This window comes from Drosophila gunungcola, unplaced genomic scaffold (genome assembly GCF_025200985.1).
Source record: "Drosophila gunungcola strain Sukarami unplaced genomic scaffold, Dgunungcola_SK_2 000164F, whole genome shotgun sequence".
Classification (NCBI taxonomy): domain Eukaryota; kingdom Metazoa; phylum Arthropoda; class Insecta; order Diptera; family Drosophilidae; genus Drosophila; species Drosophila gunungcola.
Genome location: NW_026453325.1, coordinates 68051 through 140139, shown reverse-complemented (window position 1 = coordinate 140139; position 72089 = coordinate 68051). Strand labels below are relative to the sequence as shown.

At 38.2% G+C, this 72089-nt stretch overlaps 1 protein-coding gene and 1 long non-coding RNA gene across 4 annotated transcripts; both read left to right on the top strand.

The window, feature by feature from the left end:
* The first annotated feature begins 14006 nt into the window (after positions 1-14006).
* On the top strand, positions 14007-38550 carry LOC128265850 (uncharacterized). Of its 3 annotated transcripts, XR_008268927.1 has the most exons (10): positions 14007-14271; positions 19702-19976; positions 22187-22461; positions 24671-24946; positions 26292-26566; positions 28897-29171; positions 31445-31719; positions 33064-33338; positions 35862-36136; positions 38418-38550. It is a non-coding gene; the product is annotated as an uncharacterized LOC128265850 (long non-coding RNA). The 3 variants fall into 3 exon arrangements; XR_008268926.1 differs by lacking the exon at positions 38418-38550 and having other exon boundaries at positions 35862-36288; XR_008268928.1 differs by lacking the exons at positions 33064-33338; positions 35862-36136 and having other exon boundaries at positions 38418-38521.
* Positions 38551-58654: 20104 nt separating this feature from the next.
* Positions 58655-59291, top strand: LOC128265851 (uncharacterized). The gene is made up of 2 exons (XM_053002071.1): positions 58655-58865; positions 59068-59291. Exons 1-2 carry the CDS (start codon positions 58655-58657, stop codon positions 59289-59291), a joined length of 435 nt encoding a protein of 144 aa, XP_052858031.1.
* The last annotated feature ends 12798 nt before the right edge of the window (positions 59292-72089 follow it).

The following is a 72089-nucleotide window of genomic DNA, read 5'->3' as shown; positions in this document are numbered from 1 at the left end:
AGGTGGGAGGCCTTCAGACAGGACTTGCTTTGCTTAAACAAAATGACTATTCCACGACACATTTTCGATGGAAAAATACCTCATAAGCAAGACTACACATATTTGTGGATGCTTCTGAAAAAGCGTTTGGTGCTGTTGTTTATATAAGAGCCATTTATAGAATTAACAAATATGTTTTAAGGCTGCTTTAAAAAAAATTATCGGCAAGTCTGGATCAATCCCAAGGACCAATTCAAGCAAATAATTGTTTGGAGCTACAATCCGTCTGAAGATATTAAATATTTCCAGCTGAAAACTGAACTTATGGCACAACATAACCCCCATTTCTTGGCACAAAATGCTTGGAGCCAATAAAAATTTGGAGAAATAGCCATTGGGATCAAATGCACTGATTGGAGGAGCACTAGTCGCTCAGCCAGACCCAGAACCACTTCAAATAAAATCGCTACCTGAACAATGGGAACTGGTGCAGCGACTTAAGCACACATTCGGGACACAGTGGTCCAGAGAATATTTAACAGGCCTGCAACAACACTCAAAATGGAAACAGGCCCATAAAAACGTAAGAAAAGGCATGATGGTTATTGTTAAGGAAGACCATGTGCCTATGCTGCAATGGCCTACTGAACGAATAGTTAAAATTGATCCAGGTCAAGATAAATATGTGCGAGTTGTAGACGTAAAAACTGCAACAGGAGTATTTAAAAGAGCAATTCATAAGTTTGCTCCACTCTTCCGTCAAGTAGAGCCAGGAGCAAAAAAGCAAGGAAATGAATCGAGAAGATGCAGAAAAAGAGACCAAACAAGATCAAGAACGAAAAAGGCGGAAGAGCCCTTACCAATGATTCATGGCTAGAAATTGATCACAAAAAAATTGGACCTACTCGACTAGCAACTGCAGACTTTACAATCAATTGTGTTCACATATACAACCAGTCCAAGCATGTGTTGCTGTATACCATAATTTCCAACACGTTTATGAAGAAATAAAAACTAAAAATAATTTACTCCACATGTCAAGAACGCGTCGTTCTCCCTTGGATATTGTTGGAAATATTTCCAACAGTTTATTTGGCGTATTAGACACAGAATATGCCAAGAAGATGTCATCGACTATTCAAAAGGTGAAATCGAATGAAGATTACATTTCAGAATTAGTTAAGAATCAAACTTCGATAATTGTTTCTACAATAAACATTATGAAACGAGATGAAGCTGCTATCGATAAAAGGATAAAAATAATAACTCAACAAATGGAGGATATAGCTAATGCTCGTCTAGATTCTCTTAAAGCCTTTCAATGGTATATTGCGTTGACGAATCAATTATCCATATTGGCAGCAAGTCTTCAGAGAGTTCAGACAGAAATTTCACATGTTCTGACAAATGTGCATCACAATGAAATAAGTCCACTTCTCGTTTCTTCCAAGCAACTTCGACAACATTTGGATAAACTAAAAATTCACATGCCTCAAGGAAAAATGCACCCTCTCGTCAACAACAACGTACTTCAACTTTATAAGTTGATGAAGGCAGAAGCAAATGTGGTAAAGGATTATGTAATCTTTAAATTAACACTGCCGTTAGTATCAACACAGTTATTTGAAAATCAATGGATATTTTCAATTAAATCACTGATGGAGTTATCAGCAGTATGTGATGATCAATTATCAACCATTACAATTGATAGTATTGGACTTTTATCCTTGGATCCGAAGTGCACTTTAAGAAATTCTGTTCTGAGTGTTATTGGCCATCAGGTAACCTCTACTAGAACATTGAAATTATCATATGCTCGATTTGGTATTCTAAATGAATCTTTAGCACCGCTTGCTAAAGTTTCACAAGCAAATAATTCATTAAAGTTAAGTTATAATGAATTAAATGAGCTCAGCAAGGAACTGATTCCAATAATAAAAATAAAAATGCCAAACGAGATCGTCGAACTACAACCACCACATAAGTGCCTATATCGCCCTAATTTTATCACTTGGGTTGATAATATTTTATGTATGGAAACGTTTCCAAAAGAGGTCGCCTCAACCAACCTCGTCATCGTCAAAGGACATCGACTTGCCAGCGAGGCCAATTTAATCAACACCCCAAGAAGACATCACCAGACGCCCGTATCCGACGCCTTGAGATCAATATTGGATAATGTTGAACATCTGTTCAACGGCCGGGAGTATGTTAGCATATCATTTCAGTCGACGCATACAGACAGCTATAGCTCTGCCTGCTTTACCTTCAAAACCCGGATTCTATTTTTACTAACTCTAGCCTATAAATTCCCTGTGTGGGAGACAAATATGTTGACGCTGTATATTTTAGAACTAACAACCCCATTCCACTTCTGTGCAATGGTGGCCCCCTTGACTCTGAAATCGTGTATATAAACCCGACCTCTGCCCTAATAAAATCAGTACTCAAGTAATCCTTGTGTATTCAATTACTCTGCATTCTACGAGTGAGCATCGCTTTGTTTTTTGGCCCTCATATGCATGATTTTCTCTGAGTTAAACTAATTCAAGTGTTGGTTTAGCGTCCTACTGTCACTAGATTATGTTCTAGGGGCAACCACATATATAAATAATAAAAACTCAATAAACCTACAAACAATGGAACATTTTGAACTAGAGTTGCTGAATGAGAGTAAGGATAACGTGAAAAAAAACATTTATATATGAGAGTATGGAATGTTCTGAACAAGAAATCCTGAACGAAAGAAAGGATAGCGATAACGACAGGGACCTGAATGAGAGCAAGAAACTTAAGCAGTCTAGAAACAAATTAAATTGCTAATAAAGCTAACGATGTAACTAAATGAAGCGAAAGATTGAAAAATAGACCATAACTTTCTGCTCATGGATTAAATAAAACATGGACTATTGTTAAAAGGCCTGAAAATAGGAACATTGAAGATTGTAAGATTTTTTTACTTTGAAGCATGATGAAACGAAAAGAATAATTAAATATAAAGCAAGACTAATTGCACGCGGTTTTACACAAAAATATCAAATAGACTACGATGAAACGTTTTATTTTATCGATTGCAAATCAATATAATTTTAAAGTACATCACATGGATTAACATCCAAACTGCGTTTCTCAGTGGTACGCTGAAGGAGGAAATGTATGTGAAAGTTCCTCAAGGAATTATTTGCACTCGTGAAAGCTACATACGTTTAATTTAACAAATCAATTTATGGGCTCAAACAAGCAGATAGATTCTGGTTTGAAGTTTTTGAGCAGGAATGTGGACTTAAAATTCACCCGTTGATCGTTGTATATACATATGTATGTTCAAGATAGAGGCGATATCAAGACAATTATTTATGTTTTACTATATGTGGATGATATCAGATATATCATCAATACCTTTGACGATTTAATTTGGTGCTTCTTTTGTTATTTTACTTTTAAATTTTCTCTTCTCTTGCTCTCAGTTGTTGGATGCTGTTGGAAGGGCAGGCGCTCTAATGGTGATACTCTTGTCTATCTCTCTGTAATTCTCTCCTAGGAGTTGAACATCGTTGAGGAGATGTTTGGAACGGCAAAATCTAAACGTTGTTACGCTCTTGACCTATTACACTCTCCCTGCCTCTCACTTATTCGTGCTAATATCGGAGTTAATCGGGCTAAGAATAAAACTAAAAGTATGGCCAAAAAGATGAGAGAGAAAGTAAACGACCCAGAGTAAAACAATAAATTTAAAAGCAAGTGTTTGTATAAAAAATTAAATAAATAAAAATTGAAATTAAAAAATAGAACGGTTCCCAATAGCTTTTTTGGGAACAATAATATTTGCATTCTTGGATAAGACTATTAGAAGGCATATTTTGATATCATTCTAACTGTGTTCTTGTGGAAGTGATCAATATTCATTCTTTAGATGTGTTACGCTTTGGAAGCTATCCAGAAAGGTTCCTGAGGAACGTATTAAGTTCATTCTAACAGTGCGCTGTAGAATGCTTCCTTCGTAAAGTACAAATGGAAGGGAATGTCAAGCGTTTCCGAAGTTTAAACTACTTTGCAATGGAAGGCATTAAGATTCGTTCTTAGATCGGTTGTAAGAGAAGGCTTGCTTCTTGTCCCGTCTCGAACAAAAAGGAAAGGGAGCTTTCAGGGAACTGGAATGCATTTTTCGTATGCAAAGGATGCGTAAATAAACACATCATTGAGTGATCAAATCGTACAAATTTCTACTTCTACAGCACTGTCACTGCCCAATCCGGGGCCTGATTTTAGTTCCAAAGGCTGTAATCTTCCACCATGTGATACAGAGGTGTTTGACGGTGACTATTTGCGTTGGCCAACAACTGCTAAAACCAGTGGAGAAGTTAAAGCCATTGTTGCCAAATCTCCACTTGCTAATGATGGTTTCGAATCCGCATGGGGGGCGCTTATAGAACGTTTTGAGAATAAAAGACGTCAACAGCCAGTTAAAAATCCTTTTTAATCTGTCAACGATAGGTGTTGAATCAGGGACAGCTTTAAAGGAAATCCAAAGCACCATTCAAGGGTGTTTGTTGGCGCTTGAGCACTCTGAAGTTTCCACTTCTAATTGGGTCTGCCTTTTGGTCTTTCTTTGCTCATCCAAGCTACCAAAAAATCCGAAATTCCCACTTGGCGATTTTTTTTAAATTGCTTCGCTAGAGGACATCATCTGCGTGAGTGCAAAAGTAGGCACAACTGTTTTACCTGCAAGGAACGCCACAATACGCTCCTACATAAAGACATTCCTAGTAACCATAATAGCTCTGCACAGGATTTAGCAACTATGCAAGAAGCTACCCCAATACAGTCCACTTCTGTCCACATTGTTTCCAATCAGCGAGGAGTCCTTTTAGGCACAGCCTTCGTCCATGTGTGTCATTTAGGAGAAAACTTCCCAGCCCGAGGCCTGATCGATTCAGGTGCAGAAGGCACCTTTATTTCGAAAAGACTTGCTAATCGAATTTAAATTCCATTTTTAACCGTGAGGACTAAAGTTACAGGTGCGAATATTCTTTCTTCAGTACTTCTCTCAGGGTCTAAACCTAACCTGTGTGGCTCGCTGCTGGGCCAAGAAACGATTTTCGGGTGGATTTCGAGCCTACTATGGAGACATTACTCACTTAGTTTTGGGAGGTGAAGGATCTCCCAAGTCAGGTTGTGAAAGAAACCGATAGTTTTTGTGAATGAAATTTCGTCAAGACGACTTCCATTAAAAGAATATATTATAAAAAAATACTTTGAAGAGCAAAGTGTAAATAAAACAGATTCACAAATGGTGGAAACAAGTTTATTTAGCTTGGGATCACAGGGTTCACAAAATTTTCACTTACGATAACGATAGCTTATAATTTTCCGTAAATCTAGTATAACATTTAAGCGAAATGAAACTTAAAATAATTCCTTTTTTTATTAACTGTTTAACAATAAGCAACTAATTCATACATTGTATTGTTCACCAATAATATTTTATCAAAATGTTTTACAGAAATGGTTTAAAAGCAGCTAGAAAATTTTAGGTAAAATTGACTACTTTTAATAAGGCTATAAAAAAAAATTAAAACCCTTAACCTTAAAAGTAGAAAAATAGTCCATATTATGAGACTTTTAGGTAATGTGACACCTAAAGCTGAAATTTTAGTCCATATTGAATTTTTTAGGTAATGCATAGCCTAAAAATAAGTCTACTATTTCTCTGGGTGTGGGCACATAAATTCTTTATAGCGTATAAATTTGAAAATTTCTTACAAAAAGTTAAACGAAGCGTCAAGAAATCGAAGATCATTTTGGAACAAATAGAAACAAAATTGTCTGTGTACAAAACTGTACAAGAAAAAACTAATAGATTTGGAAATATTAATTTAGTTATTTTATGATTTCTATCAAGATGCCGAACAATATTTATTGCATCAAACCTAATATCCCATTTAAAATTTCGAAATTGTTTAAAAAAGATAATGGTTTCTTTGTTGAAGGCCACAGATTTTCAAATATATATAGTTTTTTTGACACACCAGTCTTAAGTTTATCTTTGGGTATTCTCCTCACTGATTGTAATGTGAACAGTGAAGTAGAATCATTTTCTGTTGACCAAATATGTTATAAATATGTTTACATTCCCTTCAATGACAAAGTAGAATTAACTCCTTTTTTACACACTGTTAATTAATTTATAAATTAAAAGCATTTTTAAAAAATTATTTATTTCTCACAATTTTCCCCGAATCCATTTATCTTTCGCGTATTCGTGCCTTATACGACTTACGCCTGGGATTCGCGCGAGACAAACCATAATTAGCATAAAAATAACTATATAATTTAAAAAAACTTTTGGAGACAATGACAAAGCTTAGGTACGGCTTTTTACAAAATACCTACTATCTACTATCACTATTTACAGTTTAGCAAGTATTATTAAGTTAAAGTAATTAAGTAAATGTAATAATCCATAAAACTATTACTAATTTAAGCAATATTTGTATATGCCCAAGTTTACTTTCACCCCAGTTCCCCTCGAGGCGGCACCCTCTTCCTCTTCCTCTTTGGAGGTCGAGGTAAGAGTTAAAATGCCGGAAATGGAAATCCGAGAGCTAAAGGGGGAGGTCGTGGAGGTGAAAAGCCTTATGACGGCTACTATGCTAGAAGCCAATTCAAATGTTGGCGATATTAAAGAAGATACTAAATTGCTTCCCCAATTCCCTTTGACTTCCTTTGAACAACTCAAGGAAGTTAAAATGCCGGAAAGGGAGATCCGAGAGCTAAAGGGGGAGGTCGTAGAGGTGAAAAGCCTAATGACGGCTATGCTCGAAACAAACTGCCAAATGTTGGCGATTTTAAAGAAGATGGGACCGGCAGAAACTAAATTGTTTCCCCAATTCCCCTTAACTTTGTTTGAACAGCTCAAGGAAGTCGACTCCCAAATAACTGGGAATGAACTAAAATATGTAAATATGTAAAAAGTCTAAACATTTCTCTCCAAAAAAGTAAAACTTTTCGTAAACAGGAAATCAGCTTTCTCCACATTAATATTCAAAATTATATTGATTATTTTTATTTTCAGATTGCATTATTCAAAACTCTTTTGGAGGACAACTTGCCGAAAAATTTTAGTAGGATATTAAGTCCAAGTTTGATAATGGAGCTTAATTATGGCGGTACTAGGGACAGGGAAGGTTTTTTTTTTGTCCTTTACCATCTATTAGTGCCAATATACTTTTTTTTTTTTTTGGGTATCCAAATTTTCATTTTCTTTTAATATAAGAGAAGTAGTTTCCTTAATGAATTCGATCTTCAATGGGCGGCAAAATCTAACAGATAATAATAATAATAAATAATAATAAATAATTTGTTGCGTTTCATTTGTCAACAAACAGTGAACTGTCAATTGAAGGACTATCGTGGATCTGGAAACTCTATTTGTATAAACTCTGGCCGGACGAAGCAGAAGAATATCTTGCAATGAACCACGTTGGGAAGTGCTTCTCAGACCTCGAGTTGCAATTCAAGAATGCGGGATGATGTATGATCCAAAAGATTTTTCAATGATACAAGTGCCTTATTTTCAAAATATTCTATTCACCTCCGTGCATTTTTTCCATGTCGTTGTGAATGTTGTTGTCAGCGGGACCAATTTTGTAAAAGAGTCAAAATAACTGGCTGTATTTTAAAATAAGTACCAAGTACCTAAAGATGCCAGATGTTTTTAAAATCTAAAATTACATCAATTTAAATGTAGTTGTGAACGTTTATATCAGCGGGGACCGATTTAGTAAAATTTTCAAAATAACTGGATGTATTTTAAAACGTAGTTGTGAATTTTTTGTCAGCGGAACCGACTTTATAAAATTTTAAAATGATTTGGTGTGTTTTAAAATGTCGTTGTGAATGTTGTTGTCAGCGGGACCAATTTTGTAAAAGTGTCAAAATAACTGGCTATATTTTATAATGTAGCCGTGAAATTTTTTGTCAGCGGGACCGACTTAATAAAATTTCATAATAACTTAATGTGTTTTAAAATTTCGTTGTGAAAGTTAATGTAAATTTTCAAAAGCAAGTGAGTGTAAGTGTGGGTGTCAGAGGCACTGACTTTATTAATTTTTTTAAAAAAATGGGTATATGTATATGTTGATAATGTGTAGAAATATATATATATATATATATATAGGCAAGCCTATAATAACTGGCATGTGTTCTTCGTAGCAATAAGGTACGCCTTTAAGGAGCAGTATAAATGTAGTTTAGTGTAAATTTATTTAATATAGATCGCCTATTATTTATGTATTTTTGTAGGAGTTACTGCTAATATTCACTTATTTGTTGCTAGTTTGAGTGTTGAAAATTGTATTTTCTTTTGCACTTGCACTTGTGTGTAAGCACGTGGATGCTAAAATTGTGAACTGTATGTGAGAGTGTATTTTTGCACTTGCACTTGTGTGTGTCTGCACGTGGTTGCTATTTCTTTTTTAACTTGCAATTTACATTGGGGAAAAAAGTTATAACAAAAATTTTACCTTGTCTGATAATTCGCTGCTTCTTTTAACTCCTCGATGGACCATGGATAAGTTAGCCGGTGGCTATCGTAAGATTTGTTGGATGTTGAAGAGAATGTCGCAGACGCCACTGCTGCTGATCTTGATGCGGATTGTTGAAGGCTTCTGCAGGTTTGCTTGGTCTTTCTGGATTGATGGTGAATCGGCCCAAGATAAAAATAAAACACGCGGAGCTTTTTCGTCTTTGTGAACACGGTTCGGTTTTAACTTGACATAGGCAGAGTGCCCGTTTGCGGATGTATATATAGGCATAATTTTGTACATGTTATCCTCTTATTTGAAACTATGGAATTATAACTTTTACAAATACTTGTTTCGCACTTAAAAATACAATGGAATGGAACTAAAAATGCTTGTTCTTCACTTACAATGAAATTAATGGGTTTTCCTCACTCAAGATTACAATTAAAATATTGAATTAATATTTACAAAATTTTTGTTGGCATTACTTTTGAAAAATCTGACGATATTTTATTTTGGTAATATTTTTTAATTGAGAATGTAATAAAAAATGGTACTAGCATTATTAATTATAAGATGTTTATAGGCACAGCTCTGGTTATTACACAGCTGGTAAGCGGTATTGAAACAGACAGACAGACGGACATGGCTAGATCGACTCTCCTAGTGATCCTGATCAGGAATATATATACTTTATGGGGTCGGGAACGTCTCCTTTAATGCGTTACAAAATTCTGACCAAAATTATAATACCCTCTGCAAGGGAATACAAATTTTTACAGGGCTAATTTTTTTTTAAATTGATTTTTTTGCCTTATCGTTAGTTTACAATGGCAAAAATATCTTGTAAAAGCGACAAGGTCGTTTCTAAGATAGTTTTTTAATGACAGCGATCTGTCTGCACCGGAAACTTTAATCGCGCTTATCTCGAAACTATACTTTTGAAAACTCGACTACAAGTTTTAACTATCTCTAAAACAGAATGAGTAACAGACTGATTTTAATAGCCTCGTGAAAAAAAAAATAAATTTTCAAAACAATTGAAATGTAGTTGTGAATTTTTTGTCAGCGGAACCGACTTTATAAAATTTTAAAATAACTTGGTGTGTTTTAAAATGTCGTTGTGAATGTTGTTTTCAGCGGGACCAATTTTGTAAAAGTGTCAAAATAACTGGCTATATGGCGGGACCGACTTTATAAAATTTCATAATAACTTAATGTGTTTTAAAATTTCGTTGTGAAAGTTGATGTAAAATTTTCAAAAGCAAGTGAGTGTAAGTGTGGGTGTCAGAGGCACTGACTTTATTAATTTTTTTAAATAAATGGGTGTATGTGTATGTTGATAATGTGTATCAATATATATATATATATATTATAATATATAGGCAAGCCTATAATAACTGGCATGTGTTCTTCGTAGCAATAAGGTACGCCTTTGAGGAGCGGTATAAATGTAGTTCAGTGTAAATTTATTTAATATAGATCGCCTATTATTTATGTATTTTTGTAGGAGTAACTGCTAATATTCACTTATTTGTTGCTAGTTTGAGTGTTGAAAATTGTATTTTTTTTGCACTTGCACTTGTGTGTATGCACGTGGTTGCTAAAATTGTGAACTGTATGTGAGAGTGTATTTTTGCACTTGCACTTGTGTGTGTCTGCACGTGGTTGCTATTTCTTTTTTAACTTGCAATTTACATTGGGGAAAAAAGTTATAACAAAAATTTACCTTGTCTGATAAATCGCTGCTCCTTTTAACTCCTCGATGGACCATGGATAAGTTAGCCGGTGGCTATCATAGGAATTGTTGGATGTTGAAGAATCCATTTATCTTTCGCGTATTCGTGCGTTATACGACTTACGCCTGGGATTCGCGCGAGACAAACCATAATTAGCTTAAAAATAACTATATAATTTAAAAAAACTTTTGGAGACAATGACAAAGCTTAGGTACGGCTTTTTACAAAATACCTACTATCTACTATCACTATTTACATTTTAGCAAGTATTATTAAGTTAAAGTAATTAAGTAAATGAAATAATCCATAAAACTATTACTAATTTAAGCAATATTTGTATAAGCTTTCGTCCGTTCGCCCTTGCGAATTCGCCCGTCTCCCGCCACCGTAGCATAAGTTAGGTTCTAAGAAAAATTATTGAAATATTAAAGTTAGTGATCAATCGAACGTCATTGTAACCACTCCGTTTCGTCGTCGTGCTTTCGAAATAGTTTCTTCACATGTTCCGCAAAATAAATCGTCTCGAACTACTGCAGTCACAAGTTTTCACGTTATTAATACAAAAGAGTATTAGATTTTCATGGTGACCCCGACGTGATAGCAGTAGAGCTCGCGAGTTGTTTTAATCTTTTTCGGTGAAAAACTATAAAAATTACCAACAATACCCAAACCAATTTATTCGTGTCGGTTCGGCCAAAAAATTAAATTCAACAATATTTCGTCGCTGGAAATTTTCTGCCGTTCCTTGAGTTGCCCCAGACGTTTCTGCAAATTTAATTGCCTAATTTGCTGCTGCCGCCAAATGGAAGTAAAAAAGGAAGTTGCAATAATCAAGTCGGCCAACCAGGTATAGAGTGCTAAAAGTTGAAAGTTAATCTGTGGCGTTTTGTCAATTGTGTTTTGGCCCATCTTTCAACTTTTTGCATTCGTGTAATAGTGAGCATTCTAACCAAGAAATAAAAATTTGCATGTACTAACCCATAAAACTATTACTAATTTAAGCAATATTTTCTTTTTCAAAGTTGTTAATAATAAGTTGTTTTTATAAAAAATTGCTAACATAATTTTTTTCGTTTTAAGTAAAATGGATCCACATATGCCCAAATTTGCTTTCACCCCAGCTCCCCTCGAGGCGGCACCCTCTTCCTCTTTGAGGGTCGAGGTAAGAGTTAGAATGCTCGAAAGGGAGATCCGAGAGCTCAAGGGGGAGGTCGTAGAGGTGAAAAGCCTAATGACGGCTATGCTCGAAACAAACTGCCAAATGTTGGCGATTTTAAAGAAGATGGGACCGGCAGAAACTAAATTGTTTCCCCAATTCCCCTTAACTTTGTTTGAACAGCTCAAGGAAGTCGACTCCCAAATAACTGGGAATGAACTCAAATATGTAAGTGTTTTACAAAAAGCCTAAACATTTCTCTCCAAAAAAGTAAAACTTTTCGTAAACAGGAAATCAGCTTTCTCCACATTAATATTTCAAAATTATATTGATTATTTTTATTTTCAGATTGCATTATTCAAAACTCTTTTGGAGGACAACTTGCCGAAAAATTTTAGTAGGATATTAAGTACAGGGAAGGTTTTTTTGTCCTTTACCATCTATTAGTGCCAATATACTTTTTTTTTTTTTTTTGGGTATCCAAATTTTTATTTTCTTTTAATATAAGAGAAGTAGTTTCCTTAATGAATTCAATCTTCAATGGGCGGCAAAATCTAACAGATAATAATAATAATAAATAATAATAAATAATTTGTTGCGTTTCATTTGTCAATTTCAATGGGACGATTGTAGTAACAAACAGTGAACTGTCAATTGAAGGACTATCGTGGATCTGGAAACTCTGTATAAACTCTGGCCGGACGAACCAGAAGAATATCTTGCAATGAACCACGTTGGGAAGTGCTTCTAAGACCTCGAGTTGCAATTCAAGAATGCGGGATGATGTATGATCCAAAAGATTTTTCAATGATACAAGTGCCTTATTTTCAAAATATTCTATTCACATCCGTGCATTTTTTCCATGTCGTTGTGAATGTTGTTGTCAGCGGCACCAATTTTGTAAAAGAGTCAAAATAACTGGCTGTATTTTAAAATGTAGCTGTGAAATTTTTTGTCAGCGGAACCGCCATTTGCAATCGTCAGAACCACTAGGAGAGTCGATCTAGCCATGTCCGTCTGTCTGTCTGTTTCAATACCGCTTACCAGCTGTGTAATAACCAGAGCTGTGCCTATAAACATCTTATAATTAATAATGCTAGTACCATTTTTTATTACATTCTCAATTAAAAAATGTTACCAAAGTAAAATATCGTCAGATTTTTCAAAAGTAATGCCAAGCTATTTTGAAATTTTATAAAGTCGGTTCCGCTGACAAAAATGCACAACTACATTTTAAAATACATACAAATTGATGTAATTTAAAATTTTTAAAACATCTGGCAGCTTTAGGTATTTGGTACTTATTAGTATTTTTCCATTTGAATCGCAAAAATACATCGATTAGTCAAAAGAGCATATTTGGATAGATAATCTTTCGATAATAGTCTAGTTTTTTGGTACTTATTAGTATTTTTCCATTTGAATCGCAAAATACATCGATTAGTCAAAAAAGCATATTTGGAGAGATAATCTTTCGATAATAGTCTAGTTTTTTGTTTTAGCTTCCATGAAAAGTTTCTACCATTTTTTAGCTTTTTTCAAAGGCTAGTTAGCTTTTAGTCGACCCAAAGAGTTGGCAACACTGACGATTGCAAATGGCGGTGAGCCACCATTATTTTTTGGCAATGGCCGGTGTTCTGCACAGTGGGCCAGTAAGTTAATTTGGTTGACAAACATAGTTTATTTCCTTCCACATATACATATACCTAGGAAGGAAAAAAAGTATTTCTTTTCGATTAAACTTTTTAATTGTTTTGAAAATTTATTTTTTTTCCACAAGGCTATTGAAATCAGTCTGTTACTCAATCTGTTTTAGAGATAGTTAAAACTTGTAGTCGAGTTTTCAAAAATATAGTTTCGAGATTAGCGCGTTTAAAGTTTCCGGTCCAGATCGCTGTCATTAAAAAACTATCTTAGAAACGACCTTGTCCGCTTTTAAAAGATATTATTGCCATTGTAAACTAACGATAAGGCAAAAAAAATCTATTAAAAAAAATTAGCCCTGTAAAAATTTGTATTCCCTTGCAGAGGGTATTATAATTTTGGTCAGAATTTTGTAACGCATTAAAGGAGACGTTTCCGACCCCATAAAGTATATATATTCCTGATCAGAACCACTAGGAGAGTCGATCTAGCCATGTCCGTCTGTCTGTCTGTTTCAATACCGCTTACCAGCTGTGTAATAATCAGAGCTGTGCCTATAAACATCTTATAATTAATAATGCTAGTACCATTTTTTATTACACTCTCAATTAAAAAATGTTACCAAAATAAAATATCGTCAGATTTTTCAAAACTAATGCCAACATTCAAATATTTTATATCACAAGTTTTGGGAAATCTAATGAATTATCGTTTTAGTAGTGTTAGCGTTTGCTAACCCATTGATTGAAGAAAAAGCATTTTGTAAATATTAATTCAATATTAATTGTAATCTTGAGTGAGGAAAACCCATTAATTTCATTGTAAGTGAAGAACAAGCATTTTTAGTTCCATTCCATTGTATTTTTAAGTGCGAAACAAGTATTTGTAAAAGTTATAATTCCATAGTTTCAAATAAGAGGATAACATGTACAAAATTATGCCTATATATACAGCCGCAAACGGGCACACTGCCTATGTCAAGTTAAAACCGAACCGGTTCACAAAGACGAAAAAAGCTCCGCGTGTTTTATTTTTATCTTGGGCCGATTCACCATCAATCCAGCAACACCAAGCAAACCTGCAGAAGCCTTCAACAATCCGCATCAAGATCAGCAGCAGTGGCTTACGCGACATTCTCTTCAACATCCAACAATTCCTATGATAGCCACCGGCTAACTTATCCATGGTCCATCGAGGAGTTAAAAGGAGCAGCGATTTATCAGACAAGGTAAAATTTTTGTTATAACTTTTTTCCCCAATGTAAATTGCAAGTTAAAAAAGAAATAGCAACCACGTGCAGACACACACAAGTGCAAGTGCAAAAATACACTCTCACATACAGTTCACAATTTTAGCAACCACGTGCATACACACAAGTGCAAGTGCAAAAAAAAATACAATTTTCAACATTCAAACTAGCAACAAATAAGTGAATATTAGCAGTTACTCCTACAAAAATACATAAATAATAGGCGATCTTTATTAAATAAATTTACACTGAACTACATTTATACTGCTCCTCAAAGGCGTACTTTATTGCTACGAAGAACACATGCCAGTTATTATAGGCTTGCCTATATATAATATATATATATATATATATATATATATATATATATATTTATACACATTATCAACATACACATACACCCATTTATTTAAAAAAATTAATAAAAGTCAGTGCCTCTGACACCCACACTTACACTCACTTGCTTTTGAAAATTTTACATCAACTTTCACAACGAAATTTTATTATGAAATTTTATAAAGTCGGTCCCGCTGACAAAAAATTTCACAGCTACATTTTAAAATATAGCCAGTTATTTTGACACTTTTACAAAATTGGTCCCGCTGACAACAACATTCACAACGACATTTTAAAAACACACCAAGTTATTTTAAAATTTTATAAAGTCGGTTCCGCTGACAAAAAATTCACAACTACATTTTAAAATACATCCAGTTATTTTGAAAATTTTACGAAATCGGTCCCCGCTGACATAAACGTTCACAACTACATTTAAAAATACACCAAGTTATTTTGAAATTTTATAAAGTCGGTTCCGCTGACAAAAAATGCACAACTACATTTTAAAATACATACAAATTGATGTAATTTTAGATTTTTAAAAACATCTGGCAGCTTTAGGTATTTGGTACTTATTAGTATTTTTCCATTTGAATCGAAAAAATACATCGATTAGTTAAAAGAGCATATTTGGATAGATAATCTTTCGATAATAGTCTAGTTTTTTGGTACTTATTAGTATTTTGGTCAAAAAAGCATATTTGGAGAGATAATCTTTCGATAATAGTCTAGTTTTTTGTTTTAGCTTCCATGAAAAGTTTCTACCATTTCTTAGCATTTTTCAAAGGCTAGTTAGCTTTTAGTCGACCCAAAGAGTTGGCAACACTGACGATTGCAAATGGCGGTGAGCCACCATTATTTTTTGGCAATGGCCGGTGTTCTGCACAGTGGGCCAGTAAGTTAATTTGGTTGACAAACATAGTTTATTTCCTTCCACATATACATATACCTAGGAAGCAAAAATAATTTCTTTAAGATTAAACTTTTTAATTGTTTTGAAAATTTATTTTTTTTTCACAAGGCTATTGAAATCAGTCTGTTACTCAATCTGTTTTAGAGATAGTTAAAACTTGTAGTCGAGTTTTCAAAAATATAGTTTCGAGATAAGCGCGTTTAAAGTTTCCGGTGCAGCCAGATCGCTGTCATTAAAAAACTATCTTAGAAACGACCTTGTCGCTTTTTAAAGATATTTTGGCCATTGTAAACTAACGATAAGGCAAAAAAAAATCTATTTAAAAAAAATTAGCCCTGTAAAAATTTGTATTCCCTTGCAGAGGGTATTATAATTTTGGTCAGAATTTTGTAACGCATTAAAGGAGACGTTTCCGACCCCATAAAGTATATATATTCCTGATCAGAACCACTAGGAGAGTCGATCTAGCCATGTCCGTCTGTCTGTCTGTTTCAATACCGCTTACCAGCTGTGTAATAACCAGAGCTGTGCCTATAAACATCTTATAATTAATAATGCTAGTACCATTTATTATTGCATCAATTAAAAAATGTTACCAAAGTAAAATATAGTCAGATTTTTCAAAAGTAATGCCAACATTCAAATATTTTATATCACAAGTTTTGGGAAATCTAATGAAATATCGTTTTAGTAGTGTTAGCGTTTGCTAACCCATTGATTGAAGAAAAAGCATTTTGTAAATATTAATTCAATATTTTAATTGTAATCTTGAGTGAGGAAAACCCATTAATTTCATTGTAAGTGAAGAACAAGCATTTTTAGTTCCATTCCATTGTATTTTTAAGTGCGAAACAAGTATTTGTAAAAGTTATAATTCCATAGTTTCAAATAAGAGGATAACATGTACAAAATTATGCCTATATATACATCCGCAAACGGGCACTCTGCCTATGTCAAGTTAAAACCGAACCGTGTTCACAAAGACGAAAAAAGCTCCGCGTGTTTTATTTTTATCTTGGGCCGATTCACCATCAATCCAGAAAGACCAAGCAAACCTGCAGAAGCCTTCAACAATCCGCATCAAGATCAGCAGCAGTGGCGTCTGCGACATTCTCTTCAACATCCAACAAATCTTACGATAGCCACCGGCTAACTTATCCATGGTCCATCGAGGAGTTAAAAGAAGCAGCGAATTATCAGACAAGGTAAAATTTTTGTTATAACTTTTTTCCCCAATGTAAATTGCAAGTTAAAAAAGAAATAGCAACCACGTGCAGACACACACAAGTGCAAGTGCAAAAATACACTCTCACATACAGTTCACAATTTTAGCATCCACGTGCTTACACACAAGTGCAAGTGCAAAAGAAAATACAATTTTCAACACTCAAACTAGCAACAAATAAGTGAATATTAGCAGTAACTCCTACAAAATACATAAATAATAGGCGATCTATATTAAATAAATTTACACTAAACTACATTTATACTGCTCCTTAAAGGCGTACCTTATTGCTACGAAGAACACATGCCAGTTATTATAGGCTTGCCTATATATATATATATATATATATTTCTACACATTATCAACATATACATATACCCATTTTTTTAAAAAAATTAATAAAGTCAGTGCCTCTGACACCCACACTTACACTCACTTGCTTTGAAAATTTTACATTAACTTTCACAACGAAATTTTAAAACACATTAAGTTATTATGAAATTTTATTAAGTCGGTCCCGCTGACAAAAAATTTCACGGCTACATTATAAAATATAGCCAGTTATTTTGACACTTTTACAAAATTGGTCCCGCTGACAACAACATTCACAACGACATTTTAAAACACACCAAATCATTTTAAAATTTTATAAAGTCGGTTCCGCTGACAAAAAATTCACAACTACGTTTTAAAATACATCCAGTTATTTTGAAAATTTTACTAAATCGGTCCCCGCTGATATAAACGTTCACAACTACATTTAAATTGATGTAATTTTAGATTTTAAAAACATCTGGCATCTTTAGGTACTTGGTACTTATTTTAAAATACAGCCAGTTATTTTGACTCTTTTACAAAATTGGTCCCGCTGACAACAACATTCACAACGACATGGAAAAAATGCACGGAGGTGAATAGAATATTTTGAAAATAAGGCACTTGTATCATTGAAAAATCTTTTGGATCATACATCATCCCGCATTCTTGAATTGCAACTCGAGGTCTGAGAAGCACTTCCCAACGTGGTTCATTGCAAGATATTCTTCTGCTTCGTCCGGCCAGAGTTTATACAAATAGAGTTTCCAGATCCACGATAGTCCTTCAATTGACAGTTCACTGTTTGTTGACAAATGAAACGCAACAAATTATTTATTATTATTTATTATTATTATTATCTGTTAGATTTTGCCGCCCATTGAAGATCGAATTCATTAAGGAAACTACTTCTCTTATATTAAAAGAAAATGAAAATTTGGATACCCAAAAAAAAAAAAAGTATATTGGCACTAATAGATGGTAAGGACAAAAAAAAAACCTTCCCTGTCCCTAGTACCGCCATAATTAAGCTCCATTATCAAACTTGGACTTAATATCCTACTAAAATTTTTCGGCAAGTTGTCCTCCAAAAGAGTTTTGAATAATGCAATCTGAAAATAAAATAATCAATATAATTTTGAAATATTAATGTGGAGAAAGCTGATTTCCTGTTTACGAAAAGTTTTACTTTTTTGGAGAGAAATGTTTAGACTTTTTACATATTTACATATTTTAGTTCATTCCCAGTTATTTGGGAGTCGACTTCCTTGAGCTGTTCAAACAAAGTTAAGGGGAATTGGGGAAACAATTTAGTTTCTGCCGGTCCCATCTTCTTTAAAATCGCCAACATTTGGCAGTTTGTTTCGAGCATAGCCGTCATTAGGCTTTTCACCTCTACGACCTCCCCCTTTAGCTCTCGGATCTCCCTTTCCGGCATTTAACTTCCTTGAGTTGTTCAAAGGAAGTCAAAGGGAATTGGGGAAGCAATTTAGTATCTTCTTTAATATCGCCAACATTTGAATTGGCTTCTAGCATAGTAGCCGTCATAAGGCTTTTCACCTCCACGACCTCCCCCTTTAGCTCTCGGATTTCCATTTCCGGCATTTTAACTCTTACCTCGACCTCCAAAGAGGAAGAGGAAGAGGGTGCCGCCTCGAGGGGAACTGGGGTGAAAGTAAACTTGGGCATATACAAATATTGCTTAAATTAGTAATAGTTTTATGGATTATTACATTTACTTAATTACTTTAACTTAATAATACTTGCTAAACTGTAAATAGTGATAGTAGATAGTAGGTATTTTGTAAAAAGCCGTACCTAAGCTTTGTCATTGTCTCCAAAAGTTTTTTTAAATTATATAGTTATTTTTATGCTAATTATGGTTTGTCTCGCGCGAATCCCAGGCGTAAGTCGTATAAGGCACGAATACGCGAAAGATAAATGGATTCGGGGAAAATTGTGAGAAATAAATAATTTTTTAAAAATGCTTTTAATTTATAAATTAATTAACAGTGTGTAAAAAAGGAGTTAATTCTACTTTGTCATTGAAGGGAATGTAAACATATTTATAACATATTTGGTCAACAGAAAATGATTCTACTTCACTGTTCACATTACAATCAGTGAGGAGAATACCCAAAGATAAACTTAAGACTGGTGTGTCAAAAAAACTATATATATTTGAAAATCTGTGGCCTTCAACAAAGAAACCATTATCTTTTTTAAACAATTTCGAAATTTTAAAATGGGATATTAGGTTTGATGCAATAAATATTGTTCGGCATCTTGATAGAAATCATAAAATAACTAAATTAATATTTCCAAATCTATTAGTTTTTTCTTGTACAGTTTTTGTACACAGACAATTTTGTTTCTATTTGTTCCAAAATGATCTTCGATTTCTTGACGCTTCGTTTAACTTTTTGTAAGAAATTTTCAAATTTATACGCTGTAAAGAATTTATGTGCCCACACCCAGAGAAATAGTAGACTTATTTTTAGGCTATGCATTACCTAAAAAATTCAATATGGACTAAAATTTCAGATTTAGGTGTCGCATTACCTAAAAGTCTCATAATAAGAGGATAACATGTACAAAATTATGCCTATATATACAGCCGCAAACGGGCACTCTGCCTATGTCAAGTTAAAACCGAACCGGTTCACAAAGACGAAAAAAGCTCCGCGTGTTTTATTTTTATCTTGGGCCGATTCACCATCAATCCAGCAACACCAAGCAAACCTGCAGAAGCCTTCAACAATCCGCATCAAGATCAGCAGCATTGGCTTACGCGACATTCTCTTCAACATCCAACAATTCCTATGATAGCCACCGGCTAACTTATCCATGGTCCATCGAGGAGTTAAAAGGAGCAGCGATTTATCAGACAAGGTAAAATTTTTGTTATAACTTTTTTCCCCAATGTAAATTGCAAGTTAAAAAAGAAATAGCAACCACGTGCAGACACACACAAGTGCAAGTGCAAAAATACACTCTCACATACAGTTCACAATTTTAGCAACCACGTGCATACACACAAGTGCAAGTGCAAAAAAAAATACAATTTTCAACATTCAAACTAGCAACAAATAAGTGAATATAAGCAGTTACTCCTACAAAAATACATAAATAATAGGCGATCTATATTAAATAAATTTACACTGAACTACATTTATACTGCTCCTCAAAGGCGTACTTTATTGCTACGAAGAACACATGCCAGTTATTATAGGCTTGCCTATATATAATATATATATATATATATATATATATATATATTTATACACATTATCAACATACACATACACCCATTTATTTAAAAAAATTAATAAAGTCAGTGCCTCTGACACCCACACTTACACTCACTTGCTTTTGAAAATTTTACATCAACTTTCACAACGAAATTTAAACACATTAAGTTATTAGGAAATTTTATAAAGTCGGTCCCGCTGACAAAAAATTTCACAGCTACATTTTAAAATATAGCCAGTTATTTTGACACTTTTACAAAATTGGTCCCGCTGACAACAACATTCACAACGACATTTTAAAACACACCAAGTTATTTTAAAATTTTATAAAGTCGGTTCCGCTGACAAAAAATTCACAACTACATTTTAAAATACATCCAGTTATTTTGAAAATTTTACGAAATCGGTCCCCGCTGACATAAACGTTCACAACTACATTTAAAAATACACCAAGTTATTTTGAAATTTTATAAAGTCGGTTCCGCTGACAAAAAATGCACAACTACATTTTAAAATACATACAAATTGATGTAATTTTAGATTTTTAAAAACATCTGGCAGCTTTAGGTATTTGGTACTTATTAGTATTTTTCCATTTGAATCGAAAAAAATACATCGATTAGTTAAAAGAGCATATTTGGATAGATAATCTTTCGATAATAGTCTAGTTTTTTGGTACTTATTAGTATTTTGGTCAAAAAAGCATATTTGGAGAGATAATCTTTCGATAATAGTCTAGTTTTTTGTTTTAGCTTCCATGAAAAGTTTCTACCATTTCTTAGCATTTTTCAAAGGCTAGTTAGCTTTTAGTCGACCCAAAGAGTTGGCAACACTGACGATTGCAAATGGCGGTGAGCCACCATTATTTTTTGGCAATGGCCGGTGTTCTGCACAGTGGGCCAGTAAGTTAATTTGGTTGACAAACATAGTTTATTTCCTTCCACATATACATATACCTAGGAAGCAAAAAATAATTTCTTTAAGATTAAACTTTTTAATTGTTTTGAAAATTTATTTTTTTTTCACAAGGCTATTGAAATCAGTCTGTTACTCAATCTGTTTTAGAGATAGTTAAAACTTGTAGTCGAGTTTTCAAAAATATAGTTTCGAGATAAGCGCGTTTAAAGTTTCCGGTGCAGCCAGATCGCTGTCATTAAAAAACTATCTTAGAAACGACCTTGTCGCTTTTTAAAGATATTTTGGCCATTGTAAACTAACGATAAGGCAAAAAAAATCTATTTAAAAAAAATTAGCCCTGTAAAAATTTGTATTCCCTTGCAGAGGGTATTATAATTTTGGTCAGAATTTTGTAACGCATTAAAGGAGACGTTTCCGACCCCATAAAGTATATATATTCCTGATCAGAACCACTAGGAGAGTCGATCTAGCCATGTCCGTCTGTCTGTCTGTTTCAATACCGCTTACCAGCTGTGTAATAACCAGAGCTGTGCCTATAAACATCTTATAATTAATAATGCTAGTACCATTTTTATTACATTCTCAATTAAAAAATGTTACCAAAGTAAAATATCGTCAGATTTTTCAAAAGTAATGCCAACATTCAAATATTTTATATCACAAGTTTTGGGAAATCTAATGAATTATCGTTTTAGTAGTGTTAGCGTTTGCTAACCCATTGATTGAAGAAAAAGCATTTTGTAAATATTAATTCAATATATTAATTGTAATCTTGAGTGAGGAAAACCCATTAATTTCATTGTAAGTGAAGAACAAGCATTTTTAGTTCCATTCCATTGTATTTTTAAGTGCGAAACAAGTATTTGTAAAAGTTATAATTCCATAGTTTCAAATAAGAGGATAACATGTACAAAATTATGCCTATATATACAGCCGCAAACGGGCACACTGCCTATGTCAAGTTAAAACCGAACCGGTTCACAAAGACGAAAAAAGCTCCGCGTGTTTTATTTTTATCTTGGGCCGATTCACCATCAATCCAGCAACACCAAGCAAACCTGCAGAAGCCTTCAACAATCCGCATCAAGATCAGCAGCAGTGGCTTACGCGACATTCTCTTCAACATCCAACAATTCCTATGATAGCCACCGGCTAACTTATCCATGGTCCATCGAGGAGTTAAAAGGAGCAGCGATTTATCAGACAAGGTAAAATTTTTGTTATAACTTTTTTCCCCAATGTAAATTGCAAGTTAAAAAAGAAATAGCAACCACGTGCAGACACACACAAGTGCAAGTGCAAAAATACACTCTCACATACAGTTCACAATTTTAGCAACCACGTGCATACACACAAGTGCAAGTGCAAAAAAAAATACAATTTTCAACATTCAAACTAGCAACAAATAAGTGAATATTAGCAGTTACTCCTACAAAAATACATAAATAATAGGCGATCTATATTAAATAAATTTACACTGAACTACATTTATACTGCTCCTCAAAGGCGTACCTTATTGCTACGAAGAACACATGCCAGTTATTATAGGCTTGCCTATATATAATAATATATATATATATATATATATATATATATATATATATATTTATACACATTATCAACATACACATACACCCATTTATTTAAAAAAAATTAATAAAGTCAGTGCCTCTGACACCCACACTTACACTCACTTGCTTTTGAAAATTTTACATCAACTTTCACAACGAAATTTTATTATGAAATTTTATAAAGTCGGTCCCGCTGACAAAAAATTTCACAGCTACATTTTAAAATATAGCCAGTTATTTTGACACTTTTACAAAATTGGTCCCGCTGACAACAACATTCACAACGACATTTTAAAACACACCAAGTTATTTTAAAATTTTATAAAGTCGGTTCCGCTGACAAAAAATTCACAACTACATTTTAAAATACATCCAGTTATTTTGAAAATTTTACGAAATCGGTCCCCGCTGACATAAACGTTCACAACTACATTTAAAAATACACCAAGTTATTTTGAAATTTTATAAAGTCGGTTCCGCTGACAAAAAATGCACAACTACATTTTAAAATACATACAAATTGATGTAATTTTAGATTTTTAAAAACATCTGGCAGCTTTAGGTATTTGGTACTTATTAGTATTTTTCCATTTGAATCGAAAAAATACATCGATTAGTTAAAAGAGCATATTTGGATAGATAATCTTTCGATAATAGTCTAGTTTTTTGGTACTTATTAGTATTTTGGTCAAAAAAGCATATTTGGAGAGATAATCTTTCGATAATAGTCTAGTTTTTTGTTTTAGCTTCCATGAAAAGTTTCTACCATTTCTTAGCATTTTTCAAAGGCTAGTTAGCTTTTAGTCGACCCAAAGAGTTGGCAACACTGACGATTGCAAATGGCGGTGAGCCACCATTATTTTTTGGCAATGGCCGGTGTTCTGCACAGTGGGCCAGTAAGTTAATTTGGTTGACAAACATAGTTTATTTCCTTCCACATATACATATACCTAGGAAGCAAAAAATAATTTCTTTAAGATTAAACTTTTTAATTGTTTTGAAAATTTATTTTTTTTTTCACAAGGCTATTGAAATCAGTCTGTTACTCAATCTGTTTTAGAGATAGTTAAAACTTGTAGTCGAGTTTTCAAAAATATAGTTTCGAGATAAGCGCGTTTAAAGTTTCCGGTGCAGCCAGATCGCTGTCATTAAAAAACTATCTTAGAAACGACCTTGTCGCTTTTAAAGATATTATTGGCCATTGTAAACTAACGATAAGGCAAAAAAAATCTATTTAAAAAAAATTAGCCCTGTAAAAATTTGTATTCCCTTGCAGAGGGTATTATAATTTTGGTCAGAATTTTGTAACGCATTAAAGGAGACGTTTCCGACCCCATAAAGTATATATATTCCTGATCAGAACCACTAGGAGAGTCGATCTAGCCATGTCCGTCTGTCTGTCTGTTTCAATACCGCTTACCAGCTGTGTAATAACCAGAGCTGTGCCTATAAACATCTTATAATTAATAATGCTAGTACCATTTTTATTACATTCTCAATTAAAAAATGTTACCAAAGTAAAATATCGTCAGATTTTTCAAAAGTAATGCCAACATTCAAATATTTTATATCACAAGTTTTGGGAAATCTAATGAAATATCGTTTTAGTAGTGTTAGCGTTTGCTAACCCATTGATTGAAGAAAAAGCATTTTGTAAATATTAATTCAATATTTTAATTGTAATCTTGAGTGAGGAAAACCCATTAATTTCATTGTAAGTGAAGAACAAGCATTTTTAGTTCCATTCCATTGTATTTTTAAGTGCGAAACAAGTATTTGTAAAAGTTATAATTCCATAGTTTCAAATAAGAGGATAACATGTACAAAATTATGCCTATATATACAGCCGCAAACGGGCACTCTGCCTATGTCAAGTTAAAACCGAACCGGTTCACAAAGACGAAAAAAGCTCCGCGTGTTTTATTTTTATCTTGGGCCGATTCACCATCAATCCAGCAACACCAAGCAAACCTGCAGAAGCCTTCAACAATCCGCATCAAGATCAGCAGCATTGGCTTACGCGACATTCTCTTCAACATCCAATCAATTCCTATGATAGCCACCGGCTAACTTATCCATGGTCCATCGAGGAGTTAAAAGGAGCAGCGATTTATCAGACAAGGTAAAATTTTTGTTATAACTTTTTTCCCCAATGTAAATTGCAAGTTAAAAAAGAAATAGCAACCACGTGCAGACACACACAAGTGCAAGTGCAAAAATACACTCTCACATACAGTTCACAATTTTAGCAACCACGTGCATACACACAAGTGCAAGTGCAAAAAAAAATACAATTTTCAACATTCAAACTAGCAACAAATAAGTGAATATTAGCAGTTACTCCTACAAAAATACATAAATAATAGGCGATCTATATTAAATAAATTTACACTGAACTACATTTATACTGCTCCTCAAAGGCGTACCTTATTGCTACGAAGAACACATGCCAGTTATTATAGGCTTGCCTATATATAATAATATATATATATATATAATAATATATATATATATATATATATATATATATATTTATACACATTATCAACATACACATACACCCATTTATTTAAAAAAAATTAATAAAGTCAGTGCCTCTGACACCCACACTTACACTCACTTTCTTTTGAAAATTTTACATCAACTTTCACAACGAAATTTTAAAACACATTAAGTTATTAGGAAATTTTATAAAGTCGGTCCCGCTGACAAAAAATATAGTTTCGAGATAAGCGCGTTTAAAGTTTCCGGTGCAGCCAGATCGCTGTCATTAAAAAACTATCTTAGAAACGACCTTGTCGCTTTTAAAAGATATTTTTGCCATTGTAAACTAACGATAAGGCAAAAAAAATCAATTTAAAAAAAAATAGCCCTGTAAAAATTTGTATTCCCTTGCAGAGGGTATTATAATTTTGGTCAGAATTTTGTAACGCATTAAAGGAGACGTTCCCGACCCCATAAAGTATATATATTCCTGATCAGAACCACTAGGAGATTCGATCTAGCCATGTCCGTCTGTCTGTCTGTTTCAATACCGCTTACCAGCTGTGTAAAAACCAGCGCTGTGCCTATAAACATCTTATAAATAATAATGCTAGTACCATTTTTATTACACTCTCAATTAAAAAATGTTACCAAATAAAATATCGTCAGATTTTTCAAAACTAATGCCAACATTCAAATATTTTATATCACAAGTTTTGGGAAATCTAATGAAATATCGTTTTAGTAGTGTTAGCGTTTGCTAACCCATTGATTGAAGAAAAAGCATTTTGTAAATATTAATTCAATATTTTAATTGTAATCTTGAGTGAGGAAAACCCATTAATTTCATTGTAAGTGAAGAACAAGCATTTTTAGTTCCATTCCATTGTATTTTTAAGTGCAAAACAAGTATTTGTAAAAGTTATAATTCCATAGTTTCAAATAAGAGGATAACATGTACAAAATTATGCCTATATATACAGCCGCAAACGGGCACTCTGCCTATGTCAAGTTAAAACCGAACCGGTTCACAAAGACGAAAAAAGCTCCGCGTGTTTTATTTTTATCTTGGGCCGATTCACCATCAATCCAGCAACACCAAGCAAACCTGCAGAAGCCTTCAACAATCCGCATCAAGATCAGCAGCATTGGCTTACGCGACATTCTCTTCAACATCCAACAATTCCTATGATAGCCACCGGCTAACTTATCCATGGTCCATCGAGGAGTTAAAAGGAGCAGCGATTTATCAGACAAGGTAAAATTTTTGTTATAACTTTTTTCCCCAATGTAAATTGCAAGTTAAAAAAGAAATAGCAACCCACGTGCAGACACACACAAGTGCAAGTGCAAAAATACACTCTCACATACAGTTCACAATTTTAGCAACCACGTGCATACACACAAGTGCAAGTGCAAAAAAAAATACAATTTTCAACATTCAAACTAGCAACAAATAAGTGAATATTAGCAGTTACTCCTACAAAAATACATAAATAATAGGCGATCTATATTAAATAAATTTACACTGAACTACATTTATACTGCTCCTCAAAGGCGTACCTTATTGCTACGAAGAACACATGCCAGTTATTATAGGCTTGCCTATATATAATAATATATATATATATATATATATTTATACACATTATCAACATACACATACACCCATTTATTTAAAAAAAATTAATAAAGTCAGTGCCTCTGACACCCACACTTACACTCACTTGCTTTTGAAAATTTTACATCAACTTTCACAACGAAATTTTATTATGAAATTTTATAAAGTCGGTCCCGCTGACAAAAAATTTCACAGCTACATTTTAAAATATAGCCAGTATTTTGACACTTTTACAAAATTGGTCCCGCTGACAACAACATTCACAACGACATTTTAAAACACACCAAGTTATTTTAAAATTTTATAAAGTCGGTTCCGCTGACAAAAAATTCACAACTACATTTTAAATACATCCAGTTATTTTGACACTTTTACAAAATTGGTCCCGCTGACAACAACATTCACAACGACATTTTAAAACACACCAAGTTATTTTAAAATTTATAAAGTCGGTTCCGCTGACAAAAAATTCACAACTACATTTTAAAAATACATCCAGTTATTTTGAAAATTTTACGAAATCGGTCCCCGCTGACATAAACGTTCACAACTACATTTAAAAATACACCAAGTTATTTTGAAATTTTATAAAGTCGGTTCCGCTGACAAAAAATGCACAACTACATTTTAAAATACATACAAATTGATGTAATTTTAGATTTTTAAAACATCTGGCAGCTTTAGGTATTTGGTACTTATTAGTATTTTTCCATTTGAATCGAAAAAATACATCGATTAGTTAAAAGAGCATATTTGGATAGATAATCTTTCGATAATAGTCTAGTTTTTTGGTACTTATTAGTATTTTGGTCAAAAAAGCATATTTGGAGAGATAATCTTTCGATAATAGTCTAGTTTTTTGTTTTAGCTTCCATGAAAAGTTTCTACCATTTCTTAGCATTTTTCAAAGGCTAGTTAGCTTTTAGTCGACCCAAAGAGTTGGCAACACTGACGATTGCAAATGGCGGTGAGCCACCATTATTTTTTGGCAATGGCCGGTGTTCTGCACAGTGGGCCAGTAAGTTAATTTGGTTGACAAACATAGTTTATTTCCTTCCACATATACATATACCTAGGAAGCAAAAAATAATTTCTTTAAGATTAAACTTTTTAATTGTTTTGAAAATTTATTTTTTTTTCACAAGGCTATTGAAATCAGTCTGTTACTCAATCTGTTTTAGAGATAGTTAAAACTTGTAGTCGAGTTTTCAAAACTATAGTTTCGAGATAAGCGCGTTTAAAGTTTCCGGTGCAGCCAGATCGCTGTCATTAAAAAACTATCTTAGAAACGACCTTGTCGCTTTTTAAAGATATTTTGGCCATTGTAAACTAACGATAAGGCAAAAAAAATCTATTTAAAAAAAATTAGCCCTGTAAAAATTTGTATTCCCTTGCAGAGGGTATTATAATTTTGGTCAGAATTTTGTAACGCATTAAAGGAGACGTTTCCGACCCCATAAAGTATATATATTCCTGATCAGAACCACTAGGAGAGTCGATCTAGCCATGTCCGTCTGTCTGTCTGTTTCAATACCGCTTACCAGCTGTGTAATAACCAGAGCTGTGCCTATAAACATCTTATAATTAATAATGCTAGTACCATTTTTTATTACATTCTCAATTAAAAAATGTTACCAAAGTAAAATATCGTCAGATTTTTCAAAAGTAATGCCAACATTCAAATATTTTATATCACAAGTTTTGGGAAATCTAATGAAATATCGTTTTAGTAGTGTTAGCGTTTGCTGACCCATTGATTGAAGAAAAAGCATTTTGTAAATATTAATTCAATATTTAATTGTAATCTTGAGTGAGGAAAACCCATTAATTTCATTGTAAGTGAAGAACAAGCATTTTTAGTTCCATTCCATTGTATTTTTAAGTGCAAAACAAGTATTTGTAAAAGTTATAATTCCATAGTTTCAAATAAGAGGATAACATGTACAAAATTATGCCTATATATACAGCCGCAAACGGGCACTCTGCCTATGTCAAGTTAAAACCGAACCGGTTCACAAAGACGAAAAAAGCTCCGCGTGTTTTATTTTTATCTTGGGCCGATTCACCATCAATCCAGCAACACCAAGCAAACCTGCAGAAGCCTTCAACAATCCGCATCAAGATCAGCAGCATTGGGTTACGCGACATTCTCTTCAACATCCAACAATTCCTATGATAGCCACCGGCTAACTTATCCATGGTCCATCGAGGAGTTAAAAGGAGCAGCGATTTATCAGACAAGGTAAATTTTTGTTATAACTTTTTTCCCCAATGTAAATTGCAAGTTAAAAAAAGAAATAGCAACCACGTGCAGACACACACAATTGCAAGTGCAAAAATACACTCTCACATACAGTTCACAATTTTAGCAACCACGTGCATACACACAAGTGCAAGTGCAAAAAAAAATACATTTTCAACATTCAAACTAGCAACAAATAAGTGAATATTAGCAGTTACTCCTACAAAAATACTAAATAATAGGCGATCTATATTAAATAATTTACACTGAACTACATTTATACTGCTCCTCAAAGGCGTACCTTATTGCTACGAAGAACACATGCCAGTTATTATAGGCTTGCCTATATAATAATATATATATATATATATATATATATATATATATATATATATATATATATATATATATATATATATATATATATATATATATATATATATATTATATATATATATATATATTATACACATATCAACATACACATACACCCATTTATTTAAAAAAAATTAATAAAGTCAGTGCCTCTGACACCCACACTTACACTCACTTGCTTTTGAAAATTTTACATCAACTTTCACAACGAAATTTTATTATGAAATTTTATAAAGTCGGTCCCGCTGACAAAAAATTTCACAGCTACATTTTAAAATATAGCCAGTTATTTTGACACTTTTACAAAATTGGTCCCGCTGACAACAACATTCACAACGACATTTTAAAACACACCAAGTTATTTTAAAATTTTATAAAGTCGGTTCCGCTGACAAAAAATTCACAACTACATTTTAAAATACATCCAGTTATTTTGAAAATTTTACGAAATCGGTCCCCGCTGACATAAACGTTCACAACTACATTTAAAAATACACCAAGTTATTTTGAAATTTTATAAAGTCGGTTCCGCTGACAAAAAATGCACAACTACATTTTAAAATACATACAAATTGATGTAATTTTAGATTTTTAAAAACATCTGGCAGCTTTAGGTATTTGGTACCTATTAGTATTTTTCCATTTGAATCGAAAAAATACATCGATTAGTTAAAAGAGCATATTTGGATAGATAATCTTTCGATAATAGTCTAGTTTTTTGGTACTTATTAGTATTTTGGTCAAAAAAGCATATTTGGAGAGATAATCTTTCGATAATAGTCTAGTTTTTTGTTTTAGCTTCCATGAAAAGTTTCTACCATTTCTTAGCATTTTTCAAAGGCTAGTTAGCTTTTAGTCGACCCAAAGAGTTGGCAACACTGACGATTGCAAATGGCGGTGAGCCACCATTATTTTTTGGCAATGGCCGGTGTTCTGCACAGTGGGCCAGTAAGTTAATTTGGTTGACAAACATAGTTTATTTCCTTCCACATATACATATACCTAGGAAGCAAAAAATAATTTCTTTAAGATTAAACTTTTTAATTGTTTTGAAAATTTATTTTTTTTTCACAAGGCTATTGAAATCAGTCTGTTACTCAATCTGTTTTAGAGATAGTTAAAACTTGTAGTCGAGTTTTCAAAAATATAGTTTCGAGATAAGCGCGTTTAAAGTTTCCGGTGCAGCCAGATCGCTGTCACTAAAAAACTATCTTAGAAACGACCTTGTCGCTTTTTAAAGATATTTTGGCCATTGTAAACTAACGATAAGGCAAAAAAAATCTATTTAAAAAAAATTAGCCCTGTAAAAATTTGTATTCCCTTGCAGAGGGTATTATAATTTTGGTCAGAATTTTGTAACGCATTAAAGGAGACGTTTCCGACCCCATAAAGTATATATATTCCTGATCAGAACCACTAGGAGAGTCGATCTAGCCATGTCCGTCTGTCTGTCTGTTTCAATACCGCTTACCAGCTGTGTAATAATCAGAGCTGTGCATATAAACATCTTATAATTAATAATGCTAGTACCATTTTTTATTACATTCTCAATTAAAAAATGTTACCAAAGTAAAATATCGTCAGATTTTTCAAAACTAATGCCAACATTCAAATATTTTATATCACAAGTTTTGGGAAAATTAATGAATTATCGTTTTAGTAGTGTTAGCGTTTGCTAACCCATTGATTGAAGAAAAAGCATTTTGTAAATATTAATTCAATATATTAATTGTAATCTTGAGTGAGGAAAACCCATTAATTTCATTGTAAGTGAAGAACAAGCATTTTTAGTTCCATTCCATTGTATTTTTAAGTGCAAAACAAGTATTTGTAAAAGTTATAATTCCATAGTTTCAAATAAGAGGATAACATGTACAAAATTATGCCTATATATACAGCCGCAAACGGGCACACTGCCTATGTCAAGTTAAAACCGAACCGGTTCACAAAGACGAAAAAAGCTCCGCGTGTTTTATTTTTATCTTGGGCCGATTCACCATCAATCCAGCAACACCAAGCAAACCTGCAGAAGCCTTCAACAATCCGCATCAAGATCAGCAGCATTGGCTTACGCGACATTCTCTTCAACATCCATCAATTCCTATGATAGCCACCGGCTAACTTATCCATGGTCCATCGAGGAGTTAAAAGGAGCAGCGATTTATCAGACAAGGTAAAATTTTTGTTATAACTTTTTTCCCCAATGTAAATTGCAAGTTAAAAAAGAAATAGCAACCACGTGCAGACACACACAAGTGCAAGTGCAAAAATACACTCTCACATACAGTTCACAATTTTAGCAACCACGTGCATACACACAAGTGCAAGTGCAAAAAAAAATACAATTTTCAACATTCAAACTAGCAACAAATAAGTGAATATTAGCAGTTACTCCTACAAAAATACATAAATAATAGGCGATCTATATTAAATAAATTTACACTGAACTACATTTATACTGCTCCTCAAAGGCGTACCTTATTGCTACGAAGAACACATGCCAGTTATTATAGGCTTGCCTATATATAATAATATATATATATATATATATATATATATATATATATATATATATATATATTTATACACATTATCAACATACACATACACCCATTTATTTAAAAAAAATTAATAAAGTCAGTGCCTCTGACACCCACACTTACACTCACTTTCTTTTGAAAATTTACATCAACTTTCACAACGAAATTTTAAAACACATTAAGTTATTAGGAAATTTTATAAAGTCGGTCCCGCTGACAAAAAATATAGTTTCGAGATAAGCGCGTTTAAAGTTTCCGGTGCAGCCAGATCGCTGTCATTAAAAAACTATCTTAGAAACGACCTTGTCGCTTTTAAAAGATATTTTTGCCATTGTAAACTAACGATAAGGCAAAAAAAATCAATTTAAAAAAAAAATAGCCCTGTAAAAATTTGTATTCCCTTGCAGAGGGTATTATAATTTTGGTCAGAATTTTGTAACGCATTAAAGGAGACGTTCCCGACCCCATAAAGTATATATATTCCTGATCAGAACCACTAGGAGAGTCGATCTAGCCATGTCCGTCTGTCTGTCTGTTTCAATACCGCTTACCAGCTGTGTAATAATCAGAGCTGTGCCTATAAACATCTTATAATTAATAATGCTAGTACCATTTTTATTACATTCTCAATTAAAAAATGTTACCAAAGTAAAATATCGTCAGATTTTTCAAAACTAATGCCAACATTCAAATATTTTATATCACAAGTTTTGGGAAAATTAATGAATTATCGTTTTAGTAGTGTTAGCGTTTGCTAACCCATTGATTGAAGAAAAAGCATTTTGTAAATATTAATTCAATATATTAATTGTAATCTTGAGTGAGGAAAACCCATTAATTTCATTGTAAGTGAAGAACAAGCATTTTTAGTTCCATTCCATTGTATTTTTAAGTGCAAAACAAGTATTTGTAAAAGTTATAATTCCATAGTTTCAAATAAGAGGATAACATGTACAAAATTATGCCTATATATACAGCCGCAAACGGGCACACTGCCTATGTCAAGTTAAAACCGAACCGGTTCACAAAGACGAAAAAAGCTCCGCGTGTTTTATTTTTATCTTGGGCCGATTCACCATCAATCCAGCAACACCAAGCAAACCTGCAGAAGCCTTCAACAATCCGCATCAAGATCAGCAGCATTGGGTTACGCGACATTCTCTTCAACATCCAACAATTCCTATGATAGCCACCGGCTAACTTATCCATGGTCCATCGAGGAGTTAAAAGGAGCAGCGATTTATCAGACAAAGTAAAATTTTTGTTATAACTTTTTTCCCCAATGTAAATTGCAAGTTAAAAAAGAAATAGCAACCACGTGCAGACACACACAAGTGCAAGTGCAAAAATACACTCTCGGCTCAAACATTACCCGCTAGTGTTGATACAAAAATAATAAATTAAATAAATTTCCACACCTTACAAAAAACTTAAAAATTTTAAATACCTTACATATAAATACACTGCACTACAAGAAAACCACTGCACCACAATGAAAATTACTCCTACAAAAATACATAAATAATAGGCGATCTATATTAAATAAATTTACACTGAACTACATTTATACTGCTCCTCAAAGGCGTACCTTATTGCTACGAAGAACACATGTCAGTTATTATAGGCTTGCCTATATATAAAATATATATATATATTTATACACATTATCTTCATACGCCCATTTATTTAAAAAAAAAATTAATAAAGTCAGTGCCTCTGACACCCACACTTACACTCACTTGCTTTTGAAAATTTTACATCAACTTTCACAACGAAATTTTATTATGAAATTTTATAAAGTCGGTCCCGCTGACAAAAAATTTCACAGCTACATTTTAAAATATAGCCAGTTATTTTGACACTTTTACAAAATTGGTCCCGCTGACAACAACATTCACAACGACATTTTAAAACACACCAAGTTATTTTAAAATTTTATAAAGTCGGTTCCGCTGACAAAAAATTCACAACTACATTTTAAAATACATCCAGTTATTTTGAAAATTTTACGAAATCGGTCCCCGCTGACATAAACGTTCACAACTACATTTAAAAATACACCAAGTTATTTTGAAATTTTATAAAGTCGGTTCCGCTGACAAAAAATGCACAACTACATTTTAAAATACATACAAATTGATGTAATTTTAGATTTTTAAAAACATCTGGCAGCTTTAGGTATTTGGTACTTATTAGTATTTTTCCATTTGAATCGAAAAAATACATCGATTAGTTAAAAGAGCATATTTGGATAGATAATCTTTCGATAATAGTCTAGTTTTTTGGTACTTATTAGTATTTTGGTCAAAAAGCATATTTGGAGAGATAATCTTTCGATAATAGTCTAGTTTTTTGTTTTAGCTTCCATGAAAAGTTTCTACCATTTCTTAGCATTTTTCAAAGGCTAGTTAGCTTTTAGTCGACCCAAAGAGTTGGCAACACTGACGATTGCAAATGGCGGTGAGCCACCATTATTTTTTGGCAATGGCCGGTGTTCTGCACAGTGGGCCAGTAAGTTAATTTGGTTGACAAACATAGTTTATTTCCTTCCACATATACATATACCTAGGAAGCAAAAAATAATTTCTTTAAGATTAAACTTTTTAATTGTTTTGAAAATTTATTTTTTTTTCACAAGGCTATTGAAATCAGTCTGTTACTCAATCTGTTTTAGAGATAGTTAAAACTTGTAGTCGAGTTTTCAAAAATATAGTTTCGAGATAAGCGCGTTTAAAGTTTCCGGTGCAGCCAGATCGCTGTCATTAAAAAACTATCTTAGAAACGACCTTGTCGCTTTTTAAAGATATTTTGGCCATTGTAAACTAACGATAAGGCAAAAAAAATCTATTTAGTTTATTTCCTTCCACATATACATATACCTAGGAAGCAAAAAATAATTTCTTTAAGATTAAACTTTTTAATTGTTTTGAAAATTTATTTTTTTTTCACAAGGCTATTGAAATCAGTCTGTTACTCAATCTGTTTTAGAGATAGTTAAAACTTGTAGTCGAGTTTTCAAAAATATAGTTTCGAGATAAGCGCGTTTAAAGTTTCCGGTGCAGCCAGATCGCTGTCATTAAAAAACTATCTTAGAAACGACCTTGTCGCTTTTTAAAGATATTTTGGCCATTGTAAACTAACGATAAGGCAAAAAAAATCTATTTAAAAAAAATTAGCCCTGTAAAAATTTGTATTCCCTTGCAGAGGGTATTATAATTTTGGTCAGAATTTTGTAACGCATTAAAGGAGACGTTTCCGACCCCATAAAGTATATATATTCCTGATCAGAACCACTAGGAGAGTCGATCTAGCCATGTCCGTCTGTCTGTCTGTTTCAATACCGCTTACCAGCTGTGTAATAATCAGAGCTGTGCCTATAAACATCTTATAATTAATAATGCTAGTACCATTTTTTATTACATTCTCAATTAAAAAATGTTACCAAAGTAAAATATCGTCAGATTTTTCAAAACTAATGCCAACATTCAAATATTTTATATCACAAGTTTTGGGAAAATTAATGAATTATCGTTTTAGTAGTGTTAGCGTTTGCTAACCCATTGATTGAAGAAAAAGCATTTTGTAAATATTAATTCAATATATTAATTGTAATCTTGAGTGAGGAAAACCCATTAATTTCATTGTAAGTGAAGAACAAGCATTTTTAGTTCCATTCCATTGTATTTTTAAGTGCAAAACAAGTATTTGTAAAAGTTATAATTCCATAGTTTCAAATAAGAGGATAACATGTACAAAATTATGCCTATATATACAGCCGCAAACGGGCACACTGCCTATGTCAAGTTAAAACCGAACCGGTTCACAAAGACGAAAAAAGCTCCGCGTGTTTTATTTTTATCTTGGGCCGATTCACCATCAATCCAGCAACACCAAGCAAACCTGCAGAAGCCTTCAACAATCCGCATCAAGATCAGCAGCATTGGGTTACGCGACATTCTCTTCAACATCCAACAATTCCTATGATAGCCACCGGCTAACTTATCCATGGTCCATCGAGGAGTTAAAAGGAGCAGCGATTTATCAGACAAAGTAAAATTTTTGTTATAACTTTTTTCCCCAATGTAAATTGCAAGTTAAAAAAGAAATAGCAACCACGTGCAGACACACACAAGTGCAAGTGCAAAAATACACTCTCGGCTCAAACATTACCCGCTAGTGTTGATACAAAAATAATAAATTAAATAAATTTCCACACCTTACAAAAACTTAAAAATTTTAAATACCTTACATATAAATACACTGCACTACAAGAAAACCACTGCACCACAATGAAATTACTCCTACAAAAATACATAAATAATAGGCGATCTATATTAAATAAATTTACACTGAACTACATTTATACTGCTCCTCAAAGGCGTACCTTATTGCTACGAAGAACACATGTCAGTTATTATAGGCTTGCCTATATATAAAATATATATATATATATTTATACACATTATCTTCATACGCCCATTTATTTAAAAAAAAAATTAATAAAGTCAGTGCCTCTGACACCCACGCTTACACTCAATTGCTTTTGAACATTTTACATCAACTTTCACAACGAAATTTTAAAACACATTAAGTTATCATGAAATTTTATAAAGTCGGTCCCGCTGAAAAAAATTTCACAGCTACATTTTAAAATACAGCCAGTTATTTTGACTCTTTTACAAAATTGGTCGCGCTGACAACAACATTCACAACGACATGGAAAAAATGCACGGATGTGAATAGAATATTTTGAAAATAAGGCACTTGTATCATTGAAAAATCTTTTGGATCATACATCATCCCGCATTCTTGAATTGCAACTCGAGGTCTTAGAAGCACTTCCCAACGTGGTTCATTGCAAGATATTCTTCTGGTTCGTCCGGCCAGAGTTTATACAGAGTTTCCAGATCCACGATAGTCCTTCAATTGACAGTTCACTGTTTGTTACTACAATCGTCCCATTGAAATTGACAAATGAAACGCAACAAATTATTTATTATTATTTATTATTATTATTATCTGTTAGATTTTGCCGCCCATTGAAGATTGAATTCATTAAGGAAACTACTTCTCTTATATTAAAAGAAAATAAAAATTTGGATACCCAAAAAAAAAAAAAAAGTATATTGGCACTAATATATGGTAAAGGACAAAAAAACCTTCCCTGTACTTAATATCCTACTAAAATTTTTCGGCAAGTTGTCCTCCAAAAGAGTTTTGAATAATGCAATCTGAAAATAAAAATAATCAATATAATTTTGAAATATTAATGTGGAGAAAGCTGATTTCCTGTTTACGAAAAGTTTTACTTTTTGGAGAGAAATGTTTAGGCTTTTTGTAAAACACTTACATATTTGAGTTCATTCCCAGTTATTTGGGAGTCGACTTCCTTGAGCTGTTCAAACAAAGTTAAGGGGAATTGGGGAAACAATTTAGTTTCTGCCGGTCCCATCTTCTTTAAAATCGCCAACATTTGGCAGTTTGTTTCGAGCATAGCCGTCATTAGGCTTTTCACCTCTACGACCTCCCCCTTGAGCTCTCGGATCTCCCTTTCGAGCATTCTAACTCTTACCTCGACCCTCAAAGAGGAAGAGGGTGCCGCCTCGAGGGGAGCTGGGGTGAAAGCAAATTTGGGCATATGTGGATCCATTTTACTTAAAACGAAAAAAATTATGTTAGCAATTTTTTATAAAAACAACTTATTATTAACAACTTTGAAAAAGAAAATATTGCTTAAATTAGTAATAGTTTTATGGGTTAGTACATGCAAATTTTTATTTCTTGGTTAGAATGCTCACTATTACACGAATGCAAAAAGTTGAAAGATGGGCCAAAACACAATTGACAAAACGCCACAGATTAACTTTCAACTTTTAGCACTCTATACCTGGTTGGCCGACTTGATTATTGCAACTTCCTTTTTTACTTCCATTTGGCGGCAGCAGCAAATTAGGCAATTAAATTTGCAGAAACGTCTGGGGCAACTCAAGGAACGGCAGAAAATTTCCAGCGACGAAATATTGTTGAATTTAATTTTTTGGCCGAACCGACACGAATAAATTGGTTTTGGGTATTGTTGGTAATTTTTATAGTTTTTCACCGAAAAAGATTAAAACAACTCGCGAGCTCTACTGCTATCACGTCGGGGTCACCATGAAAATCTAATACTCTTTTGTATTAATAACGCGAAAACTTGTGACTGCAGTAGTTCGAGACGATTTATTTTGCGGAACATGTGAAGAAACTATTTCGAAAGCACGACGACGAAACGGAGTGGTTACAATGACGTTCGATTGATCACTAACTTTAATATTTCAATAATTTTTCTTAGAACCTAACTTATGCTACGGTGGCGGGAGACGGGCGAATTCGCAAGGGCGAACGGACGAAAGCTTATACAAATATTGCTTAAATTAGTAATAGTTTTATGGATTATTACATTTACTTAATTACTTTAACTTAATAATACTTGCTAAAATGTAAATAGTGATAGTAGATAGTAGGTATTTTGTAAAAGCCGTACCTAAGCTTTGTCATTGTCTCCAAAGTTTTTTTAAATTATATAGTTATTTTTAAGCTAATTATGGTTTGTCTCGCGCGAATCCCAGGCGTAAGTCGTATAACGCACGAATACGCGAAAGATAAATGGATTCGGGGAAAATTGTGAGAAATTAATAATTTTTTAAAATACTTTTAATTTATAAATTAATTAATAGTGTGTAAAAAAGGAGTTAATTCTACTTTGTCATTGAAGGGAATGTAAACATATTTATAACATATTTGGTCAACAGAAAATGATTCTACTTCACTGTTCACATTACAATCAGTGAGGAGAATACCCAAGATAAACTTAAGACTGGTGTGTCAAAAAAACTATATATATTTGAAAATCTGTGGCCTTCAACAAAGAAACCATTATCTTTTTTAAACAATTTCGAAATTTTAAATGGGATATTAGGTTTGATGCAATAAATATTGTTCGGCATCTTGATAGAAATCATAAAATAACTAAATTAATATTTCCAAATCTATTAGTTTTTTCTTGTACAGTTTTGTACACAGACAATTTTGTTTCTATTTGTTCCAAAATGATCTTCGATTTCTTGACGCTTCGTTTAACTTTTTGTAAGAAATTTTCAAATTTATACGCTATAAAGAATTTATGTGCCCACACCCAGAGAAATAGTAGACTTATTTTTAGGCTATGCATTACCTAAAAAATTCAATATGGACTAAAATTTCAGCTTTAGGTGTCGCATTACCTAAAAGTCTCATAATATGGACTATTTTTCTACTTTTAAGGTTAAGGGTTTTAATTTTTTTTTTATAGCCTTATTAAAAGTAGTCAATTTTACCTAAAATTTTCTAGCTGCTTTTAAACCATTTCTGTAAAACATTTTGATAAAATATTATTGGTGAACAATACAATGTATGAATTAGTTGCTTATTGTTAAACAGTTAATAAAAAAAGGAATTATTTTAAGTTTCATTTCGCTTAAATGTTATACTAGATTTACGGAAAATTATAAGCTATCGTTATCGTAAGTGAAAATTTTGTGAACCCTGTGATCCCAAGCTAAATAAACTTGTTTCCACCATTTGTGAATCTGTTTTATTTCCACTTTGCTCTTCAAAGTATTTTTTATAATATATTCTTTTAATGGAAGTCGTCTTGACGAAATTTCATTCACAAAAACTATCGGTTTCTTTCACAACCTGACTTGGGAGATCCTTCACCTCCCAAAACTAAGTGAGTAATGTCTCCATAGTAGGCTCGAAATCCACCCGAAAATCGTTTCTTGGCCCAGCAGCGAGCCACACAGGTTAGGTTTAGACCCTGAGAGAAGTATTGAAGAAAGAATATTCGCACCTGTAACTTTAGTCCTCACGGTTAAAAATGGAATTTAAATTCGATTAGCAAGTCTTTTCGAAATAAAGGTGCCTTCTGCACCTGAATCGATCAGGCCTCGGGCTGGGAAGTTTTCTCCTAAATGACACACATGGACGAAGGCTGTGCCTAAAAGGACTCCTCGCTGATTGGAAACAATGTGGACAGAAGTGGACTGTATTGGGGTAGCTTCTTGCATAGTTGCTAAATCCTGTGCAGAGCTATTATGGTTACTAGGAATGTCTTTATGTAGGAGCGTATTGTGGCGTTCCTTGCAGGTAAAACAGTTGTGCCTACTTTTGCACTCACGCAGATGATGTGCTCTAGCGAAGCAATTTAAAAAAAATCGCCAAGTGGGAATTTCGGATTTTTTGGTAGCTTGGATGAGCAAAGAAAGACCAAAAGGCAGACCCAATTAGAAGTGGAAACTTCAGAGTGCTCAAGCGCCAACAAACACCCTTGAATGGTGCTTTGGATTTCCTTTAAAGCTGTCCCTGATTCAACACCTATCGTTGACAGATTAAAAAGGATTTTTAACTGGCTGTTGACGTCTTTTATTCTCAAAACGTTCTATAAGCGCCCCCCATGCGGATTCAAAACCATCATTAGCAAGTGGAGATTTGGCAACAATGGCTTTAACTTCTCCACTGGTTTTAGCAGTTGTTGGCCAACGCAAATAGTCACCGTCAAACACCTCTGTATCACATGGTGGAAGATTACAGCCTTTGGAACTAAAATCAGGCCCCGGATTGGGCAGTGACAGTGCTGTAGAAGTAGAAATTTGTACGATTTGATCACTCAATGATGTGTTTATTTACGCATCCTTTGCATACGAAAAATGCATTCCAGTTCCCTGAAAGCTCCCTTTCCTTTTTGTTCGAGACGGGACAAGAAGCAAGCCTTCTCTTACAACCGATCTAAGAACGAATCTTAATGCCTTCCATTGCAAAGTAGTTTAAACTTCGGAAACGCTTGACATTCCCTTCCATTTGTACTTTACGAAGGAAGCATTCTACAGCGCACTGTTAGAATGAACTTAATACGTTCCTCAGGAACCTTTCTGGATAGCTTCCAAAGCGTAACACATCTAAAGAATGAATATTGATCACTTCCACAAGAACACAGTTAGAATGATATCAAAATATGCCTTCTAATAGTCTTATCCAAGAATGCAAATATTATTGTTCCCAAAAAAGCTATTGGGAACCGTTCTATTTTTAATTTCAATTTTTATTTATTTAATTTTTTTATACAAACACTTGCTTTTAAATTTATTGTTTTACTCTGGGTCGTTTACTTTCTCTCTCATCTTTTTGGCCATACTTTTAGTTTTATTCTTAGCCCGATTAACTCCGATATAAGCACGAATAAGTGAGAGGCAGGGAGAGTGTAATAGGTCAAGAGCGTAACAACGTTTAGATTTTGCCGTTCCAAACATCTCCTCAACGATGTTCAACTCCTAGGAGAGAATTACAGAGAGATAGACAAGAGTATCACCGTTAGAGCGCCTGCCCTTCCAACAGCATCCAACAACTGAGAGCAAGAGAAGAGAAAATTTAAAAAGTAAAATAACAAAAGAAGCACCAAATTAAATCGTCAAAGGTATTGATGATATATCTGATATCATCCACATATAGTAAAACATAAATAATTGTCTTGATATCGCCTCTATCTTGAACATACATATGTATATACAACGATCAACGGGTGAATTTTAAGTCCACATTCCTGCTCAAAAACTTCAAACCAGAATCTATCTGCTTGTTTGAGCCCATAAATTGATTTGTTAAATTAAACGTATGTAGCTTTCACGAGTGCAAATAATTCCTTGAGGAACTTTCACATACATTTCCTCCTTCAGCGTACCACTGAGAAACGCAGTTTGGATGTTAATCCATGTGATGTACTTTAAAATTATATTGATTTGCAATCGATAAAATAAAACGTTTCATCGTAGTCTATTTGATATTTTTGTGTAAAACCGCGTGCAATTAGTCTTGCTTTATATTTAATTATTCTTTTCGTTTCATCATGCTTCAAAGTAAAAAAATCTTACAATCTTCAATGTTCCTATTTTCAGGCCTTTTAACAATAGTCCATGTTTTATTTAATCCATGAGCAGAAAGTTATGGTCTATTTTTCAATCTTTCGCTTCATTTAGTTACATCGTTAGCTTTATTAGCAATTTAATTTGTTTCTAGACTGCTTAAGTTTCTTGCTCTCATTCAGGTCCCTGTCGTTATCGCTATCCTTTCTTTCGTTCAGGATTTCTTGTTCAGAACATTCCATACTCTCATATATAAATGTTTTTTTTTCACGTTATCCTTACTCTCATTCAGCAACTCTAGTTCAAAATGTTCCATTGTTTGTAGGTTTATTGAGTTTTTATTATTTATATATGTGGTTGCCCCTAGAACATAATCTAGTGACAGTAGGATGCTAAACCAACACTTGAATTAGTTTAACTCAGAGAAAATCATGCATATGAGGGCCAAAAAACAAAGCGATGCTCACTCGTAGAATGCAGAGTAATTGAATACACAAGGATTACTTGAGTACTGATTTTATTAGGGCAGAGGTCGGGTTTATATACACGATTTCAGAGTCAAGGGGGCCACCATTGCACAGAAGTGGAATGGGGTTGTTAGTTCTAAAATATACAGCGTCAACATATTTGTCTCCCACACAGGGAATTTATAGGCTAGAGTTAGTAAAAATAGAATCCGGGTTTGAAGGTAAAGCAGGCAGAGCTATAGCTGTCTGTATGCGTCGACTGAAATGATATGCTAACATACTCCCGGCCGTTGAACAGATGTTCAACATTATCCAATATTGATCTCAAAGGCGTCGGATACGGGCGTCTGGTGATGTCTTCTTGGGGTGTTGATTAAAATTGGCCTCGCTGGCAAGTCGATGTCCTTTGACGATGACGAGGTTGGTTGAGGCGACCTCTTTTGGAAACGTTTCCATACATAAAATATTATCAACCCAAGTGATAAAATTAGGGCGATATAGGCACTTATGTGGTGGTTGTAGTTCGACGATCTCGTTTGGCATTTTTATTTTTATTATTGGAATCAGTTCCTTGCTGAGCTCATTTAATTCATTATAACTTAACTTTAATGAATTATTTGCTTGTGAAACTTTAGCAAGCGGTGCTAAAGATTCATTTAGAATACCAAATCGAGCATATGATAATTTCAATGTTCTAGTAGAGGTTACCTGATGGCCAATAACACTCAGAACAGAATTTCTTAAAGTGCACTTCGGATCCAAGGATAAAAGTCCAATACTATCAATTGTAATGGTTGATAATTGATCATCACATACTGCTGATAACTCCATCAGTGATTTAATTGAAAATATCCATTGATTTTCAAATAACTGTGTTGATACTAACGGCAGTGTTAATTTAAAGATTACATAATCCTTTACCACATTTGCTTCTGCCTTCATCAACTTATAAAGTTGAAGTACGTTGTTGTTGACGAGAGGGTGCATTTTTCCTTGAGGCATGTGAATTTTTAGTTTATCCAAATGTTGTCGAAGTTGCTTGGAAGAAACGAGAAGTGGACTTATTTCATTGTGATGCACATTTGTCAGAACATGTGAAATTTCTGTCTGAACTCTCTGAAGACTTGCTGCCAATATGGATAATTGATTCGTCAACGCAATATACCATTGAAAGGCTTTAAGAGAATCTAGACGAGCATTAGCTATATCCTCCATTTGTTGAGTTATTATTTTTATCCTTTTATCGATAGCAGCTTCATCTCGTTTCATAATGTTTATTGTAGAAACAATTATCGAAGTTTGATTCTTAACTAATTCTGAAATGTAATCTTCATTCGATTTCACCTTTTGAATAGTCGATGACATCTTCTTGGCATATTCTGTGTCTAATACGCCAAATAAACTGTTGGAAATATTTCCAACAATATCCAAGGGAGAACGACGCGTTCTTGACATGTGGAGTAAATTATTTTTAGTTTTTATTTCTTCATAAACGTGTTGGAAATTATGGTATACAGCAACACATGCTTGGACTGGTTGTATATGTGAACACAATTGATTGTAAAGTCTGCAGTTGCTAGTCGAGTAGGTCCAATTTTTTGTGATCAATTTCTAGCCATGAATCATTGGTAAGGGCTCTTCCGCCTTTTTCGTTCTTGATCTTGTTTGGTCTCTTTTTCTGCATCTTCTCGATTCATTTCCTTGCTTTTTTGCTCCTGGCTCTACTTGACGGAAGAGTGGAGCAAACTTATGAATTGCTCTTTTAAATACTCCTGTTGCAGTTTTTACGTCTACAACTCGCACATATTTATCTTGACCTGGATCAATTTTAACTATTCGTTCAGTAGGCCATTGCAGCATAGGCACATGGTCTTCCTTAACAATAACCATCATGCCTTTTCTTACGTTTTTATGGGCCTGTTTCCATTTTGAGTGTTGTTGCAGGCCTGTTAAATATTCTCTGGACCACTGTGTCCAGAATGTGTGCTTAAGTCGCTGCACCAGTTCCCATTGTTCAGGTAGCGATTTTATTTGAAGTGGTTCTGGGTCTGGCTGAGCGACTAGTGCTTCTCCAATCAGTAAATGACCTGGTGTTAGGGCTGTAAGGCCATTAGGATCATCTGATCTTGGTGTAAGAGACCAAGAATTTAAAACTGCCTCAACATTTGTGATAACAGTGCTCAACTGCTCAAAAGTGAGGTTAGCAGTTGATACATTTTTTATTAATAGTGTTTTTGCTGATTTTACTGCAGCTTCCCATAATCCACCAAAGTGAGGGGATCTCGGTGGAATACATTTAAAATGGACACCCTTCGTATTGCACAGCTGGACTATAGAGTTCTTAGCCTGCTGTGAGTGGATTATTTCTTTTAACTCTTTTAATTGGTTGCTGGCGCCAACGAAATTTGTCGCATTGTCGCAGAACAGGGTCTGTCATTTTCCTCTACGACTTATAAATCGTTGTAGTGCTCCAAGGAATGCAGCAGCTGTTAAATCTCCCACAAGTTCCAGATGGACAGCCTTTGTCGAGAAACATACAAATACAAATGCATACAAATGTATGCCTCGCCTCGGACCTTGTGGTGTGTCCAGAAGGGTCCACAATAATCGACTATATATCACTATATGGATATACATATTTATATTTACAGCGTTTTCTTTTGTAGTTTTTCGTTTTTTTTAAACATCTTTGTTTGTAGATTTATTGAGTTTTTATTATTATATATGTGGTTGCCCTAGAACATAATTTAGTGACAGTAGGACGCTAAACCAACACATGAATTGGTTTAACTCGGAGAAAATCATGCATATGAGGGCCAAAGACACAGCGATGCTCACTCTTAGAATGCAGAGTAATTAAATACACAAGGATTACTTGAGGTCGGGTTTATATACACGATTTCAGAGTCAAGGGGGCCACCATTACACAGAAGTGGAATGGGGTTGTTAGTTAAAACATATATTGCATTGCTTAGGTTCTAAGATATACGAAGTCAACATATTTGTCTCCCACACAGGGAATTTATAGGCTAGAGTAAGTAAAAATAGAATCCGGGTTTTGAAGGTAAAGCAGGCAGAGCTAGCGCTGCCTGTATGCGTCGTCTGAAGTGAACACGTGTTCAACAACATCGTTTAATGTTATTACATTTCCTTAGTTGAAAATATAAACCAATCCTTGGGGCTCTGGCGAAAATTCCCGAGGATTCCCGAGAAGTTATTGTTATTGTTTATTTTAAGTTTTTCTTCCAATTGTAACTGTTGATCTTTACTAACTATTGCGGGATTTAGATATGTATTCGTAGCTCCGGAGTCTATTAATAATTTTAGTTCCTTTTTGTTCCTTCCTTTAACTACCACGTATGGTAATGTCGCCTGTTTGTTTTTTGGAGGCATTTTGACGAAAATTTCCTTCATCCTCAATGTTATTCTCTTTCTACTGTACTTAATTGTCCTGACTGCCATCGCTTGGCACTTCTACCTGGCACTTCTACTTGGCACTTCCTCCTTGTTGCCTATATCCTCCATTATCTCTGTTAAAGTTATTATTGTACCCTCAGTTTCTATTATAATCAAAGTTCTTTCTGTTAAATCCCCCTGCAGTACTGAAATTATTGTTCCTGGGTACCTTCTTAGACCGGTAATAAATGTCTCTTTGGAACTCTTCCCCTGAAAGCACTACCTAAATACAGGTCTACTGTTACAAACGCCTCCAGACACGTTTCCTCATATAATTTCTTCTTTGCCTGAATTGCGATGGGGTTTGTATCTGTCCTGTCTATAACATTACACATTATTTTCCAACTGATTTAATTCCTTCAGTAAATCGGGTTCAAAATTCTTTTAATTTCATCCCAATTGAATCCACAATTTAATTTTACCATTGTCCATTCCTCTAATCCGGATCACATCAAACGTTGCCTGTTGCATTTAGAAGTTGAGGGCTCAAAATTTAATTGTTCGTTGGCCTTTTTGATAACTTTACTTGACAATTATTATTATTTGCTTATGCTTATTTAATATTTTATGTGTATTATGTATTTTCTTAGCTTTTTCCTGATGTGTCTTTTTATCACCGTTACCAACGCTATATCGTCCGCAAAACCCACTACCGTGCAGCCATCGGGTAGATTCAGCCTAAGGATCCCGTCCTACAGGACGTTCTATAGGATGGGACCGAGTACCGAGCCTTGGGGTACGCCTCCGGTCACCTAGAGATCGTGTACTCCAGCGCTGGAGTGCGCGAAGCACAAGTCTCCAGTTGGCCGCGTTAAATGCGTTTTTTACGTCTAGCGCCTCTCTGCCACCTTTCTCCTTCGATGGCGTTTGCAGCCAATTCCGAGTCCGTCCGGCAAATATCTATTTTGCAGTACATGTCGCCAAGCGGCAGGAAGTACCGAGCTTGCAGCATTGTGAGGCAGCGTAAAATTCTTGTGTGCACATCGATCGTTTACGAATAACAGAAGATGTTGTTGTCTTGAGTTAACATGAAATTTTTTCCCTTTGCAGTAATACCATGATCATGATGCCATTTCTCGGGGTGGTGACCCTGGACCGCGTGCCCCGGCAGCCTCGTTTTTCTGCCGGCCCGCGTGCTTGGCCAGCGATCCGCCCCCGCGATCGTCTGTGCCCCAAATTAAAACGCTGGTCTTTCGTGTTGGGGCCCCCTTCATTGGGCCCTGAAAACCCGCCCACTGCTAGGCGTGGCATGCTCTTGAGCAAGCAAGCTGGATGTCGGAGGCCTTAAAGTCGCTACGACGAACTAGTCTTGGCACTTATGTTGCGCTGCGGAGCACTGGAGTCCCGCCTGGCTATGCCGCCACCGGCTGCTGTTGCCCCTCATGCTGTCCCCGTCTGGAGTTGCCACCTAGTTGACGGGAGTGTGTATCGACTTTGGTGAGTAGATTATTCAAAAACCTAAATCGTTAACTAGCTCCGACAGATGGCGTTGGCTATCCCGAAAGGGGCGCCACCATGAGCGCGTCGGAAAGCGAGATGTCGGCGAGCAGCAGGTCAAGCAGCGCGACGAGGGATGTTGGCAGAGGTCGTCGTAAAAGCAAGCGCGGCAAGGGTACGTCGCGGGCAGGCTAAAGTTGCTGCTGTCCATGGCGCAACTGGTTGCCCGGAGCCGATGCTCGAGGAGACGCTCTCCTCATTAGAGGGACAGGGGATGTCGCTTGCGGAGGGTTCTGAGGAAGGCTGCTGAGGATGCCGCCGCTTCAAGAAACGCTGGCATTTTGGCCCAGGCCAGCTTGGCCTCCGCCGTCTTTACTGGAAAGGGAGCCCGTGCCGCCTCGGTAAAGCGGCCGTCCATGCGGCCGAAATACCGAAGTCCAGTGCAACCAGTGTCGTCGCCGCCGGTCACGCTGCTAAGCGTGTATCGGTTTTGGTGAGTAGTTAATTCAAAAACCTTAATCGGAAACTAGCTCCGCTAGATTGCGTCGGCTATCCCGAAAGGGGGCGCCATAATGAACCTGTCGGAGATCGAGATGTCGGCCAGCAGTCGGTCGAGCAGCACGACGAGGGATGTTGGCAGTGGTCGCCGTCGAGGCAAGCGTGGCAAGGCTACGCCGCGTGATGCCTCGCAGGCCAAGGTTGCTGCAGGACATGGCGCATCTGGTTGGAGGAGACGCTCTCCTCATTGGAGACACAAGGAGCCATAGGAGATGCGGAGATTGCTGCCGCGAAGCCTGCCGCGAAGACTTCTGAGGATGTTGCAGCTGGGATTGCCGCGAGGAGCGCCACCATTATGGCCGAGGCCAGCTTGGCGTCTGCTGCCTTGTCGCAAGCAAGGAAAGCCCGCGGCGTTTCGGTAACGACGGCCGCACATGCGACCGAAGTGCCGAAATCGAGCGCCACGAGTGTAGTTGCCGCCGGACACGCTGCCGTGCTATATGAGCCAGGAGATACGGAGATTGCTGCCACGAAGCCTGCCAGGAGCAAGCTAGCTGGATGTCAGACGAACTAGTCGTGGCATTTATGTTGCGCTGCGGAGCACTGGAGTCCCGCCTGGCTATGCCGCCACCGGCTGCCCCGCACGCTATCGCAGCGGTCCTTCCGAATCCTCCTACGCTTCCTCGGCCACCTGAGCGGGCCATTCCGTCTCCATTCCACGCCCTCCGACTGCTACCTCCGCCACGTCGGCCTCTCCGGCGGGGCTCGCGGCTCCGGACACGAGGACTGCCGCGCGAACTTCGGGGGTCGCGCCGCGTCCCGCGACGTCTCCGGCGGTGTCGGCCACTGCCACGGCCCCTTCTTCAGGACCTCTATCACAAGTTGACCCTTGGGAGTGTGACGATAGGCGTTTTAAGGAAGTTTGACAAACTTGTACGATTCTATGTGAGAAGATGGTTAAGTCTTCCACTAGATATGCCGGTAGCATTCATTCACGCCCCCCATGTATGTGGAGGACTCGGGATTCCATCAATAAGATGGATGGCACCGATGCTTCGTTTAAGAAGATTGAGCAGTATAAAATGGCCTCATCTCGAACAATCCGAGATAGCTAGCTCTTTCATCGAAGACGAAAAGCGGAGGGCCCGGGTTAGATTACTAGCGGAACATACAGAATCGCTATTGCGTCCAGCAATAGAAAAGTACTTCGCAAATAGATTGTACATGTCTGTTGATGGTAGCGGTCTCCGTGAAGCAGAGCATTATGCCCCGCAACACGGATGGGTAAGTCAACCGACGCGTTTGCTAACAGGAAAGGAATATTTAAACGGAATTCGAATACGAATAAATGCTCAATGTCTCGTAATACGAGAAGAGGATGTAATGCTTTCCGAAACAACAAACCACAACACGCAGAAAAGCTACCGAACGCATGGGAAGCGGGTAGCTAGACACAGCTGCGTAGAGAAGAAGCTGCGTGGTCATTGTTGAACCAAGTCTGCATTGCGAATCCGGCTTGAATAAACCAGACCTGGTAGTAATCCGAGATAATCACATTCATGTGATTGACGCTCAGGTTGTGACAGACGGACAATCGATTGATGAAGCGCACCAACGCAAAGTCAAGAGATATGACAGACCGGATATACGAACGGAATTGCGGCGACGATTCGGAGCGATTTGTGAAATAGAGTTTCACTCGGCAACTCTAAACTGGAGAGGAATCTGGAGTGGTCAATCGGTAAAACGATTGATAGCGACGGACCTCCTCTCCAGGCACGAATCACATATGATAAGTATCCGAGTGATACGAGGAAGTCATAACTGCTTCACACAGTTTATGTGCCTAAGCGGATACATACGTGGTGGACGTAGCTAATATGTTTGGTTCATAAAACTGCCTGCTACCTTGGCATTAAAATATGAAAACTAATAAAGGTATAAACACAGCCTTCGTGGTATGAGGTGGTTTTTAGTACGTAGGCGTTGCAGAGCTAATTCTCTCTTTTGGTCTGAGATCTGCAACGAATCGTGCATGCGAGTTAGCGATATGTGTCGGAAACAATCGAACTCGTATCTATGAAGATTTTCCATCCTCGCGTCAAAAAAAAAAAAAAAAAAAAAAAAAAATAGCCAAATGCCTCGTCATCTAATTAGTGACGCGCATGAATGGATTAACGAGATTCCTACTGTCCCTATCTACTCACAGTCGGTCTTGGAAAGTTTCGGTGAGCGGACGTGTTTTTTGATATCGGCTTAAATACGCGGAATTTAATTCCAAAAACTATTCAGTTCTCAAGTGCTTTCAAAAGTAAGAATACGGTGCGTTTTTCGCGTTTGTGCGTTCTGTATTTGCGCGGAAAATCGCAGTTTTCTGCTGGAAATTTTCCATTGCGCCACGTGCGTTTTGGAAAAAGTGACGCGCATGAATGGATTAACGAGATTCCTACTGTCCCTATCAGACGTGTTTTTCGTGCGCTCCGGTTGATTTTTCGATTTCGAGAGAAGTAGACGGAATAAATTCCTAAAAAGTGAATTTCCTGAAAGGGTTTCACCTGGAAAGAGCTTGGTGTGTTTTTCGCGATTGTGCATTGCGTATTTTCGCGGAAAATCGAGCTTTTCGTCTGGTAATTTTCCACTTGCGCCACGTGCGTTTTGGGAAAAGAGAGCGCGTCGCTCTCTGAGAGAGAACAGTGCTGTGCACAGCCAGCTGTCGAACAGCTGTTTAGCGGGTGTGTGTCCCGACTAATTTCGGAGTTGCCACCTCGTCTGCTGGATCGAGTATCGGATCTTGGTAAGTGTACAAGCTTATTGAGTCCGAGAAAAGGGCGATAGATGGCGTCGGTGCCCCCTCCAGAGGGCGCCAATATGGAGATGTCGGACAGCGACAAGAGTGCAAGCAGTCGGGCAAGCAGTGCTGCAAGAGGTAGAAGTCGCCCTAAAGGCAAGCGGACCAAGGCGCCGCCGAGGTCCGTTTCGCAGGCTAAGGTGGCTGCCATCCACGGTAGTATGGGCTTACCGGAGCCGGATTTTGATGAGACGCTTTCCTCGCTTGAGGGACCGTCTACGTCCATGGAAGCCGCCATCGCCGCCACTCTCGCCAGAGTTGCAAATAGTGCTGCGGCCGTGGAAGATGTTGTTGCCCCCCCTCGTGCTGCTCAAGCAGCCACCGGATTCGTTGTTCCTGCTGTGCCCACTGCCGCTAAATCGATGGTCAAACATCGTATTGATGATTCTTCAACGGTCGCGAGCGAGCTCTCCCAAATAAGGGATGAGTTCGTGACTAATGTTGTGTCGTCGAAGTTGAACTCGGTGCAGGCTAGCGCAATTATGCGTAGCCTGAACAGGTACGAGGAGATGGTGTTTTCGCTGGCAACGCGTAATGCCGTCCTCGTGGAGATGAGTAAGCGGCAATCGCTTGCACCTCCTACGGCCATTGTTGCGCCAGCTGTGGTCTCCTTGCCGCCTACCGGATATGCAGCTGCGTATCCGAGCCTACCGGTGCCGCATGCTGCTCCGGTTCCTGCGCCGAGGAAGCCTCGTGAGACTTGGTCTGCTGTTGTAGTCAGCAAGGACCCAAGTGTCACGGGCAACCAGGTTGCGGATAAGGTGCGCAAGGAGATTGCCCTTACGCTCGGAGTTCGCCTGCACGAGGTGAGAGGGCTTGCGCGTGGCGGTGCCATAATACGCACCCCCTCGTCAGGAGAGATTCGAAAGGTTGCAAGTAAGAGGTTTGGTGAAGTTGGCCTGGAGGTGCAACATAACCCTGCGCAGCGACCCAAAGTGGTGGTAAGCAACGTGGACACGGCCACGACGCCGGCTGAATTTATGAAGGAGTTGTACAAGAACAAATTCGCGGATGTGATGGATTTGGCTGCGTTTGAGAAAGCGTTGCATTTGGAGAAGCAGTGGACTGCAGCGGATGGCGCCACAGTAAATGTGACGCTTGAAGTGAATTCCACTGCTTTGGAGATCCTGGATGGAGGCAAGGCGTATATCGGCGGGTTTGCTTACAACTGCCGAGCGCTGGTGCGCACATATGCGTGCCATAGATGCGTTGGCTTTGACCACAAAGTCGCGCAGTGCCGATATATGGAGAATGTGTGCCGCCAGTGCGGACAGGCCGGCCACAGTGCGCGAGGCTGCACCAATCCGACGGACTGCCGGAATTGCCGCTTCAAGGGCTACCCGTCGGGGCATCATATGCTGTCGCCGGGCTGTCCTGTGTATGCGGCGGTGCTGGCGAGGGTGAATGCTAGACATTAATGTTTAGCTTCATTCAAGCAAACTGTGGTCGTGGCGAAGTTGCGATGTCCGACGCTCTAGTCAGGATGCGACAGTCAAATTGCCTGTTCGCACTGCTACAGGAGCCGTTCCTCGGAGCCGAGTTTTGGACAGACTGCTCGCAGGGCAAAGGGTCTTTTCTGATCCGAGTGGAAACGCAGCCATTGCTGTGGACCATCACGATGTCATCTGCATGCCAGTGGAGCCCCTCACCACGGATTTTGGCGTATGCGCGAGGCTGCAAGGGAGTTTTGGCTCAATCTTCCTTTGCTCCTTTGCTCCTGCCGGTTCGGTTTTCCGCTAGAGGCGTACCTAAGATACATGGATGCGTTCCTGCTGCAGGCCTGCAGAACTCCCGCAATCCTTGGACTGGGTGGACATGGGTTTAAGATTGTGCAAAAGGGGTGTAATTCCGAAATTCGTAAGTCATGCAATCTTAAATCAAGCCGACTCAAAACCTCCTCGTGGTGTCTACTGGAAATGTCAATTAGTTTACTAATTGGCAGCCAATTTGAGCGACGAAACGCTCCAAAGGGTTACCAGCCCTTTGGTAGCAAACAAATGTTGGTACAAATGAAAATAACGAGCCTCGGATAATGAATGATCTGTTGACGACCCGACCCTCCATGGTTGGTTACCTGGAGGACCAACATGAACCAAACGTAGCAGCTACACCATCACACGGTGTGCCCTGCGGAATATGTGACCGGTCCTTTAAGAATCTTAGAGGACTGGGCGTGCATAAATCATATCAGCACAAGAACGAACTTGATGAAGAACGTCGGCGTGTTGATATAAAACTAAGATGGAGTGAGGAAGAGAAGTGGATGATGGCGAGAAAGGAGGTTAAGCTTGCAGCAAATGGTACGACAAAACACATCAATAAGGAACAAGCGGAAACTTTTACACACCGCAGCGTCGAAACTATTAAAAAGCTAAGACAGAGGGGTGATTATAAGGAAAAAATCGAGCAGATAAGAGGGCAATCTGCTCTTACCCCAGAAGTCGCCGAACAAACCATACAGCGCCGCCCTAGTAATAGCGAGCAAGACCACCTATTATCAACATCAAATACGGACCACCTCACTCGACTCGAACAGTCGAACAGGGAAATTATGCGAACACTACAAGGCTATCGCCAAATTGTAGGATGTAATTCCAAATGGAGAGCCCAACGATTGCAACCGATGGCGCAATCTAAGGAAAAGGAAACCCCTCTCCAAAGTTTATCCGGTTATCTCCAGGATATTTTTCCGATTCAGAATGAACGTCACATTCTGTCGAGACCTCCTCGGGGGCCTGGAAATAGGAGAGAAACCAGAAGGCAGCAGTTCGCCCAAACACAGCGTAACTGGGATAAAGGAAGATGCATCAAGTTCTTGCTTAATGGAACAGATGAGTCTGTAATGCCAAACCGAGAATACATGGAACCCTATTGGAGAGAAGTTATGACACGGCCTAGCACATGCTCATGCGCGAATGAAGTGATCCAAGACGGTCACTTGCATGAGAGGGTATCTAAGGGCCAATAGAGTGGCACTTTCTTCAGCTCCGGGGACTGATGGAATATCTCCGAAATCTGTCAAGGAGGTGCCATCTTGCATTATGCTACTCATATTGAACCTTATTCTATGGTGCGGAAAATTACCCGACTTTATCCGACTGGCCAGAACCATCTTCATCCCGAAGACGGCGACGGCAAATCGACAGCAAAACTTTCGTCCCATTACAGTACCCTCAGTGTTAGTAAGGCAACTTAATGCCATCTTGACAACCCGATTGACTTCATCAATCAAATGGGACCCGCGACAGCGTGGGTTACTTCCAACCGATGGGTCTGCAAATAATGCGACGGTAGTCGACCTCATCTTGAGGAACAGCCATAGAAAATATAAATCATGCTACATCGCCACATTAAATGTAAGCAAGGCATTTGACGCGGTGTCTCATGCTGCGGTCACTAACACCATGACTGCCTATGGCCTACCGAAAGATTTTGTCGACTACGTACAAAAGACTACGAGGGCGGTGGCACCACTCTCAACGGAGAAGAATGAATGTCAGAGGAATTCGTCCCTGCTAGAGGTGTTAAGCAGGGTGACCCTCTGTCTCCTATACTATTTAATCTGATCATTGATCGGTTACTTAGATCCCTCCCCAACGAGATTGGTGCCAAACTTGGAAAAACCATGACAAACGCGGCCGCGTTTGCAGACGGTTTGGTCCCATTTGCGGAAACTCGAATGAGGCTTCAAACATTGTTGGATCATACAGTAGGATTTTTGACCTCTATTGGACTTAATGCTGATAAGTGTTTTACTATCAGCATTAAGGGTCAACCAAAACAGAAATGTACGGTCGTAGATCGACACGTATTTCTTATTGGTTTAAACGAGTGTCCAGCATTGAAGCGTACAGACGAGTGGAAGTATTTAGGTATCATATTTAATGCAAATGGGAGAGTTCGATACAATCCAGCCGGACCTTAGGTCCAAAGCTGTTGAGATTGACACGAGCTCCCATAAAGCCACAGCAGAAGTTATTTGGACTTAGAACGATCCTTATCTCACAGCTCTATCACAAGTTGACCCTTGGGAGTGTGACGATAGGAAGTTTGACAAACTTGTACTTGTACTTCCACTGGATGTGTCGGTATCATTTATTCACGCCCCTCATGTATGTGTAGGACTCGAAGAATCCGAGATAGCTAGCTCTTTTATAGACGACGAAAAGCGGCGGGACCGGGTTAGATTACTAGCGGAACATACAGACTTGATATCGCGTCCAGCAATGTAAATGTACTTTGCAAATAGATTGTACATGTCTGTTGATGGCAACGGTCTCTGTGAAGCAGGGCATTATACCCCGCAACACGGATGGGTAGTTAACCCACTCGTTTGCTAACAGGAAAGGAATATTTAAACGGAATTCGAATACGGATAAATGCCCTACCTTCAAAGTCTCGTACTACGAGGGAAAGGCACGAATTGGATCGAACTCGTATCTATGAAGATTTTCCATCCTCGCGTAAAAAAAAAAAATAACCAAATGCCTTGTCATCTACTTAGTGACGCGCATGAATGGATTAACGAGATTCCTACTGTCCCTATCATACGTGTTTTTCATGCGCTCCGGGTGTTATTTTCGGTTACGTGAGAAGTAGACGGAATTAAAGCCTAAAATGTGAATTGCCTGGAAGGGTTTCACTTGGGAAATGAAGTGATCCAAGACGGTCACCTGCATGAGAGGGTATGGTCCGCAGTTACAGTGCGCGACCTAAGGGCCAATAAAGTGTCACTTTCTTCAGTTCAGGGGCCTGATTGAATATCTCCGAGATATGTCAAGGATGTGCCATCTTGCATTATGCTACGCATATTGAACCTTATTCTATGGTGCGGAAAATTACCCGACTTCATCCGACTGGCCAGAACCATCTTCATTCCGAAGACGGCGACGGCAAATCGTCCGCAAGACTTTCGTCCCATTACGGTACCCTCAGTGTTAGTAAGGCAACTTAATGCCATCTTGACAACCCGATTGACTTCATCAATCAAATGGGACCCGCGACAGCGTGGGTTACTTCCAACCGATGGGTCTGCAAATAATGCGACGGTAGTCGACCTCATCTTGAGGAACAGCCATAGAAAATATAAATCATGCTACATCGCCACATTAAATGTAAGCAAGGCATTTGACGCGGTGTCTCATGCTGCGGTCACTAACACCATGACTGCCTATGGCCTACCGAAAGATTTTGTCGACTACGTACAAAAGACTACGAGGGCGGTGGCACCACTCTCAACGGAGAAGAATGAATGTCAGAGGAATTCGTCCCTGCTAGAGGTGTTAAGCAGGGTGACCCTCTGTCTCCTATACTATTTAATCTGATCATTGATCGGTTACTTAGATCCCTCCCCAACGAGATTGGTGCCAAACTTGGAAAAACCATGACAAACGCGGCCGCGTTTGCAGACGGTTTGGTCCCATTTGCGGAAACTCGAATGAGGCTTCAAACATTGTTGGATCATACAGTAGGATTTTTGACCTCTATTGGACTTAATGCTGATAAGTGTTTTACTATCAGCATTAAGGGTCAACCAAAACAGAAATGTACGGTCGTAGATCGACACGTATTTCTTATTGGTTTAAACGAGTGTCCAGCATTGAAGCGTACAGACGAGTGGAAGTATTTAGGTATCATATTTAATGCAAATGGGAGAGTTCGATACAATCCAGCCGGACCTTAGGTCCAAAGCTGTTGAGATTGACACGAGCTCCCATAAAGCCACAGCAGAAGTTATTTGGACTTAGAACGATCCTTATCTCACAGCTCTATCACAAGTTGACCCTTGGGAGTGTGACGATAGGAAGTTTGACAAACTTGTACTTGTACTTCCACTGGATGTGTCGGTATCATTTATTCACGCCCCTCATGTATGTGTAGGACTCGAAGAATCCGAGATAGCTAGCTCTTTTATAGACGACGAAAAGCGGCGGGACCGGGTTAGATTACTAGCGGAACATACAGACTTGATATCGCGTCCAGCAATGTAAATGTACTTTGCAAATAGATTGTACATGTCTGTTGATGGCAACGGTCTCTGTGAAGCAGGGCATTATACCCCGCAACACGGATGGGTAGTTAACCCACTCGTTTGCTAACAGGAAAGGAATATTTAAACGGAATTCGAATACTAATAAATGCCCAACCTTAAAAGTCTCGTAACACGAGGGGAGGGCACGATCTACAGTTTCGTGCAGGATGTGATGCTTCCGAAACAACAAACCACAACATGCAGAAATGCTACCTAACGCATGGGAGGCGGGTAGCTAGACACAACTGCGTAGTAAATTCAATCAAGGTGGGACTTGAGAGAAGAGGCTGAGTGGTCATTGTTGAACCAAGTCTGCATTGCGAATCCGGCTTTAATAAACCAGACCTGGTAGTAATCCGAGATAATCGCATTCATGTGATTGACGCTCAGGTAGTGACAGACGGACAATCGATTGATGAAGCGCACCAACGCAAAGTCAAGATATATGACAGACCGGACATACGAACGGAATTGAAGCGACGATTCGGAGCGATTTGTGAAATAGAGTTTCACTCGGCAACTCTAAACTAGAGAGGAATCTGGAGTGGTCAATCGGTAAAACGATTGATAGCGACGGACCTCCTCTCCAGGCACGAATCACATATGATAAGTATCCGAGTGATACGAGGAAGTCATAACTGCTTCACACAGTTTATGTGCCTCAGCGGATACATACGTGGTGGACGTAGCTAATATGTTTGATTCATAACAAACGCATCAAACGGTGAGCTAATCGCTTTCTGTATCTCTCTTTCTCTCTCATTCTTTTTTTTAAGTTGAATATCACCAAATTTTTGGGGTTTTTTTTCACCATATATAAGTTTATTTAATAGTTATATTATTAGTGATGACGACCTTGTTCAGTTGTTACATCAAAAAATAATTATTAACATAGCAGTGAATCAAATGAATTTAAAAATTTAATTCACAATGAAATAGAGCTGGGGTATTACCTAAAATCATTATGGAAGAAAACCAATGGAGAAGAAAAAGATTAATCCGCAGTAGAATATGAAGCTGTTGAAGAAGGAGATACTAAAGGTATATCTCAAATGAATCCACATGAATACCGATAATTACATCGCAGTGCGCTAGAAACACAAGTGACTGCTTTTAGGGAACGACTCTGATTATATAGGCGGCCCCTAGTGTGGCCAGCTCGCTTTATGGAATTTCGCTGTCTTTCGACGACTTGTTATTCCGCACAGTAAACGATGATGCAGCTCTAGTTTTTTCGGGAATGATCCCCATCCATATGCGGACACTCTCACAAAATTTCTATTGTCAAACTTAAAGCTTTATAGTTTTGTTTTGTTATTATCTCCACCATCTATTTGTAATTCAGATGTAAAACCAACTATTTTTTGTATGGTCTCTGCCTGTTGCAGGCCGCTTAAGCTAAATTTACATAAAACATTTCCTGCACATCTGTTGAGGTTAATAAACAAGTCGATCGCACCACTGGCTGGTGTGACGACGCTATTAGCACCGGCGCTGTCTCGATTAAACACACCAGCCCAACCCTGAAGGGCCGTCGAACAGTCGATCGAGTCGCTATCAAGAAAACGGACGTGTTATTCGGAGCGGAATTTGAATAAATTAATTCCGCTTATTAATTCAAATTCAAAAGTGTGATTGCCATCTGGGGATCAAGTGTGTGTGATTGCATGCAAGATGCAATAACCATTGCAATTCGGCAATCTGGACTCGGTGCAATTCTTCTGCAATTAAATCAAGTACTTGAAATTAACTTCAAATGCAATTAAATTGCGCGTCATACACACACGAGCACACTCACTCAGTTTACCGGTGTACTGCGCCTGTGTACAGTGCAGTGGCGGCTGTTCGAATGCAGCAGCCAAAGCATACAGATCGAATGCATCCATCCCAAGGATGATGGCCAACTCCCGAGGACCAAAGCAGCACAGCAGAAGGATCATAGCCACAGTGGTGACCTCGACCATCCTGTACACCGCGCCCAAATGGGCCGAAGCTATGAAGACCGCAACATACAGTCGCCAGTGCAAAACTTTCTACCGACGCTGCGCTCTGCGCATCACAATTAGCTTCTGCACGGTATCAGAGGAAGCCGCGCTATCGATAGCCGGTACAATGCCAATAGACCTCCTGGCGGCATAACGAAGGACAGGGAGTACAGAAGGCAGGACCCAGCGCAGTAGCACGATAGAGGCTTGGCAAAGGAGGTGGCACATTGCGAACACAGGACGGTGGACGCATAGGCTAATTCCCAGTCTAATCCCTCGAATGCACAGCAGGTAAACTTTTACCTCACGCGCATACCTGTACAGGCTTAAGAACGAGCCAAACCCCTGCTGCAACCACTGCGGCACAGAAAGCATCGAAAACGCGGAGCACGTATTCTTCATCTGCCCCCTATACGCGAGGAACCGAGCCGGAGCTGAATCAAGAAACGCTGGAAAACCAGAGGAATTGGGATGCGGTAGCCAATAAGGCTGCTGGCATCCTGTTGGACTTAAGGCGTCGAGAACAGAGTCGACGCAACGAGCAATAAGGACGAGCGGCAACCTGACCGCCATCCGTTTACCATTTGTATTGCTCTAGTATATATTTAAGTTTTTCTTAGTAATAAAAAAAAAAACAAAAAAACACACTAACACAGCCACACAGCCACACACTCGCCCTAACACACACACGCCAGCTTATTGGCACACACACACACCGAGCATCTGTCAGCGCTTCTGCTGATCTAAAAAACCCCTCCCCTCCAAGGCCAGTTAGTTTGGAAATACGTCGGTAGGCAACTAGAGGAAAAGGCAAGGATCGCATTGTATCCTAACCCCACCGCTTAGAGGCCTCTGACAAAAAAGGGGCACTAGAGACCGATCAGAAGCGGTATAACTTCCATCGGGCGCCGGAGGGAAATTTCTCGGCGACCTAACCGCTCATACGACACATTAGCTAAACAAAATAACCCTGAAGAACATAATCCATGAGCAATTATAAAAGTATAAGAACCACATAATATTCAATAAGTTATTGTTAATAAACCTGCTAAAACGAGGCCTTTCGATGGACTCTACGGCGGAAATCGGCTGCCTGCTTCCTTGCCATTAAGAATTTGGAAACTAAAGGTATAAACACAGCCTTCGTGGTTTAAGGTGGTTTTTAGTACGTAGGCGTTGTAGAACAAAATCTCTCTTTATCTGCAACGAATCGTGCATGCGAGTCATCGATGTGTATCGGAAACGATCGAACTCGTATCATAACTATGAAAATTTTCCATCCTCGCGTCAAAATAAAAAAAAAAATAGCCAAATGCCTCGTCATCTAATTAGTGACGCGCATGAATGGATTAACGATATTCCTGATGTCCCTATCTACTATCTAGCGAAACCACAGCCAAGGGAACGGGCTTGGAATAATTAGCGGGGAAAGAAAACCCTTTTGAGCTTGACTCTAATCTGGCAGTGTAAGGAGACATAAGAGGTGTAGAATAAGTGATAGATATTAGACCTCGGTTCGGTATCGCCAATGAAATACCACTACTCTTATTGTTTACTTACTTACTTGATTAAATGGAAAATGTATCATTTCCTACCCATTATACGGATATATTTATTATATCTTATGGTATTGGGTTTTGATGCAAGCTTCTTGATCAAAGTATCACGAGTTCTTTATATAATCGCAAACAAATTCTTGAATAAAATGAGTATTGAGTATTTTGATTTAAAAATTTGGTATAACTCCAATTACCCAGGTATGATCCAATTCAAGGACATTGCCAGGTAGGGAGTTTGACTGGGGCGGTACATCTCTCAAATAATAACGGAGGTGTCCCAAGGCCAGCTCAGTGCGGACAGAAACCACACATAGAGCAAAAGGGCAAATGCTGACTTGATCTCGGTGTTCAGTACACACAGGGACAGCAAAATGATATAAAATATCAATAAAATTGATATATTTAATATTAAATGTCTGGAATGTATAAAATATTCATTCAATTTCCTCAAGTAAATTGAGGAAATTCATATGAAGGGAGAGTTTTAGTACTGAAAACATGCAGTTTAAAGACTGCGTGTCCAAAAACATATATGGGGAAGTGACTATTGGCTGGCAACCGAATATATGGGTATTTCTCAGAACATATAATATTAATATGATTTTGTGAATACCTATAATAAATAACATTCATATATATGAAAATGTTATAATATATCAATATAATTGATATATTAAATATTATGTGTATGGAAATTATATAATATTCCTTTAATTTCCTCAAGTAAATTGAGAAAATTCATATGAAATGAAACGAAACGAAATGAAATGGAATTTAAGAAATAATATAATAATATAATATAATAATATGTCCAAAAACATATATGGGGAAGTGACTATTGGCTGGCAACCGAATATATAGGTATTTCTCAGGACATATAATATTAATATGATTTTGTGAATACCTATAATAAATAACATTCATATATATGAAAACGTTATAATATATCATTATTATTGATATATTAAATATTAAATGTATGGAAAACATAAAATATTCCTTCAATTTCCTCAAGTTGATATTGAGGAAATTCATAAGAAGGGAGAGTTTTAGTACTGTAAACATGCAGTTTAAAGACGGCGTAACCAAAAACATATATGGGGAAGTGACTATTGGCTGGCCACCAAATATATGGGTATTTTTCAGAATATATAATTTAATATGATTTTGTGTATAAATTAATGGATTGTGTTCTTTATATTTTTATATTTCCTTTATTTCCATACACCCGTTAGGGCATAGGTTAATTATTCGGATTTATAACGAAGCTTAAGCCCCGGAGTACAATTTTAGACTGACTTATAAATTACCGCGGCTGCAACTCCAGGCCTCCCTTGGGCGGCGGCGCAGACGCGTTAGTGCAGGGTCAGCACTTTGTGTCTGCCCAGCAACGATCACTCGTCGCAGGCGTGCTGGAGTTGGGCAGGCAGCGTTAGCCCCGGAATGCGCTGTCAGCTAATTTGGCCTTGCGCGTGTGGGCTATTGTATCCGGTGCGCAATTAGGCAGATTTTCTGCATTTCGGTTGCGCGTGTTAACTCCTCCCGCCTTTAAGTGGTCGCCGTCCCGGTGACCTGTCGCCTCCACGTCGCAGTTGTTTCTAGTTTTGAGGCTGTGCTTGGCTGTCCGATGATGATGGATGAGCCAGGCCGCAAAGCATAGAGAGATAGCGGCGAAGAAAATTACGGCATTGGTGGTAAACGATCCGGTGGTCATCCTTTCTCTCAGAGCGCCGATGTGGTGGAGATTTGTTAGGCTCAGCTCATGGGGTAACGGAAGACTGAGTCGATTTTGGTGGGCCGCAATGTTTACCAAGGTCATGGCTGAGACAGCGGGTTTCTTTCTTGAGCTTCCCAGTTGGTTAGTGTACCAAGTTCCATTTATTGATAGGCTGTTAGAGTAGGTTACAAGGTACGAACCGGATATTTCTTGTTTAAGCCCAAGGTCGTCGACTATAGTCACTTTGGCATCGTTGATGATAAGGGTACCATGATCATTGTGGTAACCGGATCTAAATGCCCAGGTAGGGTGGAGCGCTGTGCAGTGACCCCAGAAACCATTTGCTGTGCGCAGGTGTCGCCTTGCAGTTCCTTGCAGAAAGTAGCGCCTACTGTGGCCGTACAGCTTCCGATGTTGACGATTCGTGTTGAGCATTCGGCGACCAAGTCCCCATTTTCGAAGTTCAGAATTTTGTTGTTGTGCTGAACTGGGTAGACTGTAATTTTTCTACATTTTAACTTAGAGTTAGGAAATTTAATAAGGAAATTGATTATTTCAGAATTTTGAAAAACGCTTATGCTAGATACTTCTAAAATTTCTACTAAACTGATGTTAGTGGGCTGTTTGTTCTTCGCTAATGTCGCTGTTATCTAGGATGGCTGGGCTTACAATGTTAAGCTTTGCTAGGGTTAGGCCCATCAAAACATTTTCTAGGTCTGTGATAACTATTCTGTTTTTTGCCAAGATGATTTCTAAAGATGTGCTTCTTCGTCTCTGTCCACGTTTTGAATTTGATTCATAGAATTTATGAGTGCATTTAATCTTTCTTGAAATTTAATATTTAATTCAGTTTGCCCTTCCTCGGCGTTAAATAATTGCTCCTGATTGAATTTAATTTTTTCCCAGTCATCAAAGTCGGGGGTTCCCGCAATAACCTTGAGTGCTGTTCCGACAAGGTTAATGCTTCTAGTATCCCTGTGATGGATTTTCAGGTTAGCGACCAGTTTGCGAATATGTCTTAGGTCCGTAATTATTACCTGCGTCCTGCGTCTTTAACTGTTTCTGTCATTGTTTCTGTTTGGTCCGCATAGTCTTCGTAGGATGTCAAGTTTGTAGCGTGTTGAAGGTATCCGTAACTGTCCCAGATTACAATGTCACCGTCTACTATTGGAATGCAGTCCGCGTTCGTGTAGTTGTTGAGTTAGTGTAAGTAGTAAGAAATATTTCGTAAACCTAAAAGAAAATTTGGAAGTGATAAACTTAATTTAGATTGTTAGCGCAAATTGTCCTTATGGACCACCCTCCCTTTAATAAGGACCGTGGTCCCCAGGTCCGCTTCGATGGTCTCTTCGGAGAATAATGGTGACAATTTATTTCCCAAGCGTTTGTTTGCTTTTAGGAACACCTTGTCCCCGACTTGGTATTTTTTATGGGTTCTATTCTTGTTAACGTACTCGAGGGACCTTTCCTGTGCCTCCTGGATTTTTTCGTGAATTTTTTTCTCGACTTCCGTGGGTGTCGAATGTACTATTTCTATTGGTTTTTTGTCTGTTACTGAGTGAATTGTTCTATTGTATTTACTAGTTGCTAGTAAAATTGTTTCTGTCGTGTCGTTAAGTTTATTTTCAAGCTACAGGCATCTCGCTATTTCTGCAAGAGTGCTGTGAAACCTTTCTACCTGGCCACTTGAAGTGCTGTGTAAGGGGGGTGCGTTTTGGATGGAAATGTCAAAATTGTTAAGCAGTATTGATTTAATTGTTTCGGAATTAAGTGACTTCTCGTTGTCACAATAAATAGTTTTTGTTTTAGGGAAAAAATTTATTATATTAAGTATTGGGGCTTTGACATCTACGATGGCCCTAGAAGTAATTTTTTGAACTATGGCGAATTTAGAAAACTTATCAATGCAGGTGAGAAACAAGTTTCCGTGTGTTGAAAAAATGTCAATGTGAAGTACTTTCCCTACGTAAGAGGGAACTAGTGTTTGTCCGACCGTCTGCTTGGTGGGGTGGCGATTGTATTTTGCCATAGAGCAGATTTAACAATTTTAAGTTACTTCTGTTGATAACCTGAGCATTTTCGGGAAGAAATAGTCTCGTAGGATTTGCTTTACATTTCTTGGGCAGCGCGATGTGCTCTATTGTGCTCAGCAATTATGATTTCTTTCTGTTCTGTTTTGTCAGTTATGTCCTGTACGAAAGTTTTTGAATATTTGAAAGTAGTGCTCGGGAATCGTTCGATTAACGGATGTTGAATAAGCTAAGATTGGGAGGGAACAATGTATTGCATTAACTACCTCGGAATTTACTGCATCCCCTACTGTGTTTATTAAATCACTGCGGTCAGAGAATTTTATTACGTGTCTAGTTTTACTTTTGAATAGGATGAAATGGTCAACCGACGAACTGTTTCCTTCTTCGATAATTATCTGGTTTCTGAAACAGTTGACCGGGTTGTCTGTCGTGTCGATGGTATATGTTAATGACTGCTCGCTATGTATGGTTGCGGCGTCAGATTCTGGGATATCTTCTAAAGCATTTATATTTTGCCGTGACAACGCGTCCGCTACACAATTTTCCTTTCCTGGTTTATAAATGACCTGTGCTCCATGGTCATCAATAATTCCTTTCCAACGTTTAAGTTTCGCGTTAGGATTTTTATCCGAAACGGCGAACGTTAATGGTTGGTGGTCTGTATAAATGCGTAAACCTTTTACTCCATATAAATAATTACGGAGGTTTTTAAATGACCAGACAATGGCAAGTAGTTCTCTCTCGTTTGTTGCGAAGTTTTTTTCAGGATCACGTAACGTGCGAGAAATCATTGTACATCTCTTGAAAGTTTGATTGCGACCTGGGGATCAAGTGTGTGTGATTGTTTGCAAGATTCAATATCCATTGCAATTCGGCAATCTGGACTCTGTGCAATTCATCTGCAATTAAATCAAGTACTTGCAATTAACTTCAAATGCAATTAAATTGCGCGTCATACATACACGAGCACACTCACTCAGTTTACCGGTGTACTGCGCCTGTGTACAGTGCAGTGGCGGCTGTTCGTTTGATTGTTTGGGAGTGTGAGTTAACTGCTATTGAAATTGGAAACGACGACTCTTGAAATTAGAATTGCAATTAGGAAATATTGCTCAACTTGCAGGTAATTCTCTGCAGTTAAATTTTTCCATTGCATAGTTATTCTGGGTTTTTCTGCGCCGATGCCAAGTGATTCACCACACGCCGACTGGCACACTCACACACTATTCATGGGTAAGCTCAATAGACAGCCGACTCCTACTGACCACATCCACCTTGGCCTAATAGTGTCCACTTTGTTCCCCACACAGCCGCCCCTTACCTGGCAAGCTACCGGGGTAAGCGACACCGTTCTCAAAAACCATGGGACATGTAAAACAAGTGTGTCACCCAACAAACCTTCCCCACAGGGTTTAAGCGGCAAAGATTGGTGCTCATCCCAAAACCGGGCAAGATGAACGACGACGAATCCTCATACAGACCCCTATGTATGCTAAATAGGGGAAAGATATTTGAGCACATAATATGCACCCACCTCGAAAAGGAGCTCGACGAACTCAGAGCGTTCTCGGACCACCAGTTCGGGCGGTCACCCAACTGGCTGCCAACTAATTGAAGGAGAAAGGTGGCTAGGCGGCTCAAAAGAGTACTGCCTCGTCTGCACACTCAATGTAAAGAACTTTAACTCTGCCAACTGGAACCTTGTCCTGCAAGCGCATGTAATGGGAATCTCGGACTACCTTACCGACCACGTAGCGGACTACTTTAAGGACAGAGTGCTCACATACTCCTCTGACGTCGGAGAGCATAAGTACCAGGTGACAGGTGTATGCAGCAGCCAAAGCACACAGATCGAATGGATCCATCTCAAAGATGATGGCCAACTCCCGAGGACCAAAGCAACACAGCAGAAGAATCATAGCCACAGTGGTGACCACCTGGTGACCTCCATCCTGTACGCCGCGCCCATATGGGCCGAAGCTATGAAGACCGCAACATACAGTCGCCAGTGCAAAACTTTCTACCGACGCTGCGCTCTGCGCATCACAATTAGCTTCTGCACGGTATCAGAGGAAGCTGCGCTATTGATAGCCGGTACAATACCAATATACCTCCTGGCGGCATAACGAAGGACAAGCAGTACAGGAAGCGGGACCCCGCGCAGTAGCACGATAGAGGCTTGGCAAAGGAGGTGGAACATTGCGAGCACAGGACGGTGGACGCATAGTCTAATTCCCAGTCTAATCCCTCGACTGCAGAGAAGGCACAGCAGGTAAACTTTTACCTCACGCGGATACCTGTACGAGCCAAACCCCTGCTGCAACCACTGCGGCACAGAAAGCATCGAAAACGCGGAGCACGTAGCGGTAGCCAATATGGCTGCTGGCATCCTGTTGGACTTAAGGCGTCGAGAACAGAGTCGACGCAACGAGCAATAAGGACGAGCGGCAACCTGACCGCCATCCGGTATATATTTAAGCTTTTCTTAGTAATAAAAAAACAAAAAAACACACTAACACAGCCACACACTCGCCCTAACACACACACGCCAGCTTATTGGCACACACACACACACCGAGCTTCTGTCAGCGCTTCTGCTGATCTAAAAAACCCCTCCCCTCCAAGGCCAGTTAGTTTGGAAATACGTCGGTAGTCAACTAGAGGAAAAGGCAAGGATCGCATTGTCACCTAACCCCAGCGCTTAGCGGCCTCTGCACAGTGGTTCCGTCAGAGGCCAAAAATCAAAAATTTTATGACATATTTTTTAAGCAAAATGTATCAAAATTGTCTCTTAAAAGTCCAAACTTCTCTTTGGCATACCGGATTTTACTAGAAATCTAACGGTACTTTCTAAAATAGATTTGCAATCGTGAACACGTGTTCATTTTGGCAACGCAGCTGCGCTTGGAAGTTATTTCTCTCTTTCAATTCGCCCTTTAAAGTGATCAGACGTACGCTGCAGTGCTCCGATTTGAATAATTTAACATGAATTATGAAATTGAAGGTATTTACTTTAAATTGAGATATTAATAATTAACTTTCCTGAAAAAGTTTTTTCGTAAAACTAATTTCATCGAATAACCCTTTTTTGTGTATTTTTTTAAAGTATATTTTATGTTTAGTTAGACTTTTAGTTATGTTCCAAGAAAACCCAGAACTTGGTTTGTATGTTTTTGTGATCGTCTTATTTTAGGTTACTAATATTTTAAAATTAGCTGCCGAAATTTGCCGATGTGTGTTTTCTACTAATATTACTAAAGCAGTTAAAGGTGAGTCTTTGCTTATTGTGCTGTTGCGCTTTTGCGCTGTTGCTTTGTCTTCGTCTTTAGTGGTTTGTGTTTTTGCAAAAATATTAATTTGTAAATTATTATTTAAATTTTGATTTTGGATTTTGATAGGTGCATCGCAAAAATGTGTTTTTCCACGTCTGCATATTTTAATATGTGGTGCACAGGTAATGGAACCAACGCCGAAAAAATGAGGAAATTGATTTCCGATGTGCAAGCGGATATTGAAAACAACGGCTACATTATTCCAGAGTTGAGCGAAATATCCAATAAAATTGAGAACCTCTGCAAAACAATTGTAACTTTTTGGAAAAATTACAAACGGACAAAATCTGCAGTTATTAAATATCAATCTGGATGGCTTAATACAAAAGAATCAATTTCAATAAAACGTCCCTATTGCAAATCAAATCAAATAGAGGAAAGTGCTCATCGGGGCCGTCCTAAACTTGAATTTGAGGAGGCTTCAGAGAGAACAAAGCGACGACGTGTAGGTCAGCTCATTAAAATAGATGAATCCGCTGTTTCTTCTCTACGTAATGATGATCGAAATCAAAATTTCCTGCCGGCAGATCCCATGGAAGTTATTTCGCTTTTAATGGAGACCTCCATGACGAAGCACCAATATTTGCTGATAAGAAACTTTGTAAATACCAAAATATCCTTTGAATTTCTTCCCAGTTACCAAAGATTACTAAGTCTCAAAAAATAAGATACCCTGATGGTATTATATAGACGAATCTCGTGCGGAAGTCGAACTACAAAGCTTACTAGACAATACGGCATCTAGTATAATAGAGCTTCAAAACAACATCATTGAAACTATGCCTGAAAATATAGTTACGAATTTAACTTTAATTGGAAAATGGGGCTTCGATGGAAGTACAGGCCATAGCGAGTATAAGCAAAAGTTTTCAAACGGTGATTTGGACGACAGAAGCCGCCGAGGTCTACTTCGCAGGCGAAAGTAGCTGCCAAGCGCGGTGAGATGGGTTTGCCGGAGCCGGATTTGGAGGAGACGCCTTCCTCGCTTGGGACTGTTCTCGTCCAAGGCTACCGTCGTAGCTCTCGCTGTCAGCATTGCTGCAAAAGCTGCAACTAGTGCTGCAGCTGTTGAAGCTGTTGTTGCCCCCCCTCGTGCTGCCCATGCAGCCCCTGCTGTCGGATTAGTTGTTCCCACTGTGCGCACTTACGCTAACTCGATGCTGAAGCATCGCCTTGATGCTGCTTCGAGGGCTGCGAGCGAGCTTTCCCAAATAAGGGATGAGTTCGTGACTAATGTTGTGTCGTCGAAGTTGAACTCGGTGCAGGCTAGCGCAATTATGCGTAGCCTGAACAGGTACGAGGAGATGGTGTTTTCGCTGGCAACGCGTAATGCCGTCCTCGTGGAGATGAGTAAGCGGCAATCGCTTGCACCTCCTACGGCCATTGTTGCGCCAGCTGTGGTCTCCTTGCCGCCTACCGGATATGCAGCTGCGTATCCGAGCCTACCGGTGCCGAATGCTGTCGGGCTGCTGTCGTTGTCAGCAAGTTGTTCGCCTGCACGAGGTGAGAAGGCTTGCGCGTGGCGGTGCCATGATTCGGAAGGTTGTCGCGAGCAAGAGGTTCGGCGAAGTTGGCCTAGAGGTGCAACAGAACCCTGCGCAGCGACCGAAAGTAGTGGTGAGCAACGTAGGCACGGCTAGGACGCCGGTCGAGTTTATGAAGGAGCGCTATAAGATTAGCTTCGCTGAAGTGATGGACTTGGCTGCTTTTGAAAAAGCGGCGCACCTAATGGCGCCACAGTAAATGTGACGCTTGAGGTCAACGACATTGTTCTGGAGATCCTGGACGGAGGCAAGGCGTATATCGGCTAATTTGCCTATAACTGCCGAGCGCTAGTACGTACCTATGCGCAGTGCCGGTACAAGTTCGTTTTCCCGCTAGAGCCGTACCTCAGATATATGGATGCGCGCCTGCTGCAAGCCAGCAGAACTCCCGCAATCCTTGGACTGGATGCGAACGCAGCAGGTTAAGCAAACTCTCTCGGACCATTGGACCATTGCAGACGCTTCGTTGGAGAGAATTCACAAGAACCCTGGGGCGTGTATACAAGATTTGCCGAGGCCGCAAGCGGACGGAGATTGGGTGCCTGCGTGTAAACGGCGAGCTGGTCACCGATTGGGGCGAGTGTGCGCGAGTGCTCCTTCGTAACTTTTTCCCAGTTTCGGAGTCTGATACACCGATTGCCTTACCGCAGGATGTCCCACCGACCCTTAAAGTGGCTGAGATTGCTGCTTGTGTCGCCAAGCTGAAGATCAAACGCTCTCCCGGCCTGGACGGAATCAACGGCACAAACTGCAAGGCAGTCTGGCGCGCCATTCCTCGCGGGTCTTTAAGGCCCAATCACAGGACGTCCATCTAAAACTTTTGATTTGCGGAACACGACACACACACAAAAACATAGGCAAAAAAATTTGCATAATGTTAGCAGTACAACTTTCAAAATCTAAACATTTTTTAACCACAATTTGCCGTTAATTTCCCTTAAATTATTCGTGAAAGAGTCAATTTTGCCGCTCGGGCTTAAATATTTTTTTTATTAAAACAGACCTTGTGTTCTGCTAACTTGATATCAAGTTATCAGTACACAAACTGAATTTTAACTTTTTGAAAATTTTCTTTTGCAGGAATTTTCCGTTAAATATTAAATCACAAGAGGCAACTTTAATTCTTTCACGAATAATTTACGGAATTTTAACGGCAATTTCCTGCAAAAGAAAATTTCGAAAAGTTGAAGTTTAGTGGGGGTGTACTGCTTAACTTGATATTAAGTTAGCAGAAGGAAGGGTTTAAAAAAAAAAAAAACAATAAACAAGCGGAAACGGCAATTTCCTGCAAAAAAATGTTGAAAAAGTAAAAGTTTAGTTTTGTGTACATATCAAGTTAGCAGAACATTGGATAACTTTTAAAACAATTGAGCGGTAAATTTTTTCAATTATAAATTACGGATAATTAACGGCAAATTATGGTTAAAAGGAAGTTAAGATTTTGAAAGTTGTACTGCTACTATATGCACATGGCGAAAAAGTCGTCATCCGCAGCAGCCGAACGCGAAGGGCTGAAGCGGAAGGGCCGGCAGAACGACGACGCTGCCGCTGAGAAATATAGTGGCGGGGTCACCTCGATGGCAGGCGGTCGACCGATATTTGCGATCGATGGGTACTAGAAAATACTGGATTTCTTATTAAACGGTCACACCGATGCAGTCCTGGCAACTTATGACAGCGATATGGATATCGATAACGGCAACGGCAATGACAATGCTGAACCCCACTATCGATAAACGCGAACGGGACGTGTTTAGTAGAGTGGCCAGACTACGGAAATGATTTCACAACGGGGAACTGTCTGGCTCGCGGCTCCGGACACGAGGACTGCCGCGCGAACTTCGGGGGTCGCGCCGCGTTCCGCGACGTCTCCGGCGGTGTCGGCCACTGCCACGGCCCCTTCTTCAGGACCTCCGTTTCGCCGACTTGGCTCGCGGATCGCGCGGGTGCATCGGCGGTGGGCGCTGCCATTCGATGCCGCGACTACCTCCCACATCCGGGCCTCCTCCACTCCTGCAGCCTCGGCGGCGGCGATGGTGGTGGTGGCGTCGGCGCAAGTGGTGGCGGTAGCGGCGGCAGCGCTGCCGACGGCGGCTGTGGTGCCGACAGCGACTGCGGTGGCTGCTCCTGCGGCGGCTGTGGCTGCTCCTGCGGCGGCTGTGGCTGTTCCTGCGGCGGCTCTTCCGCCGACTGCAGCTGCTCCTGCGGCGGCGCCCACAGTGCGGCCTCCTCTGCCTCGGCGTCCCTCAGCCACGCGGCGAGATGCGGGCCCACTCCTTGGGCTTGCCAGACGGTGGTATCTGCCCAAGGCAGATCCGCCCGAGCCCTGCCGTCGCCCTGCTCAACCGGCGGAAGATCATCGGTCCCTCGCAGCTCGCCGCACCGCGACATCCTCGTCCGAGGACACCTCGGGTCTGACGGTCTCCGTCCACTCCTCCTTCGCGCTCGCGTCCGACCTCCGTCGCGTTCTGGCCTGCGTCCTCCTCCTCGGACGGCAAACTCCACGTCCGAGATTTCGCCCGTGGACTCCGAGTCAGCCTCGCTGACCGTGACGGGGATTGCGACACCAGGGGGGGACGCCAGAAGCTGGAGAACGGAATCGGAGTCCCGTCTCCACTTAGCCACTGGCTGTTCCCTGGCGCGCTCCTCCCTCATCTCGTGCTCCAATTGTTGCTTGGTGCTGTTGCTGCGTGCGCTCATGGTGATAGATTGAGATAGTCGGGCTTGATTGTGCTCGTTCTGGGTAAATAAGTTTCTTTCATTTATGGAAGTTACCAACACATGAATTGGTTTAACTCGGAGAAAATCATGCATATGAGGGCCAAAGACACAGCGATGCTCACTCTTAGAATGCAGAGTAATTAAATACACAAGGATTACTTGAGGTCGGGTTTATATACACGATTTCAGAGTCAAGGGGGCCACCATTACACAGAAGTGGAATGGGGTTGTTAGTTAAAACATATATTGCATTGCTTAGGTTCTAAGATATACGAAGTCAACATATTTGTCTCCCACACAGGGAATTTATAGGCTAGAGTAAGTAAAAATAGAATCCGGGTTTTGAAGGTAAGCAGGCAGAGCTAGCGCTGCCTGTATGCGTCGTCTGAAGTGAACACGTGTTCAACAACATCGTTTAATGTTATTACATTTCCTTAGTT

Excerpts from the sequence above, each read along its gene's own strand:
- LOC128265851 (XM_053002071.1), top strand. The coding sequence starts at position 58,655 with ATGGCCAACTCCCGAGGACCAAAGCAGCACAGCAGAAGGATCATAGCC. Across the intron at positions 58,866-59,067 it reads AGCCGCGCTATCGATAGCCG|GCTTAAGAACGAGCCAAACC; the intron begins GTACAATGCCAA and ends ATACCTGTACAG.